General features: G+C 42.1%; 1 protein-coding gene across 1 annotated transcript; it reads right to left on the bottom strand.

Moving 5' to 3' along the window:
• Positions 1–28,783: 28,783 nt before the first annotated feature.
• On the bottom strand, positions 28,784–38,475 carry LOC112263491 (mucin-15-like). The gene is made up of 4 exons (XM_024439807.2): positions 38,336–38,475; positions 36,076–36,939; positions 29,936–30,109; positions 28,784–29,814 (listed from the first exon to the last, which is right to left on the bottom strand). The coding sequence occupies exons 2-4, from the start codon at positions 36,914–36,916 to the stop codon at positions 29,693–29,695; spliced, it is 1,137 nt and encodes a 378-aa protein (XP_024295575.1). The 5' UTR covers positions 36,917–36,939; positions 38,336–38,475; the 3' UTR covers positions 28,784–29,692.
• Between the last annotated feature and the right edge of the window lie 33,614 nt (positions 38,476–72,089).

Here is a 72,089-nt window from a genome sequence, read left to right as displayed (position 1 = left end):
TTTTATAACCAGGACAGAATAATTTTCTGTCATAACATACAGTACGTACAGCAGATCCCCTTATTTTATGGGACACTTTTACATGTGCCTTTAGAGGCCATGCAATTCAATACTCATCTATAAAACAAAAGCAATTTAGTTCAAAGAGTTCATGTTAACAAAGAAAATAGAGGGACTAACAGTACAGATGTATTGCATTCGGAAGGTGTTCGGACCCCTTCCCTTTTTCCACATTTTGTTACGTTACAGCCTTATTCTAAAATGGATTTAAATAAAATTATCCTCATCAATCTACACACAATGCCCCATAATGACAAAGTGAAAACAGGTTTTTTAAGAAATGTTTGCAAATGTATTAAAAATAGTTATTATTTACATAAGTATTCAGACCCTTTGCTATGAGACTCGAAATTGAGACTCAGGTGCATCTTGTTTCCATTGATCACCCTTGAGAGGTTTCTACAACTTGATTAGAGTCCACCTGTGGTAAATTCAATTAATTGGACATGATTTGGAAAGGCACAAGCCTGTCTATATAAGGTCCTACAGTTGACAGTGCATGTCAGAGCAAAAACCAAGCCATAAGGTTGACGGAATTGTCCATAGAGCGCCGAGACAGGATTTTGTCAAGGCACAGATCTGGGGAAGGGAAGCAAAACATTTCTGCAGCATTGAAGTTCCCCAAGAGCACAGTGGCCTCTATCATTCTTAAATGGATGAAGTTTGAAACCACCAAGACGCCTCCTAGAGCTGGCCACCAGGCCAACCTAAGCAATATATGGCAAATAGAAATCAAAACAGGATGGTGTTCAGAGATAGATGGGAGGGGTTGAGTGGAGCTGAAGGGTGTGACTAAAAATAACAAGATAACTCATGTAAAATATACTGTTTCTGTCACATGTATTTTGGTTCAGACATTTTGTGAAACAGCACAGCTGGAAAATATATGACAAATAGAAATCAAAACTGGATGGTCTTCAGAGATAGATGTGAGGGGTCGAGGTTAGCTGAAGAACGGGACTAAAAACAAACAAAAGATAACTATAGTAAATATACAGTGTCCGTAAAATGTATATAGTATGTATAAGCTGGAATTCGAAGCCTAAGTGTTGTTGTCCATTAGTTTACTCCAATTAGGGCAGGGGTGGTACAAATAAAATAATTTTTAAAATGCACAAATGAGCTAGCGAATGTTCTTGGCTGCTATGATAGCTAGGTAAAATAAGACTGTAACATAAGCTAACGTGTATGACCAGTTCATGCACCACAATATATCATACATTCTCCACAAAACATACAGTAGCTAGCTAGCTCAATAGGTTCAAAGCAGGATCAAAGCCAATGTCAAACTTTGGGAAACTGTCACACTGCTAGCTAGCTACCTTACAATGCATGCAATGGGCATTGCAAAACTAGCCAGGTAAGACAACATCAGAATCATTGAGGGGGTTCGATTAATCTCGCCCGGGTGGACGTGTAGGTGTGTTTTGCACCGGCTGACAGTTGATGGCATTCGATTTGGAACCCGGCTGCCTCCTGCGCTGAGCCAGGTGTCCCACTCTGTCCGACCGCGAAGTCGGCTCAAAACAAGTGACGTAATTAAGCAGGTGTAGTAATGAGTGAGATATGTGTTTTCACATGCGAAAGTCATTTTGATTAAAATACTTTATCTGCCTTCTCTCTCCGCTTCCACATGATGACATGATGGGTCATTTCCCGGGCCAGATTAATCGAACTCCCCCCCCCTCTCTGGTTGCTTAAGTTGTGCACCATGCTGTGCACAGTCAAAAGAAAATGACGTGCTTGCTAACTAGGTTAAATGAGTCTGTTTTAAACAAATCAACCATTTTAGAATATTGTATTTTAACCAAGCAAGTTAAATACACGTTCAATTAGTACAGAGTGAATGAACAAAATCATTTTTGTAATGTTCGGCTGAAATCAATGTTTTAAGTACAGGGTTTGTAGAGTAATGTTTAGAGTTACTGCATGTGGATTTGAAGATTGTGGATTCACCTCCCAGAGGATACATTTTGACTACTATTTTATTTATAGTTTTGACAGCCCCCTCCCGACACACACATACGCACTTATTTTAATTTATTAGGTGGCTCTTAAAAGAGCCTTTGGGTTCATGGAGTGGCAGGCAAGTGTGGTGGTGTGTACTACTTAGTGCATCTTGTCAGAGGAGAGACCAGTTCTCAGACTCTCAAGGAAGAGGTTGTTTCCTGACAACCAAAAGTACTCGTTATATTTTGAATGCTTAGCAGGACAGGAAAATGGTCCAATTCTAGCACTTATTAGGAGAACACTTGGTCATGCCTACTGCCGCTGGACTGGCGGACTCACTAAACACAAATGCATCTTTTGTAAATAATGTCTGACTGTTGGAGTGTGCCCCTGGCTATCCATACATTTTAAAAACAAGAAAATTGTGCCATCTGCTTTGCTTAATATAAGGAATTTTCAATGATTTATGCTTTTAATTTAACTTTTGATATTTAAGTATATTTTATATTTTTGATACTTAAAACCAAATACTTTTAGACTTGCTCAAGTAGAATTTTACTGGCTGACTTTCACTTTTACTTGAGTAACTTTCTATTAAGGTATCTATACTTTTACTCAAGTAGGACAATTGGGTACTTTTTCCACCACTGGTTGGCAGTTACATTTGAAATGTGTATATATTATAAATACATCACATGCGACTCGTAATAAGACTAAGCAGTTAGCCTATTAAAATGTTTATATATGACTCCATAAAGATAATACAAATTTACAAGCAAGCATTAAGCAATGAGCTGATGTTGACTAGCAGGAATTGGTCTGAGAATTGTCTATATCAAAGGCAGATACTTAATTAACATTGTACAGTGAATGGATTGACATACAGGGCATACAACTTAAGTTACAAGCATTAACAAGCATTACCAAGCATACTTATACAGGAGGCATATAGATCTTAAGGTTAACTTACAGTAGAAGATAAAGCATGAACAAAGAGATGCCTATTAGGCCAGAGGCCTAAAAACCTAGGAAATGAGAATTGATTATACAACCTTCCTCCATGGATAGGATACAGGATAAGAGAGAGAACAAAGACACCCTGGCCTGTGGCATGGCCCATAGCTCATGGGAGAGGGAGAAAGAAAGAGGGACAGAGTATCTCACCACAGCAGGTCAAGAACATAAGAGAAAGAAGAAAGAATTTAAGACCCTTTTATAAGCATCTGATTTGTTTGGATTGAATAGCATAACTGTTGAGTTAACTTACAATCAGATGTTAGACCTACAGGATATAACCTCTGCTTCTCAGAGGTGAGACAATGGGGGGGGTTCCAAGATCAACACAGAGAATGATGCATTTCTAAGACAACCCATACAGTACAGTAGGAAATTCTTGCATGCAGTTGAAGAAGAGTCATTCGGGGGCTGGGCTGCACTACACAAATGGTACTTCACACATACTTCAATATTTCAAATGTATGTTCTGTTCCAAATCTGTGAGTACTCCCATCTGTTTTCATATTTATACTGCCATTTATAAATGTGGGATTATTGTTCTGTTTTACTTGAGTTGGACAGCTGTGTACAGAATTACTAAGAACATTTGTAGTTGTTCGTATTTATTTAAAATATAGTTTAGAGCACCAATCCAATGTCAGATTTGTAAATATGCATCAAATTGTGTTTTGTAGTTGTATAATGACTTTGTATTTTATAGGTGTTTCTCAGCCGTGTTTGTATCAGGAGTTACCAATTTTTTTTTATTTTTTATTCAAGCCCAGTGCTACCACACCTGATTCTACTATTCAACTGTTCATCAAGACCTCAGCTGTTCATTGAGACCATAAATAGTAGAATCAGGTGTGGCAGAACTGGGCTTGAACAAAAAAGCCTGCAATAACCTGTAGCTTGTCAAGAGCCGTTGTGGTCATTCCTGAAATGTATTTACAAAGTCCTGATGAATGTTGTACATTTAATTTTTAGTGAAAACTCAACAGAGTACAAAGCCTTCAGTAAACTTTAAGGTACATTTTCATGTAAATAGTTAATGGGTACATGTTGATTATTTGTGTATTTTCCAGCCTCTTACTCGATTGTCTTAAGAGAAATCTGGGATTTTTTTTCCAGTTTACTCCATATTGGCTGAAATGGATTATTGTTTTTTTGCCTTCCTGTCACGCCCTGACCTTAGAGAGACTTTTTATGTCTCTATTTGGTTTGGTCAGGGTGTGATTTGGGTGGGCATTCTATGTTCTTTATTTCTTTGTTTCTGGCCGAGTGTGGTTCCCAATCAGAGGCAGATGTCTATCGTTGTCTCTGATTGGGGATCATACTTAGGCAGCCCTTTTTCCCACCTGTGATTGTGGGTAGTTGTCTATGTGTAGTGGCCTGCGAGCACTATGTAGCTTTACGGTCTTTTGTTATTTCTGGTTTTGTTGGCGACATTACAAATAAACTAAAATGTATGCTCTGGTTTCTGGTGTCATTTTGTCTGTCATAGTTGAAGTGTACCTATGATGACTAAATACTTTTTTGCCCCACTGTATATATACATATATAATTTTGCTGAATGTATTTTTAGATATAGTAAATGTATATTATTATATTGTAAATGTGTATTATTATTGCGTCACCAACTTTATGGCAAAAATAAATACAAGTACAAACATAACTTTAAGCTACATTATTATTTTGACAGAGGTAATGAGTTGATCAATGATCTGCACAGCAATTGATTAAACAGGACCATGTTCAAAACACAAGTGGTTCTGAGCTTATGTCAATAATACACAGGTAAGCCAACAGTTACAGAAATCAGGACTGCAGACAGGCCCTATCTATCTGAGCTATTGTGTCCAACACCACCACCACCTGTTGTTATGTTGGGCACCTACTGACCAAAAAAGGATGTTGTTATGATTTTAAAAAATGTACTGACATATATTGTTCAAATAAAGGTTTAATGAAATGTAGGAATGTGCCTCATTACTACAAGACAAAACAGCTCAATAATGGGAAAATGTCTTACTGTGGTGTGTGAAGAATCCAATACTTTACCTTGTATCCGGTACAAATCACATTATTGTGTAAGCACTTCCTCTAAGAGTATGAATTAGGCTCTTTGAGAAGGTTTGAATCCTAAGCAACCTGCCCACGCATACAGTAGTTTGAAGTACAATACCAACATAGCTACTGTAGTAGGCCAAAGCGGTGTGCTGAAAAGCCTTGGTAGAGCATGGGTCGAATAGGCATTGTGGTGCACATGTGAATTTAATTTATTTTTGGCTTCCAACCAATGGCTACTTCTCACTTAAAACAGATTTTTGTTTTTAATAGAATTAGGAATTACAATACTTCTGAGTGATACATGTAAATTAGGCCAAGGGGTACAGAAAATCAAATATTTTATTTTCTTTCAAATTGAAATTGTTGTATATTCCCTTCACTAATTCAGTAACAGTGTGTGATTAATTATTGCTCGATGGATTAGACAGAGGAAGTTACACCACAGGGAAATGTGGCCATTGAAGAAAACATGCACCTTCGTTGGTACTTTGTATTATGTCAAAGTAGATGGCTGACAGAAAATAGTTATTTTCTGAACCATTTCATTAGCAAATATCAATAGGTACATTTAACAAACTGCTGCTGTTTATCAAACTATAGCCTTAGATTCAGAGAAATGCCAACCTGCACGAGGATTGTAGACCTGCGGCTATTGCTCAGATATGAAGTGGAACTTGTCTTGCAGGTGATTTACACATTTTGGCAAAATGACAAAGGATGCAATTTATTAACATGGTAATTCATTTAAGTCACTCAAAGGAGGCTATGGGATGCTGAATTCGTTCGTTTTCACGACATGAAAAACAAATCTTTTCAAAACGATCTCTGCACAAACTACGATGCATCAGCAAAAAACTTGGGTAATTTTCCTCATTTCTAGAAATTCCTGCACTGATTTACTCCTTGCTGTTCAATCTGCACCTGAAGAAGCAGGGGAAATATTTCCGTTGGAAACGTCATAATTTAGGTGGATTCTCATTAGAGAAAGGATAGATTTAATACTGCCATATCCCCAGTGCTTATTAAATCAGGCCAGTTTGAGATAATATATCTTTAAAATTCCACAAGCAGCTCCAGTGTCCTCCCACTGGACTGTGTTTCTTTATTACGGGATGATTCAGGTTTAGAGAGAGACAGAGAGAGAGAGAGAGAGAGAGAGATTTCCAATAGATTAAGTGTTTATAATTTTAACAAAGAGTCATATATCCTGGGAAAGAGCGGCACATGTCAGAACTGCTGATGATTTCAAAAAGCAGGCGAAGGGGGATTAGAAGAGAGTTGAAATGCCAGTTTACACTAGTAGTCACAGTGAATAGTGTCTTATTGGGAGGCTTCATACTGGAACAAACTAAGTGAGGTACTGAAGTGAACTTTCTCTTTGAGATGGGGAGAAGTTGCTAAATCTATAGCTGTCACAATTGATGTCGCTATTGATTTGCGAAACTGGCAGTCTCTAACGACTGTCAGCTTCAAAGGATCTAGCTGTTTAGCTATGCAAAGCTTGCTTTTAATCCCGCTGTAGGTTTTAGGCGGTTCCTGCTTTTCGTTCCAACCCAGCACAGCAGAGCATGTGCGCAATGATTGGATATATCGAGCCCCGCACACTCGAAACGACAAAAATGGTCCCTCTCAAAAAACTTCTGCGGTTATCCCTCGGGGAAAATAATGAAATACAATTGGCTGAATTGGGGATAAAGCCCAATTTCGTCGCCCAAATGGGTTCCTATTGAAAGAAAATTAGCAGCCAAATGGAAAATAATAAAGGTGTAGCTACAAGCAGCAAATAGACAAAGCTTGAGACCATGACATATAATGAGGTAGGCCCCAATTCAATCAAATGCATATAAAACTCAACCGCACTGCGGGCTCATTCAGAATGTTGACACTGTATTTTTAAGGATAAGTGTGGTTAAAGCATAAAAAATGTCAAATCATTTTTTGCAAATTTCAAATATGTAAAGCAGGACTATTGGTTTGTTCTATTTATTTAACCTTTATTTAACCAGACAAGTCAATTGAGAGCAAATTCTTATGTATAATGACGGCATAGCCGTGGGATAAAAAATAAAAAAGACACCACATCACAACATGGCAAGAACACAACTTGACAATAACACAGCATGGTTGCAACACAACATGACAACAACACAGCATGGTAGCAACACAAACATGGCACAAACATTGTTAAGCACAGACAACAGCACGACGGACAAAATGGTAGAGACAAAGGACATGACGCAAAGCAGTTACAAGAGTGTCCATGATTGACTCTTTGAATGTAGATAAAACTGTCCAGTTGAAGTGGGGTTTTTTTGCAGCTCGTTCAATTCGCTAGCTGCAGCAAACTGAAAAGAGGAGTGACCCAGGTGTGTGCTTTAGGGATGTTAAACATAATGGAACTGGCAGAACGGGTGCTGTATGTGGAGGATGATGGTTGCAGTAGTTATAATATCTCAGATAGGCAGAAGTGAGGCCTAGGAGGGTTTTATAAATAAGCATCAACCAGTGGATCTTGCGCTGAGTATACAGAGATGGCCAGTTTACAGAGGAGTACAAAGTGCAATGACGTGTTCTATAAGGAGCATTGCTGGCAGGTCTGATGGTAAATAACATTGATTTGCTCGAGAGCAGCCGTACCTACCAATCTATAAATTACGTCTCCGTAACCTAGCATGGGTAGGATTGTCATAGGTAGACTCCCCTAACCATTACTTGGCAAGCAAATAGCTTTGTAAGAGCCAACGTTTTTCTGATTTGCTTCAAATATACCTCTCCCTTATCCCCATTCTAAGATCAGGACCCCTGCCACCCTGAACCTTCCACATTGAAGGGAAAAGCTCAATCGTCTGTGAAGCAGTGCCCCACAGGGCAGCATTGTGCAGTACGTGTCAAAAACACCCACAGCTATCCAGCTAAAGAATAAAAATTTTTTTGCAATAGAACAATAAAATTACAAAACATCTCCAGCTGAGACCCAAACATGTTATATAACTAAATAATTGTTTGTTATCCAGTTCCTGTGGTAGACACACTGGGCAAGCTTTAGTGACCTTGATTCCCCTCCTCAAAGAACAAGTGATGTTGGGCTCTTGAAATACACGTTGCATTCCAAATGGCATCCTATTCCCTATAGCAGGGTTCATCAACTAGACTCAGCCGCAGGCAGATTTATTTTCTTGAGCGGATGGTCAGGGGCCCGGAACATAATTACAAATCATTTGTGAACTGCAAATTGACTGCGAAAAAGCCCAAACGGAAATACTATTTAACTGAAACAGAATCATGTCAAACCTTGCTTACATTTGTGTACGATGACATACATATATACCTCTCTATTATGCATGGGTGACTTTGGAACAGATTTCCAAAATTAACATAGCTTGGATCAGGTTATCTGGTGCATTTACAGACTCTTATGTCCAACAATAAAATAATTTAAAAAATATATCCCAAAAGAAATATACGTATACAGTATATCACAAAAGTGAGTACACCCCTCACATTTTTGTAAATATTTGAGTATATCTTTTCATGTGACAACACTGAAGAAATGACACTTTGCTACAATGCAAAGTAGTGAGTGTACAGCTTGCATAACAGTGTACATTTGCTGTCCCCTCAAAATAACTCAACACACAGCCATTCATGTCTAAACCGCTGGCAACAAAAGTGAGTACACCCCTAAGTGAAAATGTCCAAATTCGGCCCAATTAGCCATTTTCCCTCCCCGGTGTCATGTGACTCGTTAGTGTTACAAGGTCTCAGGTGTGAATGGGGAGCAGGTGTGTTAAATTTGGTGTCATCACTCTCACACTCCCTCATACTGACAGGTCACTGGAAGTTCAACATGGCACCTCATGGCAAAGAACTCTCTGAGGATCTGAAAAAAAGAATTGTTGCTCTACATAGATGGCCTGGGCTATAAGAAGATTACCAAGACCCTGAAACTGAGCTGCAGCACCGTAGCCAAGACCATACAGCGGTTTAACTGGACAGGTTCCACTCAGAACAGGCCTCGCCATGGTCGACCAAAGAAGTTGAGTGCACGTGGTCAGCGTCATATCCAGAGGTTGTCTTTGGGAAATAGATGTATGAGTGCTGCAAGCATTCCTGCAGAGGTTGAAGGGGTGGGGGGTCAGCCTGTCAGTGCTCAGACCATACGCCGTACACTGCATCAAATTGGTCTGCATGGCTGTCATCCCAGAAGCCTCTTCTAAAGATGATGCACAAGAAAGCCCGCAAACAGTTTGCTGAAGACAAGCAGACTAAGGACATGGATTACTGGAACCATGTCCTGTGGTCTGATGAGACCAAGATAAACTTATTTGGTTCAGATGGTGTCAAGCGTGTGTGGCGGCAACCAGGTGAGGAGTACAAAGACAAGTGTGTCTTGCCTACAGTCAAGCATGGTGGTGGTCTAGGGCTGCATGAGTGCTGCCGGCACTGGGGAGCTACAGTTCATTGAGGGAACCATGAATGCCAACATGTACTGTGACATACTGAAGCAGAGCATGATCCCCTCCCTTCGGAGACTGGGCAGCAGGGCAGTATTCCAACATGATAACGACCCCAAACTCACCTCCAAGACGACCACTGGCCAAGCATGTCTCCAGACCTAAATCCTATTGAGTATCTGTGGGGCATCCTCAAACGGAAGGTGGAGGAGTACAAGGTCTCTAACATCCACCAGCTCCGTGATGTCGTCATGGAGGAGTGGGAGAGGACTCCAGTGGCAACCTGTGAAGCTCTGGTGAACTTCATGCCCAAGAGGGTTAAGGCAGTGCTGGAAAATGATGGTGGCCACACAAAATATTGACACTTTGGGCCCAATTTGGACATTTTCACTTAGGGGTGTACTCACTTTTGTTGCCAGCGGTTTAGACATTAATGGCTGTGTTGAGTTATTTTGAGGGGACAGTTACTGTTATACAAGCTGTACACTCACTACTTTACATTGTAGCAAAGTGTCATTTCTTCAGTGTTGTCACATGAAAAGATATACTCAAATATTTACAAAAATGTGAGGGGTGTACTCACTTTTGTGATATACTGTACAAGTCAAAAGTTAAGACACACTTCCTCCTTCCAGGGTTTTTCTTTATTTTTCCCAGGAATGCTTTTCCAACCGTCTTGAAGGAGTTCCCACATATGCTGAGCACTTGTTGGCTGCTTTTCCTTCACTCTGCGGTCCAACTCATCCCAAACATCTCAATTTGGTTGAGGTCGGGGGAATGTAGAGGCCAGGTCATCTGATGCAGCACTCCATCACTCTCATTCTAGGTAAAATAGCCCTTACACAGCCTGGAGGTGTTGAGTCATTGTCCTTTTGAAAAACAAATTATAGTCCCAGTAAGCCCAAACCAGATGGGATGTTGTATCGCTTTAGAATGCTGTGGTAGCCATGCTGGTTAAGTGTGCCTTGAATTCTAAATAAATCACAGACAGTGTCACCGACAGAGCACCCCCACACCATAACAGTTGATGTTGAGATGTGTCTGTTACTTAAACTCTGTGAAGCATTTATTTGGGCTGCAATCTCTGCAGCAGAGGTAATTCTGGGTCTTCCTTTCCTGTGGCGGTTCTCATGAGAGCCAGTTTCATCATAGCGCTTGATGGTTTTTGCGACTGCACTTGAAGAAACTTTCAAAGTTCTTGAAATTTTCCGTATTGACTGACCTTCATGTCTAAAAGTAATGATGGACTTTAATTTCTCTTTGCTTATATGAGCTGTTCTTGCCATAATATGGACTTGGTCTTTTACCAAATAGGGCTATCTTCTGTATACCCCCCTACCTTGTCACAACAAAAGTGATTGGCTCAAACACATTAAGAAGGGAATACATTCCACAAATTAACGTTTAACAAGGCACACTTGTTAATTGAAATGCATTCCAGGTGACTAACTCATGAAGCTGGTTGAGAGAATGCCAAGAATGTTCCAAAACTGTGGGTACTCCTCTGTTTTCATATTTATACAGCCATTTATAAATGTGGGACAGCTGTGTACAGAATTACTAAGAACATGTTTAGCTAAAGTATTTAGAGCACGTATCCAATGTCAGATTTCTAAATATGTATTCTTAAGTGTTTCGTACTTGTCTAATGAATTTTTATTTTAGAGGTGTTTCTTAGCAGTTTGTCATAGTGTTTGTACCAGGAGTTACCAAAATTGCTATTGATGACCCACAGGGTTATGCAGACCAGTGCTACCACACCTGTTTCTACTTCTTAGCTGTTCATCGAGACCTTGAATAGTAGAATCTGGTGTGGTAGAACTGGGCTTGAACAAGAAAGCCTATGCAAAGGGTATCACACTGCTTGCTTAGCGAGTACCACTTCCTCCCGTTTCAGCCCATACCTGGCACGAACTTGGGATCTATGCCTTTATAGCACACGTGACCCCCATCTTGAAGTATATTACCAGTTGGCGCCACTCAAAAAGCTGATATAAGACAGGTCAACTAATGTTGAACACTTATCGTTACTAAACTCAGCAAAAAAAGAAACATACCTTTTTCAGGACCCTGTCTTTCAAAGATCATTCGAAAAAATCTAAATACCTTCAGAGATCTTCATTGTAAAGGGCTTAAATACTGTTTCCCATGCCTGTTCAATGAACCATAAACAATTAATGAAAATGCAGCTGCGGAACAGTCGTTAAGACACTAACAGCTTACAGACGGTAGGCAATTAAGGCCACAGTTATGAAAACTTAGGACACTAAAGAGGCCTTTCTACTGACTCTGAAAACCCCCAAAATAAAGATGCCCAGGGTCCCTGCTCACCTGCGTGAATGTGCCTTAGGCATGCTGCAAGGAGGCATGAGGACTGCAGATCTGGCCAGGGCAATAAATTGCAATGTCCATACTGTGAGACACCTAAGATAGCGCTACAGGGAGAGAGAACAGACAGCTGATTGTCCTCGCAGTGGAAGACCATGTGTAACAACACCTGCACAGGATAGGTACATCTGAACATCACACCTGCGGAACAGGTACAGGATGGCAACAACAACTGCCTGAGTTACACCAGGAACGCACAATCCCTCCATCAGTGCTCAGACTGTCCGCAATCGGCTGAGAGAGGCTGGACTGAGGGCTTGTAGGCCTGTTGTAAGGCAGATCCTCACAAACACACCGTCGCTGGACCAGACAGGACTGGCAAAAAAGTGCTCTTCACTGACGAGTTGCGGTTTTGTCTCACATGGGGTGATGGTCGGATTCACGTTTATCGTCGAAGGAATGAGCGTTACACTGAGGCCTGTACTCTGGAGCGGGATCGATTTGGAGGTGCATGGTACATCATGGTCTGGGAGGGTGTGTCACAGCATCATCGGACTGAGCTTGTTGTCAGTGCAGACAACCTCAACACTGTGCGTTACAGGGAAGACATCCTCCTCCCTAATGTGGTGCCCTTCTTGCAGGCTCATCCTGACATGACCCTCCAGCATGACAATGCCACCAGCCATACTGCTTGTTGTGTGCGTGATTTCCTGTAAGACAGGAATGTCAGTGTTCTGCCATGTACAGCGAAGAGCCCGGATCTCAATCCCATTGAGTATGTCTGGGACCTGTTGGATCGGAGGGTGAGGGCTAGGGCGATTCCCGCCAGAAATGTCTAGGAACTTGCATGTGCCTTGGTGGAAGAGTGGGGTAACATCTCACAGCAAGAACTGGCAAATCTGGTGCAGCCCATGAGGAGGAGATGCACTGCAGTACTTAATGGAGCTGGTGGCCACAACTGATACCGACTGCTACTTTTGATTTTGACCCCCCCTTTGTTCAGGGACACATTATTCAATTTCTGTTAGTCACATGTCTGTAGAACTTGTTCAGTTTATGTCTCAGTAGATGAATCTTATGTTCATACAAATATTTACTCATGTTACGTTTGCTGAAAATAAACGCAGTTGACAGTTTGAGGACGTTTCTGTTTTTGCTGAGTTTAGTAAGATTCCAGTAACCAATCATATTATATTATGATATGTTTAAAAATTGACAGCTATTACAAATCAGCTGTAAGAAGCTGCATGACGAGCAATTTATTTTTAGCCCATCAAAACTCAATATTCTATCTTAGTCCCTCTCCTAACCTCACTGTAACGATGTGCGCTGAGGGTCGGGAAGCAAGTTGAGGAAAACGTTCATGGTTAAAAAAGTATCCATTCCTCTCAAGACAAGCGTGTAGCTATCCTAAAGTTAAGTACATTTCCAAGAAGAAATCCTAAAGCATTATTTTCAAGAATCCAATTTCTTCTTTTTTTTAGGAAAACCTTAAGAACATTTCCAATAACTTTATTGAGGAATAGCAACTTTGCTTAACTTTCTTCTTAAGTCTATAGTTAAGGAAAAAATGGCAATTAAGAAGAAATGTCTTAAGAAGGTTTTGTGAATCCGTCACCAGGCTGCTCATTATTATGCACACCTGTCACCATCGTTACGCTCACCAGTGCCTATTGTTTCTGTTTCAGTGTTTCATGTCTGTACGCCACTCGTGTTTCTTGTTTTGGTCTATGTTCATTAATTTATTAAATACACTCCCTGAACTTGCTTCCCGGCTCCCAGCGTACACTTTACAGAATAACGCCTCACCAAAGAGAAGCATCAGGGAGTGTTTTTTGTTTATTTTGTTAGTGTAGGTGACGTCGGGTCTGGGTGTCTCTACCGGAGCAACCAGGGATGCCTCAGCTGGCTCGTCAGGCTTCCATGCCTCAGCTGACACCTCAGGTTTACAAGACCCGGTCGGCCAGTCAAGCGTCCATTGCCGAGTCTACTGAGGATGCCTCAGCTAGCTCGACAGCCTTCCATGCCTCAGCTAGCTCGACAGGCTTCCATGCCTCAGCTAGCTCGACAGGCTTCCATGCCTCAGCTGGCTTGAGAGGTTCAAAAGACTCGGTAGGCTCGGCAGGCTCCCATGCCTAAGCCGTTTTGTCAGGCTCCCATGCCTCAGCCGTTTTGTCAGGCTCCCATGCCTCAGCCGTCTTGTCAGGCTCCCATGCCTCAGCCGTCTTGTCAGGCTCCCATGCCTCAGCTGTTTTGTCAGGCTCCCATGCCTCAGCCATTTTGTCAGGCTCCCATGCCTCAGCCGTTTTGGCAGGCTCCCATGCCTCAGCCGTTTTGTCAGGCTCCCATGCCTCAGCCATTTTGTCAGGCTCCCATGCCTCAGCAGAAGCAACCGGCCCGCTCCTGGTCCACGGGACCATCCCTCTGGTCGGTGTCATGGAGGGGGCACTGTCACGTATACTCCCTCTCCAGGTAACCAGGCTGCTCATTATTGTGCTTTCAGACTCACCTGGACTCCATCACCTGTCTGATTACCTTCCCTTTGGTTCTTTCCCTAGGCGTTGTTGTTTCTGTTTCAGTGTTTCATGTCTATACGCTACTCATGTTTCTTGTTTTGTTCTATATTCATTTATTTATTAAATACACTCCCTGAACTTGCTCCCAGCGTATACGTCACAATTTAGGTTAGCTCAGCTATCGATATATTGAAATAGCAAACGTAATTTATCTTGCATGGTGAACTATTTTAGTTTTCATACTTTTATAAAATGTGATTAGCTATTATTATAATCCATTTTGATACACAGTTATGTTTTAGATGACTTTAGATTGCATGTTTTAGATTAACACTAGTACTTTCCATTTGCCCAGGCTAGTCTATTGTTCAGTCCACTTGAGCCTGGTGCTGTAGTTGTGTAAAGTCCTTTGCGTTGCCCAGGCTAGTTTGTTTAGTTCATGTGAGCCTTGCACTGTAGTTAAAGTGTAAAGCATTTTTTTCTCTCGTGCAGGAATTTTCTTATTCCTGTAAGAGATTAAAGTGAAGAGCTATATTAATGTTTTTATGAAAGGTACTCATGGTATATAGGCTACCGTTCAAAAGTTTGGGGTCACTTAGAAATGTCCTTGATTTTGAAAGAAAAGCACATTTTCTGTCCATTAAAATAACATCAAATTGATCAGAAATACAGTGTAGACATTGTTAATGTTGTAAATGACTATTGTAGCTGGAAACAGCTGATTTTTTATGGAACATCTACATAGGCGTACAGAGGCCCATTATCAGCAAACATCACTCCTGTGTTCCAATGGCACGTTGTGTTAGCTAATCCTAGTTTATAATTTTTTTTTTTTTTACACATCCCCATGTGTTATACCTGCATAACCCTGTAGCTCTTCAAGACCTTTTGTGGCCATCTCTCAATTCTATGTGCAATGTTTACGATACCAGATGAATGTACATTTGATTGTAAATGCTATATTTAAGCAATAAGGCCCGAGGGGGTGTGGCATATGGCCAATATACCATGGCTAAGGGCTGTTCTTATACACAACACAACATGGAGTTCTAGGACACAGCCCTTAGCCGTGTTATATTGGCCATATATCACAAACCCCTAACGTGCCTTATTGCTATTATAAACTGGTTACCAATGTAATTAGAGCAGTAGAAATAAAAACATTTGGTGGTACAGTAACCAGATTATAATAGCAAAAAGGCAGCTCAGGGGTTTGTGGTATATTGCCAATATACCATGGCTAAGAGCTCTATCCAGGCACTCCACGTTGCATCGTACATTTTATTTATTTTTTATTTCACCTTTATTTAACCAGGTAGGCCAGTTGAGAACAAGTTCTCATTTACAACTGCGACCTGGCCAAGATAAAGCAAAGCAGTGCAACACAAACAACAACACAGAGTCACACATGGAATAAACAAACATGCAGTCAATAATACAATAGAAAAGGTCTATATACAGTGTGTGCAAATGAGGTAGGATAAGGGAGGTAAGACAATAAATAGGCCATAATGACAAAATAATTACAATATGGCAATTAAACACTGGAGTGAGAGATGTGCAGAAGATGAATGTGCAAGTAGAGATACTGGGGTGCAAAGGAGCAAAAATAAATAACAGTATGGGGATGAGTTAGTTGAATGGGCTATTTTCAGATGGGCTATGTACAGGTGCAGTGATCTGTGAGCTGCTTTGACAGCTGGTGCTTAAAGTTTGTGAGGGAAATATGAGTCTCCAGCTTCAGTGATTTTTGCAGTTCGTTCCAGTCATTGGCAGCAGAGAACTGGAAGGAAAGGGGGAATTGGCTTTGGGGGTGACCAGTGAAATATACCTGCTGGAGCGCGTGCTATGGCTGGGTGTTGCTATGGTGACCAGTGAGCTGAGATAAGGCGGGGCTTTACCTATCAAAAACGTATCGATGACCTGGAGCCAGTGGGTTTGGCGACGAATATGAAGCGAGGGCCAGCCAACAAGAGCATACAGGTCGCAGTGGTGGGTATATATGGGGCTTTGGTGACAAAATGCATGGCACTGTGATAGACTGCATCCAATTTGCTGAGTAGAGTGTTGGAGGCTATTTTGTAAATGACATCGCCAAAGTCAAGGATCGGTAGGATGGTTAGTTTTACGAGGGTATGTTTGGCAGCATGAGTGAAGGATGCTTTGTTGCGAAATAGGAAGCCGATTCTAGATTTCATTTTGGATTGGAGATGCTTAATGTGAGTCTGGAAGGAGAGTTTACAGACTAACCAGACACCTAGGTATTTGTAGTCGTCCACATATTCTAAGTCAACCGTCCAGAGTAGTGATGCTGGATGGGTGGGCAGGTGCGGGCTGCGATCGATTGAAGAGCATGCATTTAAGAGCAGTTGGAGGCCACGGAAGGAGAGTTTTATGGCATTGAAGCTCGTCTGGAGGTTAGTTAACACAGTGTCCAAAGAAGGGCCAGAAGTATACAGAATGGTGTTGTCTGCATAGAGGTGGATCAGAGAATCACAAGCAGCAAGAGCGACATCATTGATGTATACAGAGAAGAGAGTCAGCCCGAGAATTGAACCCTGTGGCACCCCCATAGAAATTGCCAGAGGACAACAGGCCATCCGATTTGACATACTGAACACTGTCTGAGAAGTAGTTGTGAACCAGGCGAGGCAGTCTTTCAGAAACCAAGGCTGTTGAGTCTGCCGATAAGAATGTGGTGATTGACAAAGTCGAAAGCCTTGGCCAGGTCGATGAATACAGCTGCACATTTTTGTCTCTTATCGATGGTGGTTATGATATTGTTCAGGACCTTGAGTGTGGCTGAGGTGCACCCATGACCAGCTCGGAAACCAGATTGCATAGCGGAGAAGGTACGGTGGGATTCTAAGTGGTTGGTGATCTGTTTGTTAACTTGGCTTTCGAAGACCTTAGAAAGGCAGGGTAGGATAGATATAGGTATGTAGCAGTTTGGGTCTAGACTGGTTCCCCCTTTGAAGAGGGGATGACTGTGGCAGCTTTCCAATCTTTGGGGATCTCAGACGATACAAAAGAGAGGTTGAACAGGCTAGTAATAGGGGTTGCAACAATTTCGGCGGATAATTTTAGAAAGAGAGGGTCTAGATTGTCTAACCCGGCTGATTTGTATGGGTCCAGATTTTGCAGCTCTTTCAGAACATCAGCTATCTGGATTTGGGTGAAGGAGAAATGGGGGAGGCTTGAGCAAGTTCCTGTGGGGGGTGCAGAGAAATGCTTATTGAAATTCTCAATTATCGTGGATTTATCATTGGTGACAGTGTTTCCTAGCCTCAGTGTGCAGCTGGGAGGAGGTGCTCTGATTCTCTATGGACTTTACAGTGTCCCAAAACGTTTTGGAGTTTGTGCTACAGGATGCAAATTTCTGTTTGAAAAGCTAGCCTTAGCTTTTCTAACTGCCTGTGTATATTGGTTCCTAACTTCCCTGAAAAGTTTCATATCACGGGGGCTATTCGATGCTAATGCAGTATGCCACAGGATGTTTTTGTGCTAGTCAAGGGCAGTTAGGTCTGGAGTGAACCAAGGGCTCTATCTGTTCCTGGTTCAACATTTTTTGAATGGGGCATGCTTATTTAAGATGGTGAGGAAGGCACTTTTAAAGAATAACCAGGCATCTGGTTACTGACGGAATGAGGTCAATATCCTTCCAGGTAACCCATGCCAGGTCGATTAGAAAGGCCATCTCGCTGAAGTGTTTGAGGGTGCGTTTGACATAAGAACGCCCATAGCTGTGGTACAGTATATTGGCCATATACCACACCCGCTCTGGACCTATTGCATAAATAACTCACTATTGTTTACAGGTAATGTAGTACTAGGTCTTCAGTAAACTTTAAAGTACTTTTTTATGTAAATAATTAATGGGTACATGTTGATTATTTTGTGTATTTTCCAGAAGCTTTCTCGATTGTCTTGTTAAAAAAGACCAGGGGACATTCTTCCATTTTACTCCATATGGGCTTACATGGCTTCCCTCTGGAAAATCAGCTGTTAATTTAAAATAAATACTAATAAGTACATTATGTCTGTTGTCATTTACTTTTATTCTGGTGTGATAAACATGGAAATGAAAAACAAAACACTAAGTGAGAAGTAGCACACAAAGTGCATGAAGGTGAAATACCTGAGGAAGTACAGTAGGTGGAGTGGTTGGTGCACGTCGATTGACCGTACGGTGGATGGAAATTCTGGATTGCACCCGACATCCCGGATTGCCCTGTTAGGGTGAAGGAGACAGAGGTGTCAAGAGTAAAGGCTGGCCAGTGTGTGCTATCTGAAAGTAATCTCAGTTACCCAGAAGTAAAATTATCTTGCAGAAGTTTGTAATTTCCTGTTTTACTTCTGGGGGGAATACTGTTAGCGGTTGTGATTAGCTTTGTGCAGAGGAAGGAAGTGAAGTCTCCTCCCTCGCAAACAGAAACTCTCAGCCAAACCACTCCATTCCGCTAAATGTTTTTCATGAATTTTTACGATATACAATAGCCAAATTTGTCTTTGTGGTTGAGGAATCTCGTGTAAACCGTTTATCATCTGCACATGGGTTTGAAAATCACTTTACCAGTTTAAGCACCGCCTTCGCCCAATCCTGATTTGTCCAAATAATCAATGACGAAAACCCAAAACCAGGAACTACTGCTGCTTGTAATCACATAATTCTACGTGAGCCTTGACAGATTGTCGAGAGATTCATCTGGAGGTGGTGAGAAGAGTCGAGGGAGTGAGTAGCGTTGAAGATACAATGGTAGTAGAGCCTGCACCAGTGACTGTTTCTCAGCAACCGAGGGTTCCCATTATAATGCATGTTAAAAAGGTAGACTTTGTATCATTTATTGTAATGGACATAAGCTGCACAGCATAAATGGAGAAGAAACCTGAGACAATTTGCATCGTGAGAGCAGCTGAAGGTTTTTTGGGGACTCAGTGATTTTATAGCCGAGGCCTTGCAAGGAATCCTGTCGAAGAATGTTCTGCCCTCACATGCCCTTGTGCTGGAGGGATGTGATTTGAATTGGGCTGTGACTGAAGGAGTGGGATGTTTTTTTGTGTCTATTTTTGTATTTTGTATGAGGTCGTCTGCCCCCCTTTCCCCCGTTCCCCCACCCCCCCAATGCTTACTACCCTGTACAGTAAGTGGCAATAACACACCTTATTAGTTGTAGTCTGCCAATAAATCTCCAAGAATAATTAGAAGAAGATTCCCTGGGAGAATTTCAACCAACACACTCCCGACATGCTCCCAACATGCTCAGAACTTCATATGGTACTTCAGCCTCTCTCAACCTAGCCCATACAGAATCTAGGTTGGCTTGGCCAGCTTGCCATCTTGTTTCCGTTTTAAGAACCTCTCGGGAATGGCTGTCACAGCTGCTCCTGTGTCCAGCTTGAAGCTAATTATTTCCTCATGACTGCACAGGTACATGTACGCTACTAGCTATTGTCATATAATTATGATGACATACAGTGCCTTCAGAAAGTATTCACACCCCTTGACTTTTTCCACATGTGTTACAAAGTGGGATTAAAATGGATTTAGTTGTATTTTTTTTGTCAACAATCTACACAAAATAAAATGTATGAAAAATAAAACACTAAAATATCTTGATTAGTTAAGTATTCAACCCCCTGATACAATACATGTTACAATCACCTTTGGCAGTGATTACAGCTATAAGTCTTTCTGAGTAAGTCTCTAAGAGCTTTCCACACCTGAGTTGTGCAACATTTGCCCATTATTCTTTTCGTTTTAGGTTATTGCCCTCCTGAAAGGCTAATTCATCTCCCAGTGTCTGGTGAAAAGTAGACTGAACCAGGTTTTTCTCTAGGATTTTGAATACTTAATACATTTCATTTTTTAATTTTTAATAAATGTTTAAACATTTCGAAAAACAATTTTACTTCGACATTATTGGGTATTGTGTATAGGCCATTGACAAAACATCTCAATTTAATCCATTTTAAATTCAGGCTGTAACACAACAAAATGTGGAAAAATCAAGGGGTGCGAATACTTTCTGAAGGCACTGTAAGTGGTTTGTTGGGTTGGGTTGGTGTTGAGTTTTACAAGGTTTGGGTCTGGTTGGCAGAGCAACGTTTTAATAGAGTCTTCCAGCCACACAGTTATTACTTACATGATGGAATTGTGGCTGCAAGCTGAATTTCATGTGATTTCTGGAACTTACACAAATGATTTGGATTGATAATACTACGGCTACTACGACACCTAGAAGCCATTTTACAGACGCTTTTATCCGAAGCAACGTACAAATATTTCACTTATGCGTTAAGGGTGATCCCGTGAATCAAACCCACTATCCTGTCATTGCAAATGCCATGCTCTTATCAACTGTGCTACATACTACTGCTGCTACTAGTAAAGAAAAAACAGGCCTCTTTGATTTGTGTTCTAAAAGCTCAGTGTGTGATGTACTGTGTGTCCTTGCTCTGAGAAACAGATTCAGGTCCTTCAACATTGCTTTGAAGTCAGTAAAGAGTCTGTCTGTCTTCCACCTTTGTGGGGGATGTGAATGAGTAAAATGGCATTAAGGAAGATAACATAGGTTTGATGACAGTATGCCATCTGAAAGAGTATTATCCTCTGCATTGCAGGGCTCCGAATAGCTTTCAGTGTCCTCTGTGCACTCAGATGTAGCCGATTTAATCAGCTTCCTGCCTTCGCCACAGCATGATACACACTATGGGAGCTCGGGGACCTGGAAACACACAGGAACCAGTAGCTGGCAATGAGGAACACTTAATGCAAAAGAAAGGGGCTAATAATGCAGGACATAAATTACTGACAGCAGAACATGCCACTTAGTTGGTTCCCAACCGTGGTGCAGGACACCACAATTCACTAGGGCCCAAAAACCAAAGTTTTTAAATTTAGACTTTGTTTATTTCTGAGCCTATAAAAAAAAAATATTTTGAAGCTGGCATAACAGTAATCAGTGTGAACAGACAACTGTAGCATGATAATTCCATGCCTCATAGAGAGACTGAGCTAAAGCAAATAGCCCATTCAAAATGGCTACCACTGGGAAAACGAGGCCACTGGGAAAACCCTAACCCCTACCCTTAACCCCTAGCCTAGCTAACGTTAGCCATCTAGTTAATGTTAGCATTTGCCACCTAGCTAACATTAGCCACAACAAATTGGAATGTGTAACATATCATACGTATTTGCAAATGTGTAACATATTGTACAAATTGCAATTCTTGACATATCATATGATTTGTTGTTCGTAACGTACTATACGTCCTACAATTTGTATAATATTGTAGAACTGCTATTATATTGGTAGGCCAATGTAATGTAACCTAATGTAAAGTAACATTCTGTATCATACTAAATGGAGTGGCACAGACTTTAGGTAAAATATAATACATTTTGCTCTGAGACCAGGTTACCCAGTGGCCCTCAAGTGAGTCACCTAATCAACTGTAATAAAGGTGGCAACTGAGAAGCGCTAATAGTTAGCTGCCTTTTACAGCTTCATTTACAGCTACGAATTTAGCTGTTCATGCATGCTGTGGTAAAAATGTGAAGCTATCAATTCCTTAATTTCAAAGTGTTTTTATTTTGAGAAACGTTTATCGTTCCAATCACTCTGCCTTGCTAAGTGCATAGGGCTGACAGAATTTCTGAACCTTTTATTAACAATGTTCAAAAGAACATTGACAGTACAGAATGACTCAATCTCATGTGTGATGTTATGCAGTAGTAAGCGTGTGTTATTGTCAGTGGAGTAGAGTACAGTGATGGGCTACATCTTTAGTATCTCCTGCAACAGACATCTCCTCTCCCGGTGTCCTAAATTCTCATATATATGAACACATGAAGTGATCAGTTGCTCTTAGGCCACCATTACTGTACTGTAGCTTCTCCCTACAGATTTTTCCCGGAGCACTAGCTTTCATGAGCACAACGGTATCTGAGAACAGGAAAGTCCATTTCACGTATGGAGCACAAAATCACTCAACACAACACTTTATTTTGTTTTGTGAAGTCCGTCACTGCTTATCGAGTAATCGTATTGAATCTACCTGTTGGCTTTTGGACTTGAATAGATTGGATTTTGTTTCTAAATATCTGTCTCACGTACAGTGAAAACCTAGAGGTCCTCGCCGGTGGATAACAGATCATAGTTGTGATAAAGAGCGGTGCTTTGAGAGAGCTGCAGCATGCATGGTGCATCTCAAAGTGTGAGATCTGGCCTTGTTTCCTCACTTTTGCTGACCTTGGCGTTAGCCTCCCTCCCATATATAATTAGGCGGGTGTTAATTCACTCACTCCTCAGTCATAACTCAGGCACAAACCAAGTGAAATGTGGCATGATTTAACTAGCGACGCTCTACTTTGGCGGAATGGCGTCGAGTTGTGTGGCTGACTGGTGACCGCCCTGCTGGCTCACTTAGCTGATCGATGGCGAATTCCCTTACATAATCAAGGGGCCAAAGCTATGGGAATGCAGTGAGAGGTGTGATAATTGATTACTTTTGTTCTACATTTTCCCCAGTGAGTTCCGCTGGTGCGTTACCCCCTCATTTTTCGTGTGAGCGGAGGTGCTGAGGTGGGCTCCTTGCACACATTGAATTGGTTAGAAGCGATATGAGGATATAATGCACATTAGTTAGAAGTCTGTGTTGATTTTGCTGTGGGGGTTTGTCTAACACAGTAAGCCTACTATTTGGCCCAAATCTTCATTTATTTATTTAGTCTTACTTACTTTCAGATATACCTACGGTTTATATGTGTTGGTCCAACTGGCTTAAAATGCAGCACACATTTGTTTTGATGGGAAATATTTGGTATTCATGGGGTCATCAAACTATTTTCTATTCGTCAGCTTTTGCTAATGAATTCCATCGCCTGAACCAACTGTCAGTCTCGAACTAAGAAGGTCTTCCTTTTCCTGAAGTGGTTATAAAATAAAATCTGTCTGTCGACAAGGCCTCAGGTGCCGTCTCCAGGAGAACAGTCCGAGACCCTGTCAATAGGCTAAGGGCATCCAGCTGTGGTGCTGAGGAGAGGGCAATGTGAGATGTGAGAAACCGTGGCAGAATTTTGCCTGCCTTGCACATCTAAAGGCGATGGAGCTTAGAGGAGAAATGAGGACTCCCACAATGGGGCAGCATGAAGTTAAATTAACTCCTTCCCAACAGAGAGGCCATAAACAGCACTGAGCTGTCTCAAAACATTACTAGCTGTCGAATCCTTGCTGCCACCGTCCTTGTTTACCCTCATTTCCTCACCTCCTTTTCAAGCGCATTGGAAGGGAAGGTTGAAGGTCCCTTCCCTAAGACCTCCTTTTCCTCCACTGCACTTTGAGAGAGTGGTGAGAAATTGACGAAATAAGAATGAAAGGATTTGACAACTAGTCTAACAATTTCAGACACAGCACTAAACTACCTTGTCTGTTTATGGACAGAGAAATTCTCTCCAGAAACCAGTCTGGTTTTCATTGGTTTCTGATTATGCTGCCAGACGGCGAATAGTGCCTAATTGTTAGAGGAATTCTAAATTCCTATATGTTTTGTAGCCAAAACCAAATTCACACTCTATCTATTTCATAATAAGTTGTAAGATTTATCATTTGCATGAAATAGCGAGAGACCAGTCTTAAAAACAAGTTCAGCATTTATTCTTGATGAGTACTGGCCCAAAATACAAAGAACATTACATTTTAAAGAGAAGATAAAAATGACGTCATCAGTTCTCACACTTTCTCCGATCCACACAATAGCGCAGTGTCTTCAGGTCTGGAGATTGTCTCCTACTCCCCTCATAAAGCAAACATTCCAATCTGTCTAAAAGATATACTCTTCTCTACTAATGGAACATCAAAGAACATTCTTATCTGTCTAAAGAGATATACCCTCCTTCTCCCTTAAACCCGCAAGGTACAGACAATTCATTCGTTTTACCTACATTTTCAGTCCTAGTTTAACCAAAAAACCCATACATTTCATACCACAACATAATAGTATTAAAATTAATGGTTCTAATTTAAATGTATACATAATTAATCATTTCAACTATAATTTCCTCCAACACTAATTTTCTCTAGATTGTGTGTGTGGATGCATGTGATTCAATATTATTAGCTATTAGCCACCCTGCTTCTTTCAGATCATGTTGTATTTCGTAATAGCAGTTTTGTTCATTGTCCTCTTACTTTTGAATCAGACTAATTGTTCAGGTCAACACTTCTTTTGGCAAACAAATATGAATAAATCATTCAACACTCTTGGTATAGAAATCCATTTTTTTTACCAAGTGTACGCACAAAAAAATTCATGAATTGTGTGGATTCCTTTGTACTCAGGGAAATCTGCTCAAGGAACTATATATAAACCATTCCCAACTGGTCAACATGAGGTAGGAGGTAGAGGGGAAAACAGCACTCATTTTTATTTCATAACTACAGTACATCAAAAAGGACCTCCAAAGTCTAGAACACAGGTGCCAAACTCATTCCGCGGAGGGCTTGCAGGTTTTCGCTCCTCGGTTGTACTTAAGTGATGAATTAAGGCCACTTATTAGTAAGGAACTCTCTACGCCTGGTTATCTAGGGCTTAATTGAAAGGAAAAACACAAAACCTGCAGACACTAGGACCTCCATGGAATGAGAGAGACACTTCTGGTCTAGAAGGATTGTTGGGCTAGTAATTGCAGTGTTTTGAGGGTTAATTAGTGTGCTTAAGCACATCACTTTGATATCGTACGAAATATAAAAATGATGAAAAGTGTATGAAATATATATAAAACATGTTTAAAGTGGCTCTTAAAAAATCGAATCGAGCGCTCTGAGTTTTATGCGTGAAGTACACAATGTTCAAAACATTAGGAACACCTGCTCTTTCCATGACATAGACTGACCGGGTGAATCCAGGTGAAAGCTAATATCCCTTATTGATGTCACTTGTTAAATTCACTTCAATCAATGTAGACTTTTCACCTTTATTCATTAGATGAAGGGGAGGAGACAGCTTAAAGAAGGATTTTTAAGACTTTGCTTTGAGACCAGACAATTGAGACATGGACTGTGTATGTTTGCCATTCAGAGGATGAATAGGCAAGAGAAAATATTTAACGGGGTATGGTAATAGATGCCAGATGCACCGGTTTGAGTGTGTCAAGAACTGCAATGTTGGTGGGTTTTTCATGCTCAACAGTTTCCCATGTGTATCAAGATTGATCCGCCGCCCAAAGGACATACTGCCAACTTGGGTCAACATGTCAACATGCGACAGCATCCCTGTGCAACGGTTTCGACACCTTGAAGAGTCCATACCCTGAGGGATTTAGGCTGTTCTGAGGGCAAAAGTGGGTGCAACTTAATATTAGGAAGGTGTACCTAATGTTTTGTACACCGTGTATATTCATTCATACCCCGTATTCATGGGAGTCCAAACTGCACAGTGGATAAACAACAAATACATACATGCAGGGTGCCAGTTTCGCATCAATCTGTCTTTGCAAAGAGGAAACCTGCCATTTTTCCTCCGGAACGTGATTGTTAATTTCACCTCTGTCTCAATGGATGTGCTACGGGCTTTGAGGCTGCCTTTGCACAATAGGCATGCAAGCCTTTCCTTGACAGCTGCTTGGTTCCCTTACAAGATAAGGGAATTTAGCTGACCTCCTCAATGCTGAGGTGTGTTTTGTTTTCCTCCATTCTGTGCTGTCTGGCCTGCAACTAGCAGCTACCCAGGCATGGCTAACACCTGGGGCTCTACTCAATCCACATTGCGGAAGTTCAGCTATTCAGCGGAGACTGCATTTACGGTAAATTCTGTATATGTTGGCTGAATTGGAAATGACCTTAACATTTCTATCACAGAATCTGTAACGCTGCAAGCAGCAGGTAGGCAGCTGCTAAACCAAATCTCTCAGCACTAGCAGTATTATAGTACTACTTATGCTATGGCGCCCCCTTTTGAAAAGGAGATGCGATACACTGCCATGAACCATTTTTTCTTTTTTAGAAAGACAGTTTTCTCTTTATCAAAATCAACTGAGCAGGTTGGTGGGGGTGAAGTGAGGAAAGTCGCTTCCTGAACACCCTCTGTGATAGCAGCTGCACCTCTCTCAGCTCCATCTGGACTGACCCAAATTGCAGTTACAGAGTAAGGCATGCCCGCCATTCCTCTCAGTGTTTCACCGAGATCCACGAGCTGGATCACTGTGTATCTAGAGCACACATCCAAACCTGTTGCAACTGTCCTTCGCTGCTCGTTCAGGCAATTATGTTAAAGAAGCTATACAGAACTTTTGCCCGAGGGGTGCTCTTAAGCCAAAGCAGAGTAAAAGCATATATTGTTTGCCTAAAATTAAAGATATGTGTGCTTTCATGAGATAACAAATTGATTTATATTACATAATATGAATAAATTTATCTCTAGAATTATACAACGGTACATTGTGATATCAAGCAACAGACAGCAAGATTTACATTGCGCCAGGTTTCTGTCTCTAGGTCACTTACTGCTTGTTTATACAAAAATACTAAATGTAACATAGAACACTAGGTCCTTCCCTCAAATGATTAAGTCAAGTATTCATCTGCCATATGGGACAAATAAACTGGAGATTGGGTCTCCCTGGCACCGACAGACAGGCACACAGACACTAATCATGGAATGAAGCCATTGTAAATCGACTGACAGCGTTAAATCTTAGAGGCTCCTCTCAGTTCACACAGACACAGAGTTCTAAGAACCCTATTCTGTTGCCTCAGAAAAACAGACAGTGAAATCCATGGAATAGGGCCGAATTAATTTATTTCAATTGATTGATTTCCTTATATGAACTCTATCTCAGTAAAATCATTGAAATTGTTGCATGTTGCGTTTTATATTTTTGTTCAGTGTATATATAAGATTTTATGTGTTGTTGGAGGTGCGTCTTGGTCAGTTTAGCTCAGAAAATACCACCCTTGTCAATCTGCCACCATAGGCTCCTGCCTAATCCTGCCGAATGAGCGGGCCACCCTAGATCCCTCCCAAAGTATAAATCTTTAGGAAAGTAGTGAAGTAAAAATAAAAGTTGTAAAAAATATAAATAATATAGTCTGGATACACCCCAAAATGGCTAAGTAGTACTTTAAAGTATTTTTCCTTAAGCACTTTAAACCACTGACAAAAAGGTGTCATTATCCTCACAAGGGAAGGGTGCTAGAGTTTTGAAAACAGAGGTGTCAATAATTTTGACCCCTATCTACATTTGAGTAATTTAGCAGACACTCTCATCCAGATCTACTTATAGGAGCTATAAGGGTTAAGTGCCTTTCTCAAGGGCACATCGACTTATTTTTTTACCTGGTCGGCTTGTGGATTCAAACCAGCAACCTTTCGGTTATTGGCCCAACGCTCTTAACCGCAAGGCTACCTTCCGCCCTACCATCTTTTTGAGATTTATTTGTATTACTTGTTAAATAAAATATATTTCTCTGCCCAATTGTATCAGTTTAAAATATATTGCCCAGTATTTGTATTATTTATTTTATACAGTATATTTTTGCTCAACTTTATCAAGGATGCCAATAATTATGGACCTGATTCTTGAAGTATATATCTTATAAATGCCTCATGAGCTTAGTTCAACTGTCTTACCCCATCAGAACCCAAAAGGTAAATAATGTAAATCTAAACAAACACTGTTTAGCCTCAAAGCATGGTTAAAACTATAATTGTGTTATCATGGATGGTTACTCCTTGCATACATCGCTCTCAATTTGAATTGAGAGTGGTTACATTTCTCCATGCCCATACCTCAGCTTTTTACATAAATAAAGGTGGCTTTTTATTCGTTCAAATAAGAATTCCAGCTTTAAGTGACAAAGGTTTCTTGATAACTTAAAAGGTCTTCAGACCCTGGCTTTAATAGTCAGCCATTAAAAATAATGGCAGTGGCAATTGCTCTTTACACAATAAGCACCTTGAGAAAGGATGTAATAGACAGAGGTACAGTATAATAATAACTTCTAATTTGGGTTGATTAAAATGATTAAACAGTATGTTAATGTTTACCTGTGGCTAAATTGTGAATTAGAATAAGGTACAGAAATAACCTTATTTGAGTGCAGACATTTTTAGTTCCCTTTGTCAAACCATCTTGGAAATATAGCAGACAATCAAGTCTTCATTTTTGGCTTTTACTGCTTCTATTATAGACTGAATTGAAGTATCTAGAATCCTAACTTGAGATCCATGCATTATATTTTTCCCATTGAGATCAATGCAAGATTTATGTGTATGTCTAAGATACGTAAAGTTTGTATTCATTCTGGGGGTTGTAATTTTGGAAATAACAACACAACAAAACCTTAAATAAGGTGTGTAAACATATAATTCCAATTTTCCAAAATAATAATAAACTCCAAACACATATTCTCAAATTCCCAAAGTTTATTGGTTTACACCCCTAAGCCCACATAACCAATGCATTAGGGTGCAGTAAATCTATAACTTAACATTTGAAAAGCCATAGCCAATCAATCAATCAATAATATAATCATTATTTTAGCAAAAATGTTTATTTTTAATTTACAATCTGTAGAAGCTATGAGAATAGAAAGGTTCAGTACTTTTGTGAAGCATCACAGCACAGTTGAAAAATATATGGCAAATAGAAATCCAAAATGGATGGTGTTAAGAGATAGATGGGATGAGCTGAAGGGTGGGACTAATAACAAGATAACCAATGTAAAACATACGTGGTCTGTAACATGTATATAGATTCAGACATTTTGTGAAATAGCACAGTTACAAATAGAAATCAAACTGGATGGACATCGGAAATAGAGGAAGGACTAAAAACAAACAAAATAGAACTATTGTAAAATAGATTGTGTCTGTAAAATGTGTATACGATGCACATACTAAAGGTAGAAGCCTAAGTGTTATTGATTATTAGTTTACTCCAATTGGGGGAGGGGAGGTAGGGTTTGCGGGGAATAGTAAAGGCATATTCTAAAAAAAAGTATGTCTATATAGGTATGTGTATGTGTATATGTATGCATATGTGTATGTATATGGATATATATATTTACCCCCCAAAATATATGGGGGATGGGAAATGATGCAGACAGTTACATTGATGGAAGCAACAATCTTTCCGCAACATTAAGCTGATCCACCCCTTAGAAGAAGAAAAAAATAATAATAAAAAATAATAAAAATCTATGACATAACATTCTGTTAAAGATATTTATGCACGTTATTGCATATGTTGGGTCTCAATAAGTATTTTGTATATGAAAGTTTTCTTTAACGTGTTTAAGGTTAGACTTGGAGTCCTTTTCAATTTTGATGTCCTCGTGGAAAGTTGGCCATTTGGATATTGTCCATTTGGCATCCAGGATTGTAGTAAGCTGAACCATCATATTTCAAATCCAAAGGCTCACTGTTGTCCAGTTGTTGAACTAGGAGTGAGAAAAAGAGATTTTGCATGGCCGATTTATGATAACAGGTGCTTTCCTATTCATTTATTCAGTGTTATCAGATAGAAAATATGCCAGGAAATAATAAAAGGCAACTGCCTACCTGGGTCTGAGGGGAATTCCTCAACAAGCTTCATGTGTGTGAAATCCCGTCGGCCTCTCCTTCTCCAGATGACAAAGACCACCATCGCCACAAAGCACACTGCCACTCCTGTGCCCAGGATGGCACCCCATGCCTCACTCTTCTTCTTGTTCTGCACTGCATCTGAGGCCAAGCCTTTGAAAACAAAAATACATTCATCGCAAAAATTTACATGAAAATGAGGAGGGAAAAACATTGCAAATACAACATTCTAATATTGGTGCAATTCTAATATATGGTGCAATACATTTTGTCTGGAGTAACATATTTATGTATCACAAAATATTCTTCCGGTCATACTTTATTTGGACAGTTCCATATAGATTATCTACAGATGGCCATACTATTAACAAAGTATCTGTTGATAGGCAAGTGCTTACGGTTACGGTTATCGTTAGGGATAGGTTTCGAATAAGTGTTAGGGTAAGAATTAAGGTTAGGGTTAGAGGAAAGTAAGTTGAAATGTTGTTGACAGTTATTGAACATCTACAAATCATATACAGTACAAACCATATACTTGGTATTAACCAAATAAAGTACCATTCTTCCTATAATTGAGGCGAAAAATGTGTGTTTAAAAATAAATGTACAAAAGGATATAGAGCACCCTTTTACATGACTAGTCTCAACTCAATAGACAGTACTATTTCCCAGCCATGTAATTAGACTACCACAATCAGTGCAATTACCATGTGTGAAAATTTCATTGCATTTCAGTAAAAGTTTTCCATCTATTTAATCACGTTTAATCTATTAGTGAAACCAATAATTATGTCAGACAAATGAAAAGTGTAAAGTGTATCAGTATTTCATTGTCGTTTCACGTCATTTGTGAAATTATCACGCAATCGATACAGTGCCCTCAGACAGTATTCACTCCCCTTTACTTTTTCCACATTTTGTTCTGTTACAGCCTGAATTTAAAATTAATTTAAATTGAGACTTTGTGTCACTGTTCTACCCATGATGTCAAAGTGGAATTTTGTTTTTAGATTATTTATTTTTGAATTAATAAAAAATGAAAAGCTGAAATGTCTTGAGTCAAAATGTATTGGTCACATAACACGTGTTTAGCATATTATTGCGGGTAGAGCGAAATGCTTGTGTTTCTAGCTCCAACAGTACAGCAATATCTAACAAGTAATATGTAACAATTTCACAACAATACACTCATCCAAAGTAAAGGAATGGAATTAAGAATATATAAATATTTGGATGAGCAATGTCGGAGCGGCATAGACTAATATGCAGTAGAATAGAATAGAATAGAATACAGTATATATGAGATGAGTAATGCAAAATATGTTAACATTATTAAAGTGGCCAGTGTTCCATTATTAGCCAGTTATTTCAAGTCTTGGTATATAGGGCAGCAGCCTCTAAGGTGCTACTGATGACTATTTAACTGTCTGATGGCCTTGAGATAGAAGCTGTTTTTCAGTCTCTCGGTCCCAGCTTTGATGCACCTGTACTGACCTCACTTTCTGGATGATAGCGGGGTGAACAGGCAGTGGCTCGGGTGGTTGATGTCCTTGATGATCTTTATGGCCTTCCTGTAACATCGGGTGGTGTAGGCGTCCTGGAGGGCAGGTAGTTTGCCCCCGGTGATGCGTTGTGCAGACCTCACTACCCTCTGGAGAGCCTTACGGTTGAGGGCGGTGCAGTTGCCGTAGCAGGCGGTGATACAGCCCGCCAGGATGCTCTCGATTGTGCATCTGTAGAAGTTTGTGAGTGCTTTTGGTGACGAGCCGAATTTCTTCAGCCTCCTGAGGTTGAAGAGGCGTTGCTGCGCCTTCTTCACGATGCTGTCTGTGTGAGTGGACCAATTCAGTTTGTCTGTGATGTGTATGCCGAGGAACTTAAAACTTGCTACCCTCTCCACTACTGTTCCATCGATGTGGATAGGGGGGTGTTCCCTCTGCTATTTCCTGAAGTCCACAATCATATCCTTAGTTTTGTTGACATTGAGTGTGAGGTTATTTTCCTGACACCACAATCCGAGGGCCCTCACCTCCTCCCTGTAGGCCGTCTCGTCGTTGTTGGTAATCAAGCCTACCACTGTTGTGTCGTCCGCAAACTTGATGATTGAGTTGGAGGCGTGCGTGGTCACGCAGTCGTGGGTGAACAGGGAGTACAGGAGAGGGCTCAGAACGCACCCTTGTGGGGAGCGTGTTGAGGATCAGCGGGGAGGAGATGTTGTTGCCTACCCTCACCACCTGGGGGCGGCCCGTCAGGAAGTCCAGTACCCAGTTGCACAGGGCGGGGTCGAGACCCAGGGTCTCGAGCTTGATGACGAGCTTGGAGGGTACTATGGTGTTGAATGCCGAGCTGTAGTCGATGAACAGCATTCTCACATAGGTATTCCTCTTGTCCAGATGGGTTAGGGCAGTGTGCAGTGTGGTTGATATTGCATCGTCTGTGGACCTATTTGGGCGGTAAGCAAATTGGAGTGGGTCTAGGGTGTCAGGCAGGGTGGAGGTGATATGGTCCTTGACTAGTCTCTCAAAGCACTTCATGATGACGGAAGTGAGTGCTACGGGGCGGTAGTCGTTTAGCTCAGTTACCTTAGCTTTCTTGGGAACAGGAACAATGGTGGCCCTCTTGAAGCATGTGGGAACAGCAGACTGGTATAGGGATTGATTGAATATGTCCGTAAACACACCGGCCAGCTGGTCTGCGCATGCTCTGAGGGCGCGGCTGGGGATGCCGTCTGGGCCTGCAGCCTTGCGAGGGTTAACACGTTTAAATGTCTTACTCACCTCGGCTGCAGTGAAGGAGAGACCGCATGTTTTCGTTGCAGGCCGTGTCAGTGGCACTGTATTGTCCTCAAAGCGGGCAAAAAGTTATTTAGTCTGCCTGGGAGCAAGACATCCTGGTCCGTGACTGGGCTGGATTTCTTCCTGTAGTCCGTGATTGACTGTAGACCCTGCCACATGCCTCTTGTGTCTGAGCCGTTGAATTGAGATTCTACTTTGTCTCTGTACTGACGCTTAGCTTGTTTGATAGCCTTGCGGAGGGAATAGCTGCACTGTTTGTATTCGGTCATGTTACCAGACACCTTGCCCTGATTAAAAGCAGTGGTTCGCGCTATCAGTTTTACGCGAATGCTGCCATCAATCCACGGTTTCTGGTTAGGGAATGTTTTATTCGTTGCTATGGGAATGACATCTTCAACGCACGTTCTAATGAACTCGCACACCGAATCAGCGTATTCGTCTATATTGTTATCTGACGCAATACGAAACATCTCCCAGTCCACGTGATGGAAGCAGTCTTGGAGTGTGGAGTCAGCTTGGTCAGACCAGCGTTGGACAGACCTCAGCGTGGGAGCCTCTTGTTTTAGTTTCTGTCTGTAGGCAGGGATCAACAAAATGGAGTCGTGGTCAGCTTTTCCGAAAGGGGGGCGGGGCAGGGCCTTATATGCGTCGCGGAAGTTAGAGTAACAATGATCCAAGGTCTTTCCACCCCTGGTTGCGCAATCGATATGCTGATAAAATTTAGGGAGTCTTGTTTTCAGATTAGCCTTGTTAAAATCCCCAGCTACAATGAATGCAGCCTCCGGATATATGGTTTCCAGTTTGCAGAGAGTTAAATAAAGTTCGTTCAGAGCCATCGATGTGTCTGCTTGGGGGGGGATATATACGGCTGTAATTATAATCAAAGAGAATTCTCTTGGTAGATAATGCGGTCTACATTTGATTGTGAGGCATTCTAAATCAGGTGAACAGAAGGATTTGAGTTCCTGTATGTTTCTTTCATCACACCATGTCACGTTAGCCATAAGGCATACGCCCCCGCCCCTCTTCTTACCAGAAAGATGTTTGTTTCTGTCGGCGCAATGCGTGGAGAAACCCGTTGGCTGCACCGCCTCGGATAGCGTCTCTCCAGTGAGCCATGTTTCCGTGAAGCAAAGAACGTTACAGTCTCTGATGTCCCTCTGGAATGCTACCCTTGCTCGGATTTCATCAACCTTGTTGTCAAGAGACTGGACATTGGCAAGAAGAATGCTAGGGAGTGGTGCACGGTGTGCCCGTCTCCAGAGTCTGACCAGAAGACCGCCTCGTTTCCCTCTTTTTCTGAGTCATTTTTTTGGGTCGCTGCATGGAATCCACTCCGTTGTCCTGTTTGTAAGGCAGAACACAGGATCTGCGTCGCGAAAAACATATTCTTGGTCGTACTGATGGTGAGTTGATGCTGATCTTATATTCAGTCGTTCTTCTCGACTGTATGTAATGAAACCTAAGATGACCTGGGGTACTAATGTAAGAAATAACACGTAAAAAAACAAAAAACTGCATAGTTTCCTAGGAACGCGAAGCGAGGCGGCCATCTCTGTCGGCGCCGGAAGAGACCGGAAAGAAAGATTATTATGAGGCAAACCAATTAGTAGTGGTTTGCCTCATAATAATATGCAGATCACATGTATGCTCAACAGTTCATTTAAATTCTCTAAAACCTCATAGGACTCTGTCACAGCAGCCATCTTCCTCCTCCCTTACCTCTCCAATGAAGATCCCAGAGCCCTCTTCATTATGGACCAGGTTTGTGTATGAAAACCTTTGTCAAATGTTAACCGTTTGTTTTCATTCACATTTACCACAAAAACCAAGGTATGAATACTGTTGTGTGCACACTTTGTTAACCATCTGTATAATGATATATTTCACAGACTTCACCTTCCCTACACCTCGGATGAATATAACAGGAAACCTGTTAGATCACCATGCATTGCAAAATCATTCTGTCTATTCATAGTCTACAGAGGACATCAACAGCAACACGCCAGACTCGTTTTAAAGGTTTCTTCAAATAACTTATAGGTGTTACCCTACAGTTTCAATTTGAAGAATCCCTAAAGGATCCTCCTGGAATCTTTTATTTTTAGTGTAACAATGGTGTGACGCTATCAAGTGACGGAGGTGCAAACCCATGAATAGAGAAAATATAATCTAGGTCCAGATATTGTGTACTTTTGTGTGACATGGTTGTGTGAAACTATACCTTTTCTCTCCATGTTCCCTAAAGAAAAGGTAATAGCCAGTACGTGTTGTCAATTGATTAATAAGTATTGCATAAAGAGACTGCGATACATAGCTAGCATGCTGTACTAACTATGGAAAATCTGTAAAGCCACATGCAAATGAGATAAACAAACAGGTCAAACAAGCCACAGTATAAACTAATCACTGGCTGAAATGTATGAGGTTTCTCCCAATGGTAACAATGTTTTTCAGCACACTTTTCAGTCAAGTTTGTTACTACATATTCAAATTCATGACTGTACCTGGCAAATCGTGTGTACGTTTCTGAAAAGGATGCAATTGAATTTGAATTACGAGAAGAAATACACGTAAATCAATTATAACCTGTCAAAATATGGCGATATCCTCCTTTAATGAATGTCATCAATCACCCACTCAAAAATTCCCTTGTTAAGTATGTTAGAAACTGGAGAGTAGTACTCTCACGCCCTGTACTGCAGTAATGAACCTCAGCTACTGACCTCCTCCTTCCTGTAGACAGGAAGGAGGACAAAATACCCCTGTAACACAGGGGTATTTTGTCCCCTGGAGAAGGCATTTGTAATGGAAGCCTCCACTCACTGTGGGCATGCAGATAGTGTCTGAAACTCAACCCTGCCCAGCCGGTGAAAGAAGGGGAGTTTGTGCTTTGACAAGAAAAAAATAGAGATCTGTGAAATGTGGGTCAGGGAGAGACCGGCAAGAAAGCGGTTTGTAAAAAAGACGATGGTGATATAAGATAACTGCCCTTTGAGCGTTGTTGGATATTATGTTACTTTCTAACTAGGTCCCTCCGATGTTCAAATCTGATACTCGGTGGTTATTTGTAACTTTTTGACTACTTTGTCTTTGTCTGGTTGCTGACTCATTCATTAATGCCTCTCCCAAAACATTTAAAACAATATCACAATGGTTATGTGAAGTGAACATATCCAAATTTAAACATTGTTGTGATCTCTTGGTATTTCCTTAAAAGTTGTTACAGGCTCCCTTGACCAAGCAAGTAAGTAGGTTACAGGTGCACACAGCAGTACCCTTGAGACAGAGAATGTACCAGATACTTAGACACTGTCTCCTCACCTCTCGCAGAGTTGTTCCCTGAAGCGGCACCAGTTTCCATCATGTCTGTCGTTGTGCTGGGACCTGTGGTTGTTGTAGTTTCTGGGATGATTTTGGCAGTTGTAGTCCCAGGTGAGTCCAAGGGGAGCTTTGTGGTGGGGGAAGCTGTGGATGGTTCACTTGATGGCTCTGGTCCTTCTGGTACTGCAGTTGTTACATTATGGCTGTCCTCTGTACTGTTGGTTACCCCGTTCTCAACATCAGGATCTGGACCGGCCTCATCTGTGCTATTGGTGTCTGGAGCTGTGGTTGTCTCATTCAATTCAGTGTCATTGGACATGTAATTAGAGCCATTTGAGTTTTCTGTGATTGGAGTGGTGGTGGTAGTTTGGAGTCCACTGTCCTCTCCAGTTGCATTGGAAACTTGGCTTGAGTTTAAGGCAACACTCACTGGGGGTTCTGGTGCAACAGTGGTTTCTGGAGATTCAACAGCGGTCGCTGGCGATTCTGGGTCCTCCGCTGTAGCATCTGGCAACTCTGGTGGCAATGTGGTGCCAATCATAACATCACCAGAAGTCTCATTTGTGTCCTGGATGTCGTCCTGTTCCCCACTAGATGACATGTAACCATCTGTGATACCCCAAGCAGAGTCATCTGTTGACTCAGTACCCTCCTGGTTCATATCATCCAAGACATTGAACGGAGCTTCTGATGTCTTGTTGAGCTTGGATTTGAACAGTTGACGAAGCCAATTTTGATCGATCGTCCGTCCTGGAGAGTTTGTTGGTGCCTGGAGGAAGGCCACATGAAAACCTTGCAGTTGCAGAAGCAAAACAGCAGTGATGATTGAATAAAGGTCCATATCCCGTCTCTCTCGTTCGTGTTCTGAACAACAATCAACACGTAAACAAAAGTATTTTTGTTAGATACATTGAGTCAAGGTTGGTTCTCCACAAATGTTTTAAAAAAAATGTATTGTCCCATTTTGGCCTGGTCTGCAGGCCACCATTGATTATAAGTAGAGAATATACAGTATTGTACATCATTTTTCTTAGGCAACCAGTCACCAAGAATGAATTAAATGTATGAATAGTTAAATTGATTAAGGCGAGACAAGGACTTTATGAATTCCCAAGAGTTCCCATGAAGTATTTCATATTCCCCATGTTCTGAAACAAATGCTCACCCCAAAAAAAAGCAAGCTCTCAAGGGGGGTTTGGCTGACTTGACTCTACCGTTATCTTTTAATAGAGTTATAATCTATTCATACCAATCCAGGAGATGAAGTGTTGATGCTATCAGTTTGGCTTTGACCTCAATTTTTATAAGGCCTGGTCAGGGTTAGGATAACAATTATTGCCCCTGAATGGAAGCAAACTCCCAATGTTTTTGTAATCAATATGATAAGGGGACAATAGACTAAATGAATGTCAATGCAATAATCATTCAGGGTGTAACTATGGGGAGACTCCCATGTACTTTAGTTGAGTCAATCTGGGATGAACGGCGATATTTCCTGTTAGCATACTAAATATGCATTCTGCAGTGTTGTCAAAGCACACATGAATGTTCTGGCTAGCATTTCCCCTTCAGAAATTTCCTCAAAGCCAAGGGTTGAATAGGTTTTGATAGCATGATAAAAAATAAAATAACATATTTGAAATAATGTATTCCGCCTGTTGGGACTGCTTATCTTACGTTATTTTATTAAAATGTAAATATATAGAAAGTGTCATGATTAACTCAGTCATTGTAGACCATGCATTTGGCGAAATGTTATCCTCCTTCAATCACTCTGAGTGTTAGGTTTGTGGTTTGTTAGGTTTGTTAGGTCCTCTTCCAACTCTACATATTTGGTTTGGTCAAAATAAAGTTTGGTTAATAACACCATTTGAGTCCCCTCAGACATTAAGCAAAAAACCCATATACGCTTGGCAATTACCTGAATCTGCATTGATAAAAGAATAGTCTGGATGGGATGACACATGCATATTGGTTTGCCTGACTGGTGGACAACTACTAAGAGCAACTTTAAACCCCAACACTGCAATATGATCATTCTGTTTCATTTGAAAGTGGTATGACATTTACAACCGGATGGATTTTCCTCATTCGCTTTGTGGCGTTATCATTGAACTAATCCAATTTCTGGCGAGTCTGTAACCTTACAAAAATACCAAACACATATAAGTGTCACACAACTCAACGTCTACCATACATCTCCCATACAGAAGAAATGGTGAAATAGCGCTACGTTAGTAAAATCACCATCGCCACATACCTTTTTCTGGTGCTCGGTCAGGTGGTTACAGCTAACAGGTGTGAGGAAGGCAGTGAGATCTCTCCGCGAAACAGCCGGCGTATGAGAGAGAGGGAACGATAGGCCAGTGAAGGGGCGGGGCAGTGCAGGGAAGTCAGATCAGAACAACCAGGAACCTGTTCTACCTGATTTTACACCTGACACAAACACCCTGTCATCCAGCCAATCCCTAAATGGTAACATGATACTGTCTCTAGGGTAACTAAGGTTATTTTAAACATGTCATGGTTTTACAGTTTATCTTCTGTGTTGCTGAGATGTACACTACACATCCGTTTATTTCAGTTGAGTTTGGTTTCCAGGTGTGCAGCACCTGAATTCCCCCCTTTGGGCAAAGCATCAGCCCCCAGGTCCTCGGAATATTCCTCCCTTGTGATTTTGGAATGTCTGCTGTCGTCACGGATACAAAAGGGCAGTACCGCTTTCATCCGTGCCTTGTCTCTGGTTTATATTTGGCAACAATTGGCACAGGGCTATTCTTGTGTCGTTACAGGTTCTGTACGTCACAACCTGGTATTCTTGTTGTCGTTTTATTCAGGGAGGAACGTGGCGGAACGTACAGTAGGCCTCTGCTAACTGAGCCAATAGAACCTAGCATCTGACAGTGTAAGTAAAGGAGACAAGGAGAAGTGGCACTTGAAGCACATAGACTAAATGCAGTGTGTGGGAGGTTGAACTGTGCTCAGAGGCATCATGCCCGTAGGGGGCACGGGGGCACGTGCCGACTCAGATTTGTCCTGTTTAATATTTTTTTTACTTTTGTTGTTGTTGTTTGTTGGTTGTTGTTTCTCTGTAAAACTATTAGCCACCTAGGAATTTTATTAAGTTGGCTTTAGCTAGACCAGATAGGTTCCCAATCTCCCAACCTTATAACTAGCTAACAAGAAGCCATTTCAGGCTATCAATCAAGTTAGAGTAGCTAGTCTAACTATTTTAGCTGGCAGGCCTGCTTGCAATGTTGGTAGACTTTAGAAAAGCAAGCAATAACTAAATAAATAAGAAACATTCACTTTCCTTTCAATCTTTTACCCAGATTTGTGCAGAGAAGCATATTTTGTTTCTTAAAAAAAAAAAAACACCAGTCAGGAGGATGCAGACAGCACAAGTGGTATGCTCAGATATGCAGAAAAACAGACATATTTTTTTTTACATTAAGCATAATGATTAGGGCTCTAGATTGCAGGAAAAGGCTAAATTCTCCCTCCGGACCACGCCACAGCCATCCTAAGATTTCTGGGGAGCATGATGCCCCTGACTGTGTTCATAAGTTCTAAGTGGCATATTTACTTGAAAACATTCAGTAACAAAAGGAGACTGCTTCAGGAAACAGGAGGTACATTGAGTTCCGTATTTAAATACTGCCTGTGAATAATATTCTGGTAACACCTTAATTTGCCCTTATTATACCTATGTAAATACACAGTAATAACTAGTAACAACATTGGAGTTAGTTATAATAGTTGTATTATTGCATGGTAATAGAGTTTAAGTAACAGAGTATAGGTTATTACACAAGTGTAACAAAGAGTGTAATTACAAATCAATATGCTTTTGTTGAATAGAATAAAATGAAGAATATTATGTAAGAGGTAAGATCATTTCACAATAGTAGCCTTATCCAAGGGTTGTCCATTGTGTTTATAAGGGTTTTGAACATCTGGCATATAGTCAGTGAAAGTGAATACGTTCAAATTGAGCTGTAAATTGCTTTTGGAAGTCTCGTGACGTTTATACGTCCAACTATGAAGCAGAAATATCTCATAACCCTGCCATGGGATGTTGTTACGTATACATTCTACACACATTCTACATACATGGCAATTTAAAAAAAAAAAGTACAGTAGTTACATGGCAAGAATAAAGTAATTTGATATACATTACATCTAGATAGATAGTTCTTATAGTTCTCATAAATCTGGGTTTAAGTCATAACTGTTACAGAACATGAGCTTTTAAACCCACACCTCACCTACTCTCAGTCCTTCCCGCCTATCTCCGTAAGCTGCCGCCATATGATTTCCATGTCAGTATTGATGAAAAGTGGCATGGAATCGATGAAAGGGTTGGTGGGATGAATTTTTCAGCTTCGTCTCACCCAAAGATAAAGATAAGATTAACTTTATTGTCCCTGAGGGTTCATTTGTCTTAGTGCTGCTGCTTCCACATGAAATAGATCACATAATACAAATCATATAATACAACAATATTGCAGTAGGTTAAAAGATAGTGATTTACATCAAAATGAGCATTACCAAAGTGACATTGCTAAGCATCACGATAGAGAGGTTAGAAGTAAGATAAGGTGAGACTGGAGTAACTGGAACCTGCACATTAGGCAGCCATCTGAAATCAGGTGGAAATGTCTACTATCATGAAGAACTGACCACAGAGTCAGTGCCCCTTCCATTGACTCATTGACTTTTGTGTGGGTGGGTGTCTGTGTGCATGGACATGCGTGTACTGTATGTATGTGAAGGCGTGTCATTTACAGTTTACCTGATGAAATCTCTTAAGGATCCGCCCCTTTTTTTCAATTTTCACCTAAAATGACATACCCAAATCTAACTGCCTGTAGCTCAGGACCTGAAGCAAAAATATGCATATTCTTGACACCATTTGAAAGGAAAAACCTTGAAGTTTGTGGAAATGTTAAATTAATGTAGTAGAATATAACACATTAGATCTGGTAAAAGTGAATACAAATAAAAAACTGTGTTTTCAAAGAACATTTTTAATAATCTGTAATGAACACGAGGGGAGACAGAGAGCTGGTTTCAAGGGCAGGTGTTTATTGCAAAGGACCACAGGAGGAGGCAGATAGCTGGGTTCAGGAGCAGACACAGGGAGTCCAAATGGGAAAAGGTACAGGCAGGGAAAAGCCTAGTAACGTCATCCGGGAGATCAGGCAATAGGTAGATAACAGGAAATCCGATAGGCTAAAATACATGCAGAGAATAGACGAACGGCACCATCAGTGAGGCAGGCAAAAACTATCACTGGAAAAACAGAGGTCCGAAAGACGTGTGTCACAAAACAAGCAATAGCTCACAGTGATGGGGTGCAAAGAACTGAAGTAAATAGTGTGTGTTAATGACATACAGGTGTGTGAACAGGTGATTAGAATTCAGGTGATTGGGATCTGGAGACTGAGCTGCGTTCAGGGGATCTAGGTGTTTGAGGGTGTGAGTTGGAAGCAGATGTTACACCATCATCTTTGAAATGCAAGAGAAAGGCCTTTATATCACTTAGGAGTCTAAGTGCAATTTAGATTTTGGCCACTAGATGGCAGCACTGTATGTGCAAAGTTTTAGACTGATCCAATGAACCATTGCATTACTGTTCAAAATGTTGTATCAAGTCTGCCAAAATGCGCTGAATTGGTCAATTGATGCATTTTCAAGTACATAACTAGAGAGAACATACAGAAATTATATGGTAATAAAAATGTTTAGTTTACAAACTCCCAGGAACTTCATAAATTATGGATAATTTGCTACAGAAAAGACACTAACCACACATCTATCTTTCTGCCTATATAAGACATGTGTCACGGGATACTAGGAGTGGTGGATTAGAATCAGGCACAGAGAGCAGGTGTCACGCCCTGGTCTTAGTATTTTGTGTTTTCTTTATTAATTTGGTCAGGCCAGGGTGTGACATGGGGTTTGTGTGTTTTGTCTTGGGGTTTTTTCGTACGTATTGGGATTGTGGCTTAGTGGGGTTTTCTAGGTAAGTCTATGGCTGTCTGGAGTGGTTCTCAATCAGAGGCAGGTGTTTATCGTTGTCTCTGATTGGTAACCATATTTAGGCAGCCATATTCTTTGAGTGTTTTGTGGGTGATTGTTCCTGTCTTTGTGTTTGTTGTCACCAGATAGGCTGTTTGGGTTTTCTCACATTTATTGTTTTTTGTTAGTTTATTCATGTATAGTTTTCTTCATTAAAAAAACATGAATAACAATCACGCTGCATTTTGGTCCGCCTCTACTTCACCTAAAGAAAACCGTTACAGAATCACCCACCACAACAGGACCAAGCGGCGTGGTGAAAGGCAGCAACAGCAGCGAAAAGAGGAATGGACATGGGAGTACGGTTTGGACTGCAAGAGTATGGACTATACTTCTTGGGAGGAGATAGACAGGTGGGCGGTCGACCCAGGGAGAGTGCCGGAGCCCGCCTGGGATTCGATGGAGCAGTGCGCGGAAGGTTATCGGAGAATGGAGTTGGCGAAGCAAGCACGGCGGCTCGGACGGAAGCCCGAGAGTCAGCCCCAAAAATTTCTTGGGGGGGCTCACAGGGAGTATGGTTACGCCAGGTAGGAGACCTGCGCAAACTCCCTGTGTTTACCGGGGGGCTAGAGAGACCGGGCAGGCACCGTGTTATGCTGTGGTGCGCACGGTATCTCCAGTGCGGGTGCATAGCCTGGTGTGGTACATTCCATCGGCCAGGCTAGAGTGAGCATCGAGCCAAGTGCCATGAAGCTGGCTCTACGCATCTGGTCTCCAGTGCGTCTCCTTGGGCCGGCTTACATGGCACCAGCAGCCTTGCGCTCGGTGTCTCCGGTTCGCCTGCATAGCCCAGTGCGGGCTATTCCACCTCGCCGCACTGGTAGGGCGACCGGGAGCATTCAACCAGGTAAGGTTGGGCAGGCTCGGTGCTCAAGAGCTCCAGTGCGCCTGCACGGTCCGGTCTATCCAGTACCACCTCCACGCATCAGCTCTCCGGTGGCAGCTCCCCGCACCAGGCTTCCTGTGCGTGTTCTCGGCCCAGTACCACCAGTGCCAGCACCACGCATCAGGCCTACAGTGCGCCTCGCCTGTCCAGCGCTGCCAGAGCCTTCCTCCTCTCCAGCGCTGCCGGAGTCTCCCGCCTGTTTAGAGCTGCCAGTCTGCAAGGAGCTGCCAGTCTGCAAGGAGCTGCCAGTCTACAAAGAGCTGCCAGTCTACAAAGAGCTGCCAGTCTGCAAGGAGCTGCCAGCCAGCTGCCAGTCTGCAAGGAGCCGCCAGAGCTGCCAGTCTGCAAGGAGCCGCCAGAGCTGCCAGTCTGCAAGGAGCCGCCAGAGCTGCCAGTCTGTATGGAGCAGCCAGAGCCGCCAGTCAGCATGGAGCAGCCAGAGCCGCCAGTCAGCATGGAGCAGCCAGAGCCGCCAGTCAGCATGGAGCAGCCAGAGCCGCCAGTCAGCATGGAGCAGCCAGAGCCGCCAGTCAGCATGGAGCAGCCAGAGCAGCCAGTCAGCATGGAGCAGCCAGAGCTGCCAGTCAGCATGGATCAGCCACAGCTGCCAGACAGCCAGGATCTTCCAGATCCGCCATTCAGCCAGGATCCGCCATTCAGCCAGGATCCGCTATTCAGCCAGGATCCGCCAGTCAGCCAGGATCTGCCAGTCAGTCAGGATCTGCCAGAACTGCCAGCCAGCCAGGATCTGCCAGAGCCAACTACCTACCAACTTCCTCTCAGTGCTGAGCTTCCTCTCAGTGCTGAGCTTCCTTTCAGTGCTGAGCTTCCTCTCAGTGCTGAGCTACCCCTCAGTGCTGAGCTTCCTCTCAGTCCTGAGCCACCCCTCAGTCCCGAGCTACCCCTCAGTCCCGAGCTACCCCTCAGTCCCGAGCTACCCCTCAGTCCCGAGCTACCCCTCAGTCCCGAGCTACCCCTCAGTCCCGAGCTGCCCCTCAGTCCAGTGGGGCCCTTGATGAGGACTACTAGGCCAAGGTCGGCGGCGAGGGTCGCCTATCTAAGGACGCGAGCCAAAGGGACTAAGACTTTGTTAGAGTGGGGTCCACGTCTCGCGCCGGAGCCGCCACCGTGGACAGACGCCTACCCGGACACTCCCCTATGGGTTTAGGTGTGCGGCCGGGAGTCCGCACCTTGGGGGGTTCTGTCATGCCCTGGTCTTAGTATTTTGTGTTTTCTTTATTAATTTGGTCAGGCCAGGGTGTGACATGGGTTTTGTATGTGGTGTGTTTTGTCTTGGGGTTTTTGTTAGGTATTGGGTTTGTATTATAGCATAGTCTATGGCTGTCTGGAATGGTTCTCAATCAGAGGCAGGTGTTTATCGAGTGTTTCGTGGGTGATTGTTCCTGTCTCTGTCTCTGTCTCTGTGTTTGCACCAGATAGGACTGTTTAGGTTTTCACTTTTCTTGTTTTGTTTAGTCTGTTCATGTATAGTCGACTTTATTAAAAACATGAATAACCACCACGCTGCATTTTGGTCCGATCCTTGCTACACCTCTTCGTCAGAGGAGGAGATAGAAGAAAACTGTTACAGCAGGGTTCAGTATATCGTGAATTTATTCTCCGGCAAACAAACGGTCACACCAACACACAGGGCGCATAGAATAGACCAGCCCAAACACAGGACAAAACAGTCCGGAGAATACACACATGAAAACCACAATCCAACAGAGTAACAAAAACAATTCCGCACAAAACAAGGGCGGGACAACCTACTATATATAGGGAAGCTAATTAAACTAAAATACACACAGGTGAAACTAATAAGACAAAACCAACAGACAAACGAAAAAGGGATCGGTAGCGGCTAGTAGGACGGTGACGACGACCGCCGAGCACCGCCCGAACAGGCAGGGGAGCCAACTTCGGCGGAAGTCATGACAACATGTCTGTGTTCTGGGAAATGTTCTTGTTACTTACAACGTCATGCTAATCACATTAGCGCACGTTAGCTCAACCATCCCGCGATCCCGTATAAGGTGTCCAGAAATACTGGCTTGCTCTATTATACAGTTTCTAAGTGTTTACTGCTTTCCACATAGTCTCTTTGTATAACAATTTGTCACCATTTTCCATGTCCTCCGCAGTATGAATGCCTACTTTTCCCAAGTCTCACCAGTATGAAATTCTATAATGCCACCAGATGTCAGCACTAAACAATGTACTAACAGACAAGGGAAATATCTGTTAGCTGGACATCAGCATACTGTAAACTTTTCAAACGCATTTATCCTATTCACATTTCAAAGGAAAACAAAATTACTTTTCGGTTAGATTCATGACTTTGAGAGAGTTAATAAATAACTCGTCACCCAATGAGTAGAACTGTTCGCTGGTGCTCCACGCATGGTCATGGCTCTCTAGAAGTAAAAATGCTTGCGCTATTACTAAGTCAGTCATGCACAACTGTTTTCTTCAGTTGAATGACACCATTTGGATTGATATTCCTAGTAGAAGCACGCTGTGAATTCCCTTTAAAACATATTTCAGTCTAAAACAGACTGATGTCATGTCTAACATTAGTGTTAGAACAATAGTGTTTTTGTTGCTGTAAGACTAATGTGTTATCCTCATTTAACATTATTCAACTTCTGGGGGTAATTATATTGAAACATCATAGGCTAAGTATTAAGCTCTACAAGTCCCCGATCTGCTATTAACTGTAGCATTATGAACATGTTGAGTTACAATCATTCTAAACGTCTAACTATCATTGTAAAATGAACAACTGTTAAATTAATACCCTGTTTATTGTGTTTTGGAGTGTCTCCTGGGATGTCTTCATATAACAGATTGCTTGTGGGGATCTTTGAGCAGATGAAACTGGGTCGTATTCATAAGGGCATGCAATGGAGAACGTGTGACAACATTTTGCAACGGAAAACAAAAATGAGTGTTTCTTACTGGGTAGGTCTAGGTAGTCCCTCCCTGTTTCAGTCCGTTTTCTTCCATATGGTGCCTTATGAATACGACCCAGGATTCTCCAGAAGGACATTAGCAGACACAGAGCAGGCCTGTCAACATGGTGAGAACAGACAACTATGCAACAACAACATGTGGAGTGGAGCAGCAAGGTCTGGAGAGAGAGGCCTGGAGAGAGACTAGAGAGGGAGAGGAATTCCTCTGCGATGACATCACCGCCTTGCCATTATCTGAAATCAGACCGTTTGAGGGAGAGAGAGAGAGAGAGACAGATTGAGAGAGAGAGAGAGAGAGAGAGAGATGAAGGGAAAACTGACTCAGTTTTCACTTCATCTCTCTCTCTCTCTCTCTCGATCTTTCTCTCTCTCTCTCTCTCCCTCAAACGATCTGACATTAAGAAAAGGGATGAAGTGATTTTGAAAGATGGGAAAGATGACAAACTATCCAGCAAAGGATTCCAATGACCTAATTTTCATTTTTTTTTGTGAAGATATTTCTCTTGTTGTGGAAGTGAGTCACTGGGACTAGTTCCCTATTCTACTCCTCACCACATGATCAGAGATTTTGGCAAATACAATATGTTTTGGAAACTTCAACGCAGTTTAGTACAGGACAGTGTTTCACCTAATTTACCCTTGCAGATATAACAGAAGAGGGGAGGTGAACAATGCTAAGTGATGAGTAACCTTGCCTGAGACCTGTAGACCGTGTTAGCTCTGAAGACAATGCCTAAGCCTTAGCACAGTGGGTGACTGGCACTGTTTCTTAGATCTTTGTTAGGTTACTGCAATGTATGCTGCAGAAGGGTCCTTCCTTTCCGTCACAACTGAAACTAGATTCAAGTGATGCTGCAAATGACAACACCGCTGTTTCAACGGCAATATGGAAAGAGTTGTGTAATAGGCACCGCACCTAATGCATTGTGGACAAGTTGGACTGTGAAGGGTTTGTTTTGTGAGGCTAGGAGAATGAACGCATGTAACTACAATGGAAAGTCATGGCAAATTCTCACTCTAGCTTTTCCCATTTGGGTTATTTTGAGAATATGTCATAGCTCTGAGACATATAATGTCATAAATTGCATAAGATCTCTCAAGTTAAGGGGTTGGTCCACCACTCTGAAGATGAAGCTTAACCCCTGTAGGTCTAAGCCCTTAGATGGCGATATCTACTAAGCTAACATATGGAATTGTTTTAAGATGGTCATACCATGGATCATTTAGCTATTTGATTTAGAATTGGAGGACACTATACAGTAGGTATAAATTTTTTCATTATTATTATTTGATGAAACACTGAATTTGGCCTTAATTCTATTATTCTTCAAACATGGCAGTACAGAAATGTATCAAAAGGAAGTGTGTTTTGAAATGTCCGTCCTACACTACTGGTAAAAAGTTTTAGAACACCTACTTCTTCAAGGGTTTTTCTTATTTTTACTATTTTCTACATTGTAGAATACCAGTGAAGACAACACAACTATGAAATAATACATGTGGAATCATGTAGTAATCAAAAAGAGTTCAACAAATATATTTCATATTTGAGATTCTTCAAATATCCACCCTTTGCCTTAATGACAGCTTTGCACACTCTTGGCATTCTCTCAACCAGCTTCATCTGGAATGCTTTTTCCAACTTGGTCTTTTACCAAATTGGGCTATCTTCTGTATACCCCCATACCTTGTCACAGCACAACTGATTGGCTCAAACGCATTAAAAAGGAAAGAAATTCCACAAATTAACTTTTAACAAGTCACACCTGTTAATTTAAATGCATTCCAGGTGACTACCTCATGAAGCTGGTTGAGAGAATTCCAAGACTGTGCAAAGCTGTCATGAAGGCAAAGGGTGGCTATTTGAAGAATCTCAAATATATATATTTTTATTTTTAATTTAACACTTTTATTTTAGTTTTTTTTTTTCGGATTTGGTAATCGAATCTGGCCTTTAATCAGGATTCAATGTAATTTTTTGCATTTTTCAAAACTCACAGGTAGTGATTAGGATGATACCAAAAATCTGGATTATGTTTATCCCACTAGAAGGGTGGATTTAAAAAGGTGAAAGGCACTACAACCACGAAATGTCAAAGGACAAGGTGGTTTAAAAAAAAGGTTCATTAGGTTAAATTGACCGCAGTATAGGTATGTGGTCAGCAGTTATATTGAGAAGTGTCAAATAAATGTGTGTACTTAAGTGATATGCAGGGCTCTATTATTTTTAAGCACGTGGCTGCGAATACAGAGTTTTTTCCACCGCCCCGCTCCCTCCCTCCAGGAATCTCTTTCTCAAAGTTAAGGATCTGGATCACGTTCTGCGCATATGTTATTTTATGCACAATGCTCTGAAATGTTCAAATACAGTCCATCAGAGCATCACCGCAGAGAGAGTCTGCGAGAAAGACTTCTCTGACTTGGAATGTTATTATTACCACGAAAGTATCTCCAATAGGTCTCTCCAATCAGGAAACCACCCACTGTATTTCAGTTAGCACCTTTTCCCTTGAGTAACATTTGCCCAGGAGAGCTTTCTGTGCCCATAAAGATGCCAGGACTAGCATCAGGGAATTAATAGGAGCATTAATGGTTCCGGCAGTCGGCAGACGCTGAGGACAAGAGTCCGTTCCTGTGGTGGGCACTTTGGCAGATGGCACAGAGTTTAGCACCACTGCCACAATTCACCGACAGCACAGTCCAACGATTACCGCACCGGCTCAGCTGTGTTGCCAACTACCACACAAAATGCTTACTGCATATGGAAAGCATGTGTGCTCACTACTCACCGAGCTAAAAATAAGCATGCCTCGTGGCTGCGTTTCAAAAGACACTCAAACACTCCATTGTGTGTCTGAATTGCACCTTTAAAGGACACAGTTCGGTCTGCAATTACAACCTATTTGCAGGTGTTGGGATTCAATGACCATGGAGGGATGGCTACCACAGTACTAATATCCTAACTTGCAAACCTATTGAAGAACAAAACATTAACAGATGTGTGAAATGGCTCTTCTTTTATGTTACTTAAAATTATTAACATATGAATTCAGTTTGCATTCACCAAGTCTTTAACATTAGTCTATTTGTCCAATTGGCATTGCAATTTCCTGAGAATTTTCATGAAATTGGGAACAGCACAGTAAAATTAGAAAACAATGCATTCTGTAGATGCAATAACTGTTTCAATTATTGTTTGTATTTAGGTGCTATTATAAATAGATTGTCACACCCTGATCTGTTTCACCTGTCTTGTGCATGTCTCCATCCCCCTCCAGGTGTCGCTCATTTCCCCCATTATCCCCTGTGCATTTATACCTGTGTTTTCTGTTTGTCTGTTGCCAGTTTGTCTTGTCTCGTCAAGCCTACCAGCATATTTTTCCCATACTCCTGTGTCTCTCTAGCCCTTGTTTTTCTGGTTTTAACCTCTGTCTGCCCTGCCGGGCCAGGATCCTGCCAGGCATTTCATGGTCGCTACCCTGGTGTCAGAGCTGGGCATCCCCACTCAGCCCCTCTCCCTTCCCATGGACGTTAGAGCGCTGGATGTGCGCTCTATGGGCAGTCACCCACAATACTTCTCCAATTACCTGTGACTGTCAGGGAACCGCAGCGAGTCTATGCAGTTCATGCTCATTAAGTATCCTCAGATACCCGTGGTATTGGGGTTTTCTTGGCTCCAGCGACACAATCCACTTTTCAACTGGACTGCCGGTGCTGTCATGGGCTGGAGCCGTTCTGCCACGCCCATTGCCTGAAGTAGGTGCAGCCTGCCCGGACCGTCTTCCTGTGGGCTCGGAAGAAGCCTCGGACCTCTCCGTTGTTCCCGCGGAGTACCAGGACGTCCGGAATGCTTTCAGTAAGGCCGGGGCCACTTCGCTTCCTCCGCATCGACCCTATGATTGTGGGATTGACCTTCTCCTGGGCACTACATCTACCCCGGGGATGGCTGTATTCACTGTCGGGTCCGGAGACCAAGGCTATGGAGACGTACATTGAGGACTCCCTGCAGGGTGTATCTGTCCTTCTGCCTCCCCTACCTGTGCAGGGTTCTTCTTTGTTGAGAAGAGAGACAAAGCCCTGCGCCCGTGCATCGACTACCGGGGTCTCAATGACATCACGGTTAAGAACCGCTACCCACTAGCACTAATCGCCACGGCTTTCGAGACGCTCCAAAAGACCACCATCTTCTCTAAGTTGGACCTGCGGAAGGCCTACCATATGGTGTGGATACGGGAAGGTGACGAGTGGAAGACAGCCTTCAACACTGCTAGCACCATGTATACCTGGTGATGCCGTTCGGCCTTACTAACGCTCCTGCTGTGTTCCAGAAACTGGTTAATTAACGCCATTCTCCGCGACATGTTGAACATGTTGAACCGGTACCTCAACAACATCCTTGTCTTTTCCTGCTCATCTCAAGAAAACGTTGTCGACGTTTTCTCGCGGCGAAGATGGCATTGGAGGAGTGGAGGCATTGGTTAGAGGGGGTGGAACATCTGTTCATTGTTAGGACTGATCACAATAACCTGGAACATCTCTACACCGCCAAGTATCTCAACTCCATGCCCGGCAAACCGGATGTTTGTCCCAGACGTGGCCCGCTCCCCAGTCCTGGAATGGGCTCATTCTTCCAGGCTTGCCTGCCACCCTGGCTCCCGTCAGACCCTGGCCTTTGTGCGACAATGCTTTTGGTGGCCCACCATGGTCCCTGATGTCTCTGCGTTCGTCGCCGCCTGCACAGTCTGTGCTCAGAATAAGACTCCTCGGCAAGCTCTGGCTGGCCTACTTCAACCTCTTCCTGTCCCTCACTGTCACTGGTCACATATATCCCTGGACTTTGTCACTGGTCTCCCTCCGTCTGATGGCAACACCACTACCTGTGGTGGACAGGTTTTACAAAGCCACCCATTTCATTCCCCTCCCCAAACTACCATCTGCCAAGGAGACGGACACCTCATGGTTCAGCACGTCTTCCGGGTTCTATGGACTTCCGTGGACATGGTCTCTGACCGTGGTCCTCAGTTCTCGTCCTGGTTCTGGAAAGCATTCTGCACTCATTGGGTCATCGGCCAGCCTGTCCTCCGGGTTTCACCTCCAGTCTAACTGTCACGCCCTGTTTCACCTGTCTTTGTGATTGTCTCCACCCCCCTCCAGGTGTCGCCCATTTTCTCCATTATCCCGTGTAGTTATACCTGTGTTTTCTATCTGTCTGTTGCTAGTTCGTCTTGTTTACCAGCGTTTTGTGTCTCAGCTCCTGCTTTTTCCAGTCTCTCTTTTCTCGTCCTCCTGGTTTTTGAACCTAGCCTGTCCTGACCTTGTACCCGCCTGCCTGACCACTCTGCCTGTCCCTGACCCTGAGCCTGTCTGCCGTCCTGTATCTTGGCCTCTACTCTGGATTATCGACCCCTGCCTGCCTTGACCTGTCGTTTGCCTGCCCCTGTTGTTACAATAAACATTGTTACTTAACACAGTCTGCACTTGGTACCTTATAGTACGAACTGGCCATGACTGACCCAGCAGACCTGGACCAGCTCCGCAATGCCATCTCCCACGGAGCCACCGTTGGTAGGCACAAAGAGTCGCTTCACGGTCTGATGGAAGGGTTCCAGGCCGTGGCCGAACGTCAAGACCAAGCCTTGGAGGCATTGCGGGAGCAATCCCGTGGGTTGCCTACTAGGCATCCTACCATGACAGTAACCTCCCAGCCCCTCTGTAACACGGCTGGTAGCAGCGCCGTCACCCTGGTTTCCCGGAAACCCCGCTTACCTCCCCCGGAGCGCTAAGATGGAGATTCCAGAACCTGCTGGGCCTTTCTCTCCCAGTGCTCCCTCATTTTCGAGCTGCAGCCTTCTTCATTCCTCTAGGACCATTCAAAGATAGCGTACATTATTACGCTGATGTCCAGGCTGTGAAACATGGGTTTGATTGTAGACACATGAAAAGTGGGATGTATACGGAGGGTACGAGGCAACAGAAGACGAACAGCAGAGGGTCTAATGACCTTGGAGATGGGTAAAAAGGGCTGATAAACAGGGTGAAAGCTTCCAGAGGCAGATCCCGGGTGGACAGTCATACCTTCTGCCTGAGACGATACCGGAGAGCTGGGGTCCGGTGGCGGTCCGCTTGTCATCGATACCTGGAGATGGTCTTGAGAAGGGCCGACGGGCTCTCTTCCAGGTACGACGACAGCGGCGGACAAACATCTGGGCCGAAGGTATGCCGACCTCTTCCTCTTGCTCAGGGAAGAGTGGGGGACTGATAACCCAGGGAAGACTCAAAGGGCGAGAGACCCGTGGCAGAGCGAGGAAGAGTGTTGAGGGCGTGTTCAACCCACACTAGTTGCTGGCTCAAGGTAGCTTGGGGAGAGGAATGAAGTGGGTGGCTTTGGAAAACCGGCCCACTACTGTCAGGATGGCGGTGTTGCCATCAGATGTGGGGAGACCCGTGACAAAGTCTAGGAATATGTGAAACCAGGGACGGTGAGGTACAGGTAGAGGTTGAAGGAGACCAGCCAGAGCTTGCCGAGGAGTCTTCTTCTGCGCGCAGATCATGCATGCGGCGACGAGCGCGGAGACGTCAGGAACCATGGTAGGCCACCAAAAGTGTTGTTGGACAAAGGCCAGGGTCCGACAAGAGCCCGGGTGGTAGGTAAGCCTGGAGGTGTGGGCCCACTCCAGGACCGAGGCACGGAACGATGCACCTCACGAACTGCTTCCCTATTCCCCAGCTGAGTGCTGTCGCCAGGCACCGGGTGGAATTGATGGTCTCGGGTTCCAGGGTTGTAGCCGTGGGGCTATAGCGGTGTGACAGTGCATCCAGGCTTGACATTCTTGGATCCCGGTCGGTATGAGAGGGAGAAGTTGAATCAGGTGAAAAGCAAGGCCCACCTAGCTTGCCTGGAATTGAAATGCTTGGCGGTGCGGAGATATTCCAGGTTCTTGTGGTTGGTCCACACAATGAATGGTTGTTCCGCCCCCTCCAGCCAGTGCCTCCACTCCTCCAACGCCATCTTCACTGCGAGAAGCTCATGATTCCTGACATCGTAGTTCCTCTCCATGGTGTTGAGGAGATGGGAGAAGAAGGAGCAGTGATGTAAACTTGAGGTTTGGTCAGATGACATGAAGATAGTGCTCTTTTGTCATGCACAGCAGTGGTGGGTTTTGCATCAAATTTAGAATGCATAACCAGAAAAGAACTTGGCCACAAGTGGATTTTGCAACAAGACAATTACCTCAAACACACATCAAAATCCACAAATAAATGGCTAATTGGCCACAAAATCAACATTTAAAATATGAGGCTTGAATTGAAGAGCGGACTCCATAAGCATAGACAAACAGAGGAATGGACTAAAATCCCTTATAATGTGTTCTCCAAAGGCAAGGTATTTATTGAAAGGTATTGAAAACCGGGGTGTCAATAACTTTGGCCCCTACCTGTTTTGAGAACATTTTTTACATTTCTCTGAGCAATTGTTTTCGTATGAAATAGATGCATTTATTATTTCTTTTATGAGGTCATTTTTGCTAGTCTTTATCAAGGGTGTCAATCATTTCAGACCCCACTGTATTTATCATCACATGCACTCATTTAGTTCTCATTTATCAATTGGGACTTTTAAGGAAAAGGGTATTGATGTTGCTGTAGAATAAGTGTTTAAACATGCTATAAGCTAAACATATGTCAAATTCTATGTGCCTAGGGAACTTAAGTAGAAATATGCCTCTCTTGATCATAGGAGAGCCAAAGTCATGAATAGCTTTTTTTTATAGCGTTGTTGATGTCCACTTGATGTCTGCTTTCATTTAACTGAAAGATCAGAAGTGAGATCAGGTGCACCGTTGAACCAGTATCCACAAGTCAGAACAAATTGTTCTCGTGATTAATCGCTCCTCTCTGTCGACTATGATGAATGGGTAAGAAAGATTCCACTCAGCCTCAGTCGGGATGTAAAATGTGCTTCTCCTAAGGATATCATATTCTGCTTATCTAGCTACTCTTACAATTCAGTTCATAAAAAAAGATGGATGCCTTGTTTTTCTGGTTGCTCTTTCCATTCTGAAATGTGCTGGCTCTCTGTCTACTGTGTCTAGCGTCGTTATAAACATTAGTTGGCGTCTGATAATTCACTCTCTCCCTCTCTAGCCACGTTGTGTGGTTGGTGGTGCTTGGCGAAAGCAAATGCTCCTTGTTAAAGGGTCTGACAATCTGTTCTGAAGTCTGTTTTTCCTCTCTTTACCTCTCAAAGAGGGAGATATAGCTTCTCCCCTAAATATTGAATGGCACGTTGGAGACTGGAACTGGATGTTGGGCTCGAATTCTCGCCACGGCAGCCCCGGAGGGTCATAAAACACCAACAGGCCGTTAAAAGGAACTCTTAAAAGCATGTGGATATTTGTTGGAGGACATTCAATAAAAATGTGAACTGGTATGAACCATTCCCTGCTATTATATAATATTACGTTGTGTAGGGGGAATGGCTGTCTTTTCATTGACTGACAGACGTCCTAGCAGTACCAGTAGTTGATATGGGCTAATAACAGCTGGCTTTGGGCTTTGTGCACAGCTTTGAACACATCAGCGACCAGTCAACCTTTTCTTACTGTGAATTACTCAAATGCAAATGCACTAATACTGTAGTTTGGCACAACAACAACACCTGGCTGCATGATTAATGCCTATAATCAATAATAGATCTATGTATAAATAGATTAAAATGTTCTCCTTTTCTCCTGCTGTGAATGAAGTCATTGTGTCCTTTATTGGCTTTTTGACTCCTATGCCACAACGCTTGTTCGCTTGTCATCGTCATCTAATGATTGTGAAAAGGTCACATCGCAGAGCGATGCCTTCCTTTAAAGACAGCCATATGCAAACCATTATATTTTTATGATTATGGCTCTCCTAAAGAAACAGAATGGTTAAGGGTTACTAGACTCACAAATGAGGTAATCTTTTGGGGGCAAAGTGGTAAAACTAAGGTTCTCCATTTCTCTCTGTCTCTCTTCCTCTCAGCAATGTGAAACTAATTTTCAAAGAGTAAGAGGGGTAATCATACTCCCTCCACATCCTTTTAGGATAATGATATTGTAATTGTGTTGTGTCCTTTCTGTTCCTGCAGGGTAATGATAGTGTAATTGCTTCAATGTTACTTTGCTTTGAGTGGCCCTACATGAGAAACATTCTGTTCAGCTTGAAAGATAGTTCTTCCAATGTTTCCATAATGACAGTGAGTCATATATCCCGAAGCAGAATTCTTAAACCTGTGCATCACCACTCAAAGTCATGGGTATGTCACAGGAAGTGTGTGTGTGTGTGTGTGTGTGTGTGTGTGTGTGTGTGTGTGTGTGTGTGTGTGTGTGTGTGTGTGTGTGTGTGTGTGTGTGTGTGTGTGTGTGTGTGTGTGTGTGTGTGTGTGTGTGTGTGTGTGTGTGTAAGGAAGAAAGGAGTTCAAGTAGGTAGGGCAAAGATGAAGATGGAAGATGGATCCTTGTATTTACTAAAGTGATTGCTAAGCAACAAAATGAGGCAAGTTCCAACCTAATCTTTATTTTGTTATATTGTAGCTACATAAGAACAGAGGGTGTGCAACATGCTCACCAATTACACATCCTGTTGCCTCCTCACTTAAAGGCCCAGTGTAGTCAAAAACGTGATTTCCTATGTTATAATGTACGTTTCCACACTATGTGGCGGTTTCGGAGACAGAGTTTAATTTCAGTCCGGAATAGACTAATTCTACTTAAATGAATCCAGATTTAAAAAATGGCTTTCTGAGACGTAGCTTAACTTCAGATTAATTAGTTCTAGACTAGGGAGTCCCAGACGAAGGTAAGTAAGGACTAACCAGTTCATCTTTGTGAAGCCAAAACAGATGCTTAAAAAACCAGGGATGGGACACTAATACATATGTATTGTGTGGAATTGGAGCAAGTCACCGAAACCAAACAATGGACGTAGGTAAAAGAAAACGTTCAAAGAATTTCAGTGACTGAAAAAATCCTCTTGAAGCGAATTGTGTCAAACCAAACAATTATTGAGAACAAACAGCATGACTCATCAACAGAAAACAAGAAAAGGAATGACTGGACTACCATTTGTAACGAATTCAACTCAAATGAAAAAGTAAACAAAAGGACGCAACAAAAGGATGCAAACAGCATGATTCATCAACAGAAAACAAGAAAAGGAATGCCTGGACTACCACTTGTAATGAATTCAACTCAAATGAAAAAGTAAACAAAAGGACGCAACAACAACTTCAGGTAAGATACTGTATTTATTGTTGGCCCACTTTTACAAATCAGTCACTTTTAAATGTTTGTTTTCTTGTGTAACACTACACAGTATTTATGTGACAGAAATATAACCCAAACAATATCATATATAATTACTAATATAATTTCTAAATTGTCTTGTCTTTCGAAGGTCCTATGGAAAAACATACAAATCTACTTAAAGAAGACAAATGCTGTTGCTCGTAGGGAGCGTTTCAAGACTGGTGGCAGACCTCCAGTAAGACCAGAGACAGATGAGCTGGGAGACTTGTTGACTGGGATCATTGACAGCCAGCAACCCCTGGAAGGTATCCCAGATGAAATAACACATATGGAATCATGTAGTAACTAAAAAAGTGTTAAACAAATCAAAATATATTTTTCAAATTCTTCAAAGTAGCCACCCTTTGCCTTGATGACAGCTTTGCACACTCTTGACATTCTCTCAACCAGCTTCAACTGGAATGCTTTTCCAACCGTCTTGAAGGAGTTCCCACATATGCTGAGCACTTGTTAGCTGCTTTTCCTTCACTCTATGGTCCGACTCATCCCAAACCATCTCAGTTGGGTGGAGGTTGGGTGGTTGTGGAGGCCAAGTCATCTGATGCAGCACTCCATCACTCTCCTTCTTGGTTAAATAGCCCTTACACAGCCTGGAGGTGTGTTGGGTCATTGTCCTGTTGAAAAACAAATGATAGTCCCACTAAGCACAAACCAGATGGGATGGCATTTCCCTGCAAAATGCTCTGGTAGCCATGCTAGTTAAGTGTGCTTTGAATTCTAAATAAATCACAGATAGTGTCACCAGAAAAGCACTTCCACACATCCCCCCTATGTGTGGGTATCACACATGCAGAGATCATCCGTTCACCTACTCTGCGTCTCAGAGTGGAATCAAAAATCTAAAATTTGGACTTATCAAACCAAAGGACATATTTCCACCAGTCTAATGTCCATTGCTTGTGTCCTTGGTCCAAGCATGTCTCTTCTTATTATTGGTGTCCTTTAGTAGTGGTTTATTTGCAGCAATTTGACCATGAAGGCCTGATTCACGCAGTCTCCTCTGAACAGTTGATGTTGAGATATGTCTGTTACTTGAACTCTGTGAAGCATTTATTTGGGCTGCAATTTCGGAGGCTGGTAACTCTAATGAACTTATCCACTGCAGTGATGTAACTCTGGGTCATCCTTTCCTGTGGCGGTCCTCATGAGAGCCAGTTTCATCATAGCGCTTGAGGGTTTTTGCGACTGCACTTGAAGAAACTTTCAAAGTTCTTGACATTTTCCGGATTGACTGACCTTCATGTTTTAAAGTAATGATGGACTGTTGTTCTCTTTGCTTATTTGAGCTGTTCTTGCCATAATATGGACTTGGTCTTTTACCAAATTGGGCTATCTTTTGTGTACCACCCCTACCTTGTCAAAACACAACTGAATGGCTCAAACGCATTAAGAAGGAAAGAAATTCCACAAATTAACTTTTAACAAGGCACACCTGTTAATTGAAATGAATTCCTCATGAAGCTGGTTGAGAGAATGCCAAGAATGTGCAAAGCTGTCCTGAAGGCAAAGGGTGGCTACTTTGAAGAATCTAAAATCAAAAATGTATTTGGATTTGTTGAACACTTTTTTGGTTACTACATGATTCCATATGTGTTATTTCATAGTTTTGATGTCTTCACTATTATTCTACAATGTAGAAAATAGTTTAAAAAATAAAGAAAAACTCTTGAAGGAGTTGGTGTGTCCAAACTTTTGAGTGGTACTATATATATATATATATATATATATGTCATTGCACTATCCAACAATGTGATCCAGTAAAAGTCCCTCTGGTCACTTTTTATAGTGGCCGTCATATCTGATAGCAAAGGCTGCTGAGATCACCATTGGACAGTGCACATGGAGCACATGTGTCTGATAATTCGAAGAAAACGACGGCATGGTGACGTAGGTTTAATTTGGGCTTCTTAAAAGCTCCCATAAAGTGGGTTTTTGTCGGGCTTCGTTTGCAGCAACGCCTGCGTTCTGTGCTATGGATCAATTTATGTAAGAGATCTGGCGCTGTAAAAAACACACATCTTAATAAATGTATTGCTTGGCCTGCTATCTGACAGCTTTGCTAGCCAAATGTTACCAGAGTAATCACCCGACTTCCATTTTCCGTTCACCTCCCCCAACGAAAAGGCCTTTTATTGTTCTGTAATAAATTTGCTTATTTTTTGGGACACGATCAAGCTGTCTCTTTGCACACCTGTCCCCGTGGGAAATGTACACATTGTTTCAGTGAAACACTTTCACTGTGAACCAATGTTCCTTTGCTAAAATGTGGAATAGAGTGCATGACAAAAAAATGTATCCTGACATTTTAAGCGTACTCAATTTTGATACATTTTGAAGACATCAATATTGGTGCTATGCAATCTTTGCTTCCACTAAGGATACACATGCATCCTCTGCAAAAGGGGGATAGGTACAGTATTTTATTTTATTTTATTTATTTTACCTTTATTTAACCAGGTAGGCAAGTTGAGAACAAGTTCTCATTTACAATTGCGACCTGGCCAAGATAAAGCAAAGCAGTTCGACAGATACAACGACACAGAGTTACACATGGAGTAAAACAAACATACAGTCAATAATACAGTATAAACAAGCCTATATACAATGTAGGGATGAATCATGCTTCTTCTCTTTGAACATCAGCAAATTTGCAATTATAATGGCTTCCAGGCAAAGAAAACAGTGATGCAATCTACTATAATTTGTGTTGTGCAAGTTCACTGTTGTTAACAGTCTGATTTAACCCTTTTAATGGTATCCACTTTCTAATTGCTTATACATAGCAATCATATTTCTACCATGTGATTTGTAAAATTGGTTTGCATTTATCCATAAGTGCATGCATGTCTGCTTGTATGGCTGTTGAATGTGTGCATGTCATGTGGCCTATGTAGTTGTGTGTTTGTGTGTGTGAAAATGTGTGTGTGTACAGTACCAGTCAAAAATTTGGACACACCTACTCATTTAAGGGTTTTTCTTTATTTTCACTATTTTCTACATTGTAGAATAATAGTGAAGGCATCAAAACTGTGAAATAATGCATATGGAATCATGTAGTAACCAAAAAAGTGTTAAACAAATCAAAATATATTAAATATTTGAGATTCTTCAAAGTAGCCACCATTTGCCTTGACAGCGTTGCGCACCCTTGGCATTCTCTAAGCGTGTTTAATGGGTAAACGTGTGTGTTCGCATGTCCAGCTTACTGTCATCAAAAATATCCTATCAATAGGGGTGAGGCCTGAAATAGTCCCATGGATTTGGGACTTTATCTCTGGCAGGAGACAACGGGTGGGTGTGCAATCGTGGTGCCCTATATAAATGAGAGTCCCTCACATGTGAGGTGGCTCAGGGGACCCTCCTTGGACCTGTCCTTTTTCTTTCCCCCATCAATAATGATGCACGTGCACCTGCCAACCCTGTGTGATGACATGAATTTGCTTGAAACCAGGAAACTGCTGCAACCATCATCAATGCAGAAGCAACTGGACGCGCTCAGCACCTGGATTGCTGCCAACGACATGCTCTTCAATGAAAATAAATGTTTAGTGATGCATATCTAGAGGCGAAAGAAACACACACCAATTTAGGCGATGTGCTGGCTAGCGGAGAGGAACACTTGAAAAATTAAAGGAGCGCCGCACACTCTAGGAGCTCAGATGCAATAATTTAATAACCTAATAACCAACGTTTCGACAGACAAGCTGTCTTCATCAGGGTATAACGACAAACCTGCAGGGTGACTAGTTTATATAGTGTCAAAGGACACACACAGGTGTCTGTAATCATGGCCGGGTGTGGCCTGATATCGTTCGTATAATCGTATAATTCTCAGATATAAAAATAACATACTAAAAACATGAATGTATAGCATACGATCATAGATACAATTTGTAAATGTTTGTAGGCTTATGTAGCCAATCACAATAATCACAAGAATGGCTTCAGATCAAAGTCTACGTTGAGACCGAAGAGAGCAAGAGTCTTTAAATTAAAGATCCGGGCAGCCACTCGTTTTAACAATTTCTAGTGATGCATATCACCATCCCTAAAAACCCACCCCCTACACCAACCCTCTTGGCGTCCCCCTGTCAATGGCGTCCCCCTGTCAGAGACATCAAAGGTCATTGTGCTGGGTCTCGCTGTCCAGCAGGACCTGCGCTGGAGCAGCCAGGTTGACACCATGAGCACAAGGACCAGCAGGAAGCTGTTCCTCCTCAAGTACATTAAGCAGCTCTATGTAACCACAGCAGATCTACAATCCATCTACACTGAGTATAGCAAACATTAGGAGCACCTACCTAATATTGAGTTGCACCCCCAGCCTTTGCCCTCAGAACAGCCTCTATTCATCATGGCATGGACTCTACAAGGTATCAAAAGTATTCCACAGGGATTCTGGCCCATGTTGACTCCAATGTTTCCCACAGTCGTGTCCAGTTGGCTGGATGTCCTTTGGGTGGTGGACCATTCTTGATACACAGGGGAAACTGTTGAGCGCGGAAAAACCCAGCAACGTTGCAGTTCTTGACACAAACCGGTGTGCCTGTCAGCTACTACCATACCCCATTCAAAGGCACTTATTTTTTTTGTCTTGTCCATTCACCCTCTGAATTATACCAAAAAACAATCCATGTCTCAATTGTCTCAAGGCTTAAAAATCCTTCTTTAACCTGTCTCCTCCCCTTCATCTACACTGATTGAAGTGAATTTAACAAATGACATCAATAAGGGATCATAGCGTTCACCTGGATTCACATGGTCAGTCCTTGTCATGGAAAGAGTAGGTGTTCTTAATGTTTTGTATACTCAATGTACATTGGCTAAGTAAGACGAGTTCTGGAGTATGCTATCCATGCCTGACACTGTGGCCTCACTCAAACCCTGACTGCTCAGCTGGAGCGTGTCCAGAAGAGAGCCTGCAGAATAATTCTGGGTGGGTTATACACTCACTACCAGGAAGCCCTCGAAACCCTCAGAATCATGTCCTTGGAGAGCAAGACGGGAACAGATGTGCCTGACATTTGCTAAATCCCTGCAAAACTCCCAGCTGGCAGACTGGCTCCCCTCAACCAGACAGCAGTATCCTAGACGGGCAACCCACAACAGCCACAAATTGAACACTCCCATGACACGCACAGGCCGCTATCAGAACTCTCCCGTTCCATTCTTCACTAAACTGATCAATGCACACAGCATATAGCCCCGGGGCCTTAGAATGCCTTCCTAAGAAATCTAAAGATGTCGTTTCTAAAGCTGCCACCCCAAATCTTGTCCTTGTAGTATTGTTGTTTTTTACAATTGCATTTTTTAGCGTTATGTTATATTAAAAGTGATTTGGTAGTTTAGGTTTTTACTATTTGATCATTATTCATGATTGATGTTATGATTGCAAATTGGTGTACGACTGCGAGAAACCAATAAAACCTAAAACGACTTAATCTCCATCATATCTTGTAAAGGCAAAGTAAATAAAGCCCAAAGAGGTCCTGCTGTGTTTCATTGGCCTTTTATTTGCAGTGACAACCTCTCTGGCATCTAAGGATTTCATTGCCGTCCAATACCATGGTGCTTAAACAGAGAGCTGCAAATAATGAAAACTTTTATTTCACGGAAAATTCTGCGAGGCCGAAACAGCTACAGTATGCTTTATCGGGTTCCGTATAAATAGTGATAAAAATATAGTCCAGATCAGTTCAACTGGCGTAGGTACAAGTTCATGTGAAGTTCGTGAGTTTATTAAATTTTGCCTGCTTCTCCTGAGATGCTATGTTGTAACTTGTGTGAGATTGGTCCCTCTGATGCATTGAACAAAGTGGTTCTACAAAAGTGTTTCCTTCAAAACTTGATTGGTCATATGGTCTTTAATATTATATAGAGGTGACTAATAAGGATGTGGTGAGTTGAGCTTGAGACTACACTATATTAAAGTCAAAATAGATTTCCATGGCCATCTGCAAGGGAAGGAGATCAAAGTTGGTACGTTTCACATTGGTGTCGCATAAGGCTGGATTTACAGCCTCACCACACACCTCACAGTGGGCTCTGTACAGAGATGTGGGTGCATCAGAATTTTGTAAATGTCCGTCAGTGACATTTTGCTGAGAAGAACGCTTGGTGAAGTAGAAACATTGGAAGTGTCCATTGATCTAGTACTAAAACTACAGTCAAGACTATAAGTCCTGTATTTAGATATGTTGAAGGTTCTCAAAATGTATTTACCCAAGAAAGGTAACCTGTCATATCAAATAAAATTGTATTTGTCACATACACATGGTTAGCAGATGTTAATGCGAGTGTAGCAGAATGCTTATATGTACAGGCAGTAAGGCCTACAGGCAATTACAAACTACAGTAATGTTATATTTTTGTAAATATTCCTTACCTGCATGAACGCTCTAACTTGTTCCAGGGTTATCATATAGGTTATTTAACTGGTACGGTGGTTACTCTGGTCTAAGGCCTATATAATGTAAGTGTGGCCAGGACCTCCTCTTTGCACAGATACAAGGAAATCTCAGGAGGGGCCCGGACCTAAAGGGATGTAAAGAGGCCAAGGGGTATCTTGTGTTTAGCTCTGTCATAAAAGTTCAAAGAGTCTCTGGAGGAGGCCACTCTGGCTGACTGCAGAACTCATCATGGACAACACATCCCCACCCCAAACCTCTTTTCCATTCTCTGCAGGATAATGACAGTGAGGTCATGAGCCACTTTGTAGGATTTTATGAGTCAATCCTGAATGCTTCATGTGCAACATGTTGTGTGCCACAACAGGGTTCTAACGAAGTTAAGCAGACACACCCTTGTATCTTGTGACTCACTTTTTGAATGTTCCTGTCGGGATTTCATCTTGACAGACACCAGACTGGAATGTCTTTGCCAGACTAAGCCTTTTGAGTGGAAGTTGTTGTTTTTCTCCAGACTTATAAGGGTTTTTGCCATTACCTGACAGTGGCACACACTAGAGTTTGGATAAATAAAAAGGCAGAGGGACTCAACCTTGACTCTTATTATACATTTATTCCACCATAATGGGAGTAAGTAAATCGGCATGTGTGACTGGATTTTGAAAATGATGTAATGCATCCTATTGCATTGTCTCTAAAATTATGATTATGTATGTAAGGGCAATTTTGCAATAACAGCATTTTTTGTGTCTCAAGGGGTAGAATGGTAACATTTTTTTTTTCATTTAGATGTTTTTATTTGACATATACAAATATTTCGTTACAGTATGGGCAGGCATAAGCAACTGAAAACGAACACAATGGCATTTTATCGATGGCAATTTGAATGCACAGAGACACCGTGACGAGATCCTGAGGCCCATTGTCATGTCATTCATCCGCCGCCATCACCTCGTGTTTCATAATGATGCACGGCCCCATGTCACAAGGATCTGTACACAATTTCTGGAAGCTGAAAATATCCATACTCACCAGACATGTCACCCATTGAGCATGTTTGGGATGCTCTGGATCGACGTGTTCGACAACGTGTTCCAGTTCCCACCAATATCCAGCAACTTCGCACAGCCATTGGAGAGTAGTGGGACAACATTCCACAGGCCACAATCAACAGCCTGATCAACTCTATGCAAAGGAGATGTGTCGCGCTGCATGAGGCAAATAGTGGTCACACCAGATACTGACTGGTTTTCTGATCCACGCCCCTACTTTTTTAAAGGTATCTTTGACCAACAGATGCATATCTGTATTCCCAGTCATGTGAAATCCATAGATTAGGGCCTAATGAATTAATGTCAATTGAAAGATTTTCCTTAGTAAAACCTTTGTTGCATGTTACATTTATATATTCGTTCACCATATATACATTTGAACAAGAAACTTGCACTATTGATGGTAGCCTACGTGCTGGTATACAGCACAGCCAGTGCGGGCCAATATTTATGGATTAAGGAATTCAAATAATTACTTCTTAATGTAGTAGTACAGATTAACCAAATAATCAAAAACCTCATTGGGTATGTCATTCAGTTTTAAACAAAAATGTTTTAGGATTTAATGGTAACCACATCTGCAGAAGGTGTTATTAGACAACTGAGTAAAAACCATGTATTGTCAAATAAAATGGTCACAGCCAATACCAGTTTGTGATTCCTGACAAAATGAGAAGAGTATTTCTGTTGATACATTTTCTTATAGAAACGAAGAAAATAGAAATGACAAAAGTGCCCGTAATTTCAAAATCACCCATAAACTATGTTTGTCAGATGATAACAGAATGTTTTAATACAAACGACCCATTTGTGAGAGAATAATACATCTGCCTCTATCATTGTGCAGTAGTGGCAGCCTCCGACACCTCTCAAAGTCCATGAGAAATATGTACTGGAGACAAACTTCACGCTAAAAAACTTTTGGCGACCCCCTTTTAGTTCCGCTGTTGACAATTTTTCTCATGGAGGATATAAAGTGAGAGGCCATAGCAGAGACGTGGTGATGTAAATGCAAGACAAGGGTCTGTTCAGGCTCCATTCATGGGGATCATGACATCGAAGTCCCCACTCACCTGGCCTGACTAGAATATCATCAGGTGGAGGGCTGCACAGGAATATGACGTTTAAAAAACAGAAGGACTTCTTCAGTATAAAGGGAAGGGACTTAGGTAGCACTAAATACTATATATATTCATACTCTGTTCAATCAAGACCGTTCACTAAGTTTGCAAGTACAATAATAGCACCCCATCTTGGATTCCTTTTGGGGCACAAAGGGTGCTTCATGGTATAGTAATTTCCTGCTTTAAGAAAGCAATGAGCAGTCGGAATTTCCTTAAATACCATGTCACCATGAATAGGACTTGATGGGTTCAAGTTCCGTGACCACCTTAAGCCATGGGTCAAGGATTGACAGCCATCTTGACAATGCTACTTTCAGTGAATGACACCTTGTGGCACAAAAATGTTGAATGTAGATGTTCCAACTTGAAAAATTGTGGTTCACCACTTTTCCACTCCTAATTCTCCCTCTCAAAGCACACATTTTTGTAGAGGAGAGGTTCCATGTTATTTCAATTAATAGGCCTATAGCTGGAACATTTGGGCAAAATAAAAAAGGCCATAATGTGCTTCAAAATGTTTTTAACTGAAAAACCCTGGACATTATTGACCAGAATCTGCACAGTCTAATATGGTACATATTTTTATTGTACATATTTTTATCAATATAATACACATTCATGTACATATGTACATACTACCTCAATTGTCCTGACCAACCAGTGCTCCCGCACATTGACTAAACGGGCTATCTGCATTGTGTCCCGCCGCCCACCACCGGCCAACCCCTTTTTTACTCTACTGCTACTCTCTATTCATCATAAATGCATAGTCACTTTAACCATATCTACATGTACCATATCTACATGTACCGTGTACCTCAATCAGCCTGACTAACTGGTGTCTGTATGTAGCCTCGCTACTTTTATAGTCTCGCTACTGTATATAGCCTCGCTATTGTTTTTCACTGTCTTTTTACTGTTGTTTTTATTTCTTTACTTACCTATTGTTCACCTGATACTTTTTTTGCACTATTGGTTAGAGCCTGTAAGTAAGCATTTCGCTGTTATGTTCGGCGCACGTGACAAATAAACTTTGATTTGATTTATAAGAAGGAAATAAAGCCAGGCTTCTATGGGTCTAATTCACCCTGTGTAGACATTTTACTAAAACAATACTACCATAAATAGGATTGATGAAAGTGATAGAGGTACAGTGTATAGTTGAGGACAACTGTCTTCAAATATAGACTACTTGCCATCAAATGTTGAGCAGTATGTCAACAAAAACCTTTCATATACTACTCAACGTTCAAAATGTACACAATTATTTTCAGATGTACTCTTTATGTAACATGTATTACAGGCATAAACTAAACTGTTTTGTCTTATTACACACACACTCAAAAATAGGAACCAGTTGTGTCCATTTTAGGCTACATGTGCAGTACTGACAGGTGCAATGCACACATTGCACAGTCTCTCTAGACATAAATCAGATCAAGCCTGAACTATGCGATGTAGTAGGGAGATGTAGTTTCCAACAGGCCAATATTCTACATAGTTTAGCGCAGAAAATGTGGGAATTAACTACAATGACCATAATCCATTGCGCTCCTACTTGTCCAGTCTGTTTCTTTTTGATAGTTGGTATTCAGCAGTCATAAAAGTAGGCCTTATTTACTTTGAAAAACTACTAAAATAGAGATTTTGTCAGAAAGCATAGGCAGCAACTCTATAGAGATGAGATGATGACTTGGAATAAAATAATAAGGTCATCAAATAAAACATGTAATAAATACAACAACTGAAATATTTCATCAAAGTAAATGTGAACAAATGATGGTTAATAAGTGATAAGCAGTAATGGGCAGACACTACAATCATGGGATTTTTATTCTCTGTTGTTACAGCATTCAACCCACATAATACATAGTATCTAATGAAATTTAAAGTGATCATCCGAAACCGAACCGACCTCAAAAAGAACTAATCAAGAACTAATCGCTCAGCACTAAAGATTACATTTCAAATGTGGTTTCCATGTAAGCCTATCTATTATTTAACACTTATTGTGGCCACGTCAATCTAGCCGTCATAAAAAGGACATGCAAGCCTACATGTTTTAAATTAGACTGGCACAATCAATGTTCCACTTCAAAGTGCACATATTGTGAATTTATTCTCTACAAAATCATGTAGGCTAAAATAGGCTATTCTTTAAAAAATGACCAATTATAGTTTAACAAAACTATGTAGCTAAATGACCTTTTTGACCCATTGCAAATTATTGATTTACCCTGTGTCCTATTTTGGATGGTGCATATTAATTTGGTGTTAGGTTTCCAAGAGAACTTGACTTCTCTCACTATGATGACAAGTCCTGCCAGACAGACAATCAGGACCGTTCGCCCATTAGGCAGGGAGATATTTGTTGTTTTGGTTCTGTACACCAACACTTTGGATTTGAAATGATAAAATGACTAAAAGGTTAAAGTGCAGATGGTCAGCTTAATTTGAGGGTATTCTCATCTGTATCGGGTGAACCGTTTAGAAATATCAGAACTTTTTGTACATAGTCTCCCCATTTTAGGGGACCAAAAGAATTAGGACAAAGTATTCAGACCCCTTGACTTTCTCCACATTTGTTATGTTACAGCCTTATTCTAAACAGGATTAAATAGTTTCCCCCCCTCAATCTACACACAATACCCCATAATGACAAAGCAAAAACAGGTTTAGAATTATTTGCAAATTTATCAAAATAAAACAACTGAAATATCACATTTACATAGGTATTTAGACCCTTTACTCAGTACTTTGTTGAAGCACCTTTGGCAGCGATGACAGCCTCGAGTATTCTTCAGTATGACGCTACAAGCTTGGCACATCTGTAATTGGGGAATTCTCTCATTCTTCTATGCAGATCCTCTCAAGCTCTGTTAGGTTGGATGGGGAGCATCACTGCACAGTTATTTTCAGGTAGCTCCAGAGATGTTGGATCAGGTTCAAGTCTGCGCTCTGGAGCAGGTTTTTATCAAGGATCTCTCTGTACTTTGCTCCATTCATCTTTCCCTCGATCCTGACTAGTCTCACAGTCCCTGCCACTGAAAAACATCCCCACAGCATGATGCTGCCTCCACCATGCTTCACCGCAGGGATGGTGTCAGGTTTCCTCCAGACGTGACGCTAGTTCAATCCAGCTCTAGGAAGAGTCTTGGTGGTTCCAAACGTCTTCCATTTAAGAATGATGGAGGCCACTGTGTTCTTGGGGTCCTTCAATTCTGCAGAACTGTTTTGGTACACTTCCCCAGATCTGTGCCTCGACACAATCCTGTCTTGGAGCTCTACAGAGCTCTAGTATTTGGTACCATATTCCTAGCACGCAATGATTACATAAAGCTTGTGACTCTACAAACTTGTTGGATGCATTTGCTGTTTGTTTTGGTTGTGAAACAATGTGCAAGAATTTCCGGGAGACAGCTGAACACATTCTGAAGAGCTGAGATCATTCTGGAGAGAGATGTGCCTATATCTTCACCATTTCTCAACAATTCAAGACACTTTATTTTCACACATATTTTAGATGCTTATGATCAGCTAGGCCTATTGCCACGTGCTGCCCAAATTGCGGACTTCGAAACTAGGCATAAGCCTACTCGCATGTGCTTTGAAACAATCCACAGCAAAAAAAAAATGAAGAAGCTAATCATCCTCGGTGGCTGTCATGCTTTTTGTTGAAGTATTTTAAAGTATTTTATTTATTTCTGTAAAGACAGGAGTAATTATATCATTTGGCAAATGTATTTAAATTTACTTTAGGGACACGTCGAAATTTACTGCTGGGAGGGGTGGTCCAAAATAGGGGAGGGTTGTCAAACTGTTCTTTTAACTTTGGGAGGGTTGCATGGGTTTTTGGGGGGCACAGGGCCGGGTAGTGCGTTTTTCCTTGGCTTCCATTTGCTCTTCTACTCGTATTTTCCCTATAATCAATGTCTGGACTTACTTTTGATATTACCATAATAAAGTTTTGAAACGTTTGTGAATGTTTGGTATGGTGTGGCTATTATTAAGCTTTAGCTACTGCAGACCTATGATATGAAGGCAGTGTGCCCTGGCGCTCCAACTGACTCTGACAGTTGAACTTAAGGTGAGGAAGACTGTTTCAGGCCTAGGAGAGTTAACGGATTACCATCCTTTTGTACGTCTATATCTGTATAGCAGACGCAGTATCCATCTGACATAAAGAAATGCATGTTGGTGTCATAGCATGCCAGCGGCATATCTCTATCTCTCTGGGGTTAGTCCTAAGCTTCTCTTCCTTTATATACACATAAACTCAGCAAAAAATAAATAAACTCAGGACCTTGTCTTTCAAAGATAATTTGTAAAAATCCAAATAACTTCACAGATCTTCATTGTAAAGGGTTTAAACACTGTTTCCCGTGCTTGTTCAATGAACTAAAAACAATTCATGAACATGCACCTGTGGAAGGGTCGTTAAGACACTAACAGTTTACAGAGGGTAGGCAATTAAGGTCACAGTTATGAAAACTTAGGACACTAAAGAGGCCTTTCTACTGACTCTGAAAAACACCAAAAGAAAGATGCCCAGGGTCCCTGCTCATCTGCGAGAATGTGCCTTGGGCATGCTGCAAGGAGGCATGAGGACTGCAGATGTGGCCAGGGCAATAAATTGCAATGTCCGTACTGTGAGATGCCTAAGACAGCGCTACAGGGAGACAGGATGGACAGCTGATCGTCCTCGCAGTGGCAGACCACGTGTAACAACAGCTGCACAGGATCGGTACATCCGAACATCACACCTGCAGGACAGGTACAGGATGGCAACAACAACTGCCTGAGTTACACCAGGAACGTACAATCCTTCCATCAGTGCTCAGACTGTCCGCAATAGGCTGAGAGAGGCTGGACTGAGGGCTTGTAGGCCTGTTGTAAGGCAGGTCCTCACCAGACATCACCGGCAACAACGTCACCTATGGGCACAAACCCACCGTCCCTGGACCAGACAGGACTGGCAAAAAGTGCTCTTCACTGATGAGTCACAGTTTTGTCTCACCAGGGGTGTTGGTTGGATTCGCGTTTATCGTCGAAGGCGTGGCCGTTACACCAAGGCCTGTACTCTGGAGCGGGATCGATTTGGAGGTGGAGGGTCCGTCATGGTCTGGGGCGGTGTGTCACAGCATCATCGGACTGAGCTTGTTGTCATTGCAAGCAATCTCAATGCTGTGCGTTACAGGGAAGACATCCTCCTCCCTCATGTGGTACCCTTCTTGCAGGCTCATCTTGACATGACCCTCTAGCATGACAATGCCACCAGCCATACTGCTCGTTGTGTGCGTGATTTCCTGCAAGACAGGATTGTAATTGTTCCGCCATGGCCAGCAAAGAGCCCAGATCGCAATCCCATTGAGCACGTCTGGGACCTGTTGGATCGGAAGGTGAGAGCTAGGGCCATTCACCCCAGAAATGTCCGGGAACTTGCAGGTGCCTTGGTGGAAGAGTGGGGTAACAAAAATATCAACGCAACATGTAAAGTGTCCCATGTTTCATGAGCTGAAATAAAAGATCACAGATATTTCTCGCAAATTATGTGCACAAATCTATTTTAACAATTTGAAACAATCCCTGTTAGTGAACGTTTATCCTTTGCCAAGATAATCCATCCACCTGACTGGTGTGGGATATTAAGAAGCTGATTAAACAGCATAATCCATCCACCTGACTGGTGTGGGATATTAAGGTCAGAGCTGAAAAATTAAACCAATAAATCAATCACTCAATCTTAACTGTGCAGTGGCCAATTGATGAATGAAATGAGATATCTGTTACAAAACACAAAAAAGTTTAATGATATTCGGAGATTGTCAAAACAAGCCTTTGATACTGGGTAAGCCAACAAGGTAGGGAGGGATGTATTTTCTGTTTGCCGAGATTGACAGTCTATTTATTGTGGTGTTGAAAACGCAAACCATGATATTAAGTGCCCGAAGTTGATATGCTTTGTTTATTGGTTGTGTGGTGCATTAGCACAGAAACCTGTTGGTGGAATAGTCATTGCATATAGTGTATTTTATATAAATATGGCAACAAAATGTAGAAAATCTGATTGCCCCCTAGCTGATCATTGTCTCTAGCCTGCTCCATTTATGTTTTGAGGTTGGACATTCGTACAAACAACTTGTTAGCAGGTAGGGCGCGCCGATTGGTGTCACTTCGTTAGTCAGTAGGTGTTACACCTGTGCAGGTTGCCGTCTCATTAGTGGGAAGATGTTTCACCTGTGCTGGCCCAGGATCTATTTAAGAGTGGCTGGCCCAGTGTTTCAGATTGTTTTGATAGATACGGAGGGTTAACACCTTTAGTTGGTTCTCCCTATTTTGAATTGTAGACAAACAATGATGTTGTTTTGCGCTACCTTTTTGGTTTGCTTCTGGTCTTTAAGTTTGGTGTGTTTTTTTTTTTTTTTTTTTTTTTGCCCCTGAGGGGCAAATTTAGAATTTAGTGGGCGCTCATATGGTGTGTGTCTTTTAGGTCCCCGTTGTTGCTACTATGCAACTTTCAGTGGATACACCCATGAGTGTCTTTTGGAATCCCTCCTCAAACCCCACCTATTTCATTCTGGTTGTCAGTGATTCTTTCTTGGTTCCCCCTTTTTGAGCAACATTTTTGGTTTTCTTGCTGGGGAACATAAGTCCGTGAACCCTCAACCTTCTGGCCTGTAGTAATGTGTGGCATCGACTGCCACAAAAGCATGGTGAAGTGGCAGTCTATCCATGTTTATTAACACAGGGTCACTGAAGTTGTTTGTGGTTGTAAACATTATTTTCAGTTAATTTTATGAGGGGAGAGGAGGGTGTTCAATGTATTTCACAGTACAAGGGGAGGGTCACATGAAAATACTTAAAGTTTGGGAGGGCGAGTGCATTGTTTTTGGGACACCTTGAGTTGTGCAGTTTGTTACCAATGTCTCAAGTTCTGCGAGAGCGTGCAATTGGCATTCTGACTGCAAGAATGTCCAACAGAGTTGTTGCCAGAGAATTTAATGTTAATTTCTCAACCATAAACTGCCTCCAATATCACTTTAGAGAATTTATCCAACCAGCCTCACAACCGCAGACCACGTGTAACCACGCCAGCCCAGGATCTCCACATCTGGCTTCACCAGCGGGATCGTCTGAGGGAGAGGG

Source organism: Oncorhynchus tshawytscha, linkage group LG12 (assembly GCF_018296145.1).
Source record: "Oncorhynchus tshawytscha isolate Ot180627B linkage group LG12, Otsh_v2.0, whole genome shotgun sequence".
Lineage (NCBI taxonomy): Eukaryota > Metazoa > Chordata > Actinopteri > Salmoniformes > Salmonidae > Oncorhynchus > Oncorhynchus tshawytscha.
This window is presented reverse-complemented; position numbering and strand designations above follow the sequence as displayed.

What these genes read in the sequence shown, in the direction of transcription:
- LOC112263491 (XM_024439807.2), bottom strand. Translation starts at nt 36,916, where the DNA reads ATGGACCTTTATTCAATCATCACTGCTGTTTTGCTTCTGCAACTGCAA. An exon ending in AGGGAACAACTCTGCGAGAG is followed by an intron (nt 30,110 to 36,075) that starts GTGAGGAGACAG and finishes TTGTTTTCAAAG; the next exon opens with GCTTGGCCTCAGATGCAGTG. An exon ending in GGAATTCCCCTCAGACCCAG is followed by an intron (nt 29,815 to 29,935) that starts GTAGGCAGTTGC and finishes TCTCACTCCTAG; the next exon opens with TTCAACAACTGGACAACAGT.